At 29.6% G+C, this 72,089-nt stretch overlaps 5 protein-coding genes and 2 long non-coding RNA genes across 20 annotated transcripts; 3 read left to right on the forward strand and 4 right to left on the reverse strand.

Annotated features, from left to right (window-relative positions):
- Positions 1-12,038: 12,038 nt before the first annotated feature.
- Positions 12,039-15,340, reverse strand: LOC130962419 (uncharacterized). The gene is made up of 4 exons (XM_057888639.1): positions 14,808-15,340; positions 14,626-14,723; positions 14,134-14,526; positions 12,039-12,136 (listed from the first exon to the last, which is right to left on the reverse strand). Exons 1-4 carry the CDS (start codon positions 15,338-15,340, stop codon positions 12,039-12,041), a joined length of 1,122 nt encoding a protein of 373 aa, XP_057744622.1.
- Positions 15,341-16,681: 1,341 nt separating this feature from the next.
- On the reverse strand, positions 16,682-18,614 carry LOC130962421 (uncharacterized). Its single transcript, XM_057888640.1, has 2 exons — positions 18,074-18,614; positions 16,682-17,985 (listed from the first exon to the last, which is right to left on the reverse strand). The coding sequence occupies exons 1-2, from the start codon at positions 18,612-18,614 to the stop codon at positions 16,682-16,684; spliced, it is 1,845 nt and encodes a 614-aa protein (XP_057744623.1).
- Positions 18,615-18,961: 347 nt separating this feature from the next.
- LOC130960392 (uncharacterized) lies at positions 18,962-21,352 on the reverse strand. The gene is made up of 4 exons (XR_009079086.1): positions 21,186-21,352; positions 21,040-21,094; positions 20,823-20,951; positions 18,962-19,350 (listed from the first exon to the last, which is right to left on the reverse strand). It is a non-coding gene; the product is annotated as an uncharacterized LOC130960392 (long non-coding RNA).
- Positions 21,353-25,211: 3,859 nt separating this feature from the next.
- Positions 25,212-29,878, forward strand: LOC130960539 (uncharacterized). 6 transcript variants are annotated; one of them, XR_009079153.1, is made up of 9 exons: positions 25,212-25,459; positions 26,037-26,063; positions 26,182-26,314; positions 26,876-26,983; positions 27,647-27,727; positions 27,885-27,982; positions 28,115-28,245; positions 28,776-28,963; positions 29,360-29,876. It is a non-coding gene; the product is annotated as an uncharacterized LOC130960539 (long non-coding RNA). The 6 variants fall into 6 exon arrangements; XR_009079152.1 differs by lacking the exon at positions 26,037-26,063 and adding an exon at positions 26,713-26,736; XR_009079151.1 differs by lacking the exon at positions 26,037-26,063 and having other exon boundaries at positions 26,713-26,983; positions 27,926-27,982; positions 29,360-29,878.
- A 6,294-nt stretch (positions 29,879-36,172) lies between these two features.
- On the forward strand, positions 36,173-41,955 carry LOC130961271 (jasmonoyl--L-amino acid synthetase JAR6-like). Its single transcript, XM_057887041.1, has 6 exons — positions 36,173-36,331; positions 37,774-38,092; positions 38,332-38,433; positions 38,711-39,166; positions 39,741-40,081; positions 41,319-41,955. The coding sequence occupies exons 2-6, from the start codon at positions 37,800-37,802 to the stop codon at positions 41,861-41,863; spliced, it is 1,737 nt and encodes a 578-aa protein (XP_057743024.1). The 5' UTR covers positions 36,173-36,331; positions 37,774-37,799; the 3' UTR covers positions 41,864-41,955.
- A 3,828-nt stretch (positions 41,956-45,783) lies between these two features.
- LOC130962422 (pentatricopeptide repeat-containing protein At2g33760-like) lies at positions 45,784-55,562 on the forward strand. The gene is made up of 3 exons (XM_057888641.1): positions 45,784-46,116; positions 54,698-55,075; positions 55,323-55,562. The coding sequence occupies exons 1-3, from the start codon at positions 45,784-45,786 to the stop codon at positions 55,560-55,562; spliced, it is 951 nt and encodes a 316-aa protein (XP_057744624.1).
- Positions 54,364-60,635, reverse strand: LOC130961459 (putative pentatricopeptide repeat-containing protein At5g37570). Of its 9 annotated transcripts, XR_009079557.1 has the most exons (8): positions 60,344-60,442; positions 60,137-60,196; positions 59,266-59,367; positions 56,899-58,705; positions 56,394-56,496; positions 55,857-56,071; positions 55,543-55,605; positions 54,368-55,438 (listed from the first exon to the last, which is right to left on the reverse strand). XR_009079557.1 is itself a non-coding variant. In XM_057887363.1 (3 exons), the coding sequence occupies exons 1-3, from the start codon at positions 60,626-60,628 to the stop codon at positions 57,012-57,014; spliced, it is 1,893 nt and encodes a 630-aa protein (XP_057743346.1). In that variant the 5' UTR covers positions 60,629-60,635; the 3' UTR covers positions 56,589-57,011. The 9 variants fall into 9 exon arrangements, 2 of the variants coding, with proteins under 2 accessions (XP_057743346.1, XP_057743345.1); XR_009079554.1 differs by lacking the exons at positions 59,266-59,367; positions 60,137-60,196 and having other exon boundaries at positions 54,364-55,438; positions 56,899-57,066; positions 57,175-58,705; positions 60,344-60,635; XR_009079553.1 differs by lacking the exons at positions 59,266-59,367; positions 60,137-60,196 and having other exon boundaries at positions 54,364-55,438; positions 56,899-57,066; positions 57,163-58,705; positions 60,344-60,635.
- Positions 60,636-72,089: the final 11,454 nt, after the last annotated feature.

Here is a 72,089-nt window from a genome sequence, read left to right on the forward strand (position 1 = left end):
TTAAAATAATTAGTTTATGCTTTAATATCACTAAAATATTAATATTAGTGCATTTTATATAAAAAAAATATTTTATATTTTATATATATATTCATGCATATCACTAAATTTAAAAAAAATGAAATTAATATGTCAATATATACCCTATCGTGTTTTACCATGTGTTCATGCTTCACATGTATAAATTACAGGATTAATTGTTACCATAGTATGATAGACATATTTCATTTCAAAATACAAAATATATTTATACTCCTTGGTTTGCTTGTCTTCAAGGAGTTAATTAGCAAGTATATGCCATATTTTCTATCTAATTCTTATTTTGAGGTATATTTTTGTCACCATTGGTAAATTTTTATTCATTTGATTAACATTATATATGGATATTATAAAATCTGATATTTATTACTATAATTCTTATCACTACAAAAATATTGACATATCGTGTAAAAATTTTGCGACAGTTAATTAAAACCATTGCGAAAAGAAATCAAATGGCAAAAAAATGTCGGTGCTGCTACACTGTTAAAATTTAGCAGTGATTTGACCTGAATTGCTGCAAAAAGCGACATTTTACGGCGGGTAATGCGACAAAAATAGGATGTGCTACTAAATCTGTTGCGTTTAGTAATGATTTTTTTTAACCGCCTCGAAATTACGTAACCCTTATACATAATTTGTATGTTGTTTCTTTTTAAAAAATCAATAGAATATAATCAAAATAAGTTCATACACAAATTAATTAATATTGTGCTAATTCAATGCTGCCTTTGATAAAATAAGAAGTTTTGTTTAGTATTATTTAAATTGAGTTTTTTTGTATTTAATTTTTGTTATATATATAAAATAAATTTTTTTTTTCAAAACCTATTTGAATCACTGTTACTTAAACCGTGACATTAATTTTGTATTTGTTTTAGGATAGAAAAAAAATTAGAATATTAAAAGCAATATATTTTTAACTTTTTATCAATTATTTAAATTAAAAAAGTCAACCAAAAAAACATTTTTGAATTTTTAGTGTAATTTCACAAAATAAAAATTGTTGTCAATAAATATTTAAAAAAACTAAAATAAAATCATCAAAAATAAATTTTAAGTAAAATGCTTTGTCAAAAATTTTTTTATCCCTGTTGGTATATTGTGGCGATTTCAAACTGTCATAAAAAGAATTCACAACGAAATTTTAATCTGTAGCCGTTATTTCAGCCGTTTACAAAAACTGTCGCTAATGATTTAGTCGCGCCCAATATTAGAACGGTTATGTAACTGCCGCTATCTATTTTGTGACGGTTAAAAATTGCCACGATGTAGTTCTAAAACCACCATTATCTACTTGAACTAGTGCAGTTTACCGCTAATTCCAAGTTATTAGTAAAGTGGTAAAAAAGTTTATCATTTGTTTAGCAATTTTTTAGTTTGAATTGGGAAAAAGAAATAAAAGAAATTATATTGGTGAAAAGGGAATGTAGAACCAATATATATGTATGAAATTATTTTAAGATACTCTTATTTTCCCTCCTTTAATCCTTATATATGGAATCATAATCTTATGTTGGGTCACCTGTTTATATACTTTTTATTTGTATATAAGGATCTTAGAATCTTACTAGTTATTTAAATATTGCTTTTGGAAGCAAAAGTCAATTTTATTTGGTTCTTAGTGAAGTAAAGGTAGACAGATTTGAGATCAAGATTTCCACACTTTTGGAAATGAAGACCCTTTTAATTTAACCATTCTTTTAAATTTACATGAAAAAGTTTAACTTGACAGCTAATGATCTTCAATTATTTACTTTTATCTGTCTTCCAGAAATGCTGCTGATGGAGCTAATAATCAACTATTATATTAAAGTTTATATATGAAATTAATTAGATGGAGCTTACTCATTTTCAAACATTAATTTAAGAAGTGAAATTTATTTGACACTTATAAAAATTATTAAACTTTTAATTTTAGATAATGCAAGACTTTTTTAATTTAAAATGCATATAATTGAAATCTTATTGTTATTCAATTTATAAAAAAATTTGAAACATATGATTAATCTTTATGAGTGAGAAAAAAAGATAGAATATAATTTATTTATTTATTTATTTAGAGTAAAGTATTATTTTTGTCCTAACGTTTGGGGTAAGTCCTATTTGTATTTCTAATGTTTAAATTATCTTATTTGTATCCCTAACGTTTATAAAAGTGATTCAATATTATTTTACCGTCAATTATACTAACAAATCAGATTGTATTTTTTAATTTTCTCAGTTGGATGTCAATTAAATCTCACTTGAATATGTTCGATTTTAATATTGTACAAACTATTTGTGTTCAGATTCAATTATGTCCCTAAAAAAAGTGAATTTTATGAATATTGTAGGAATTAGTTTTAATTTTTGATGAGGTATTATTCGGGAATTTGGATCCTCTAAGTTTTGAATTTTACTTTAGAGAGTAAAGTGTGATCTCTCACCATTTATTTCTTAGGTGGGACCAAGAATAAATATGACAGAGAAACTATTTAAGAATAGAAGATCACACTTTACCTTCTAAAGTACAAATTCAAAATTTAGAGGATCCAAATCTATTATTCAGAGTAGATTATTGGTCTGTCCCACACATTTATATTTCTAATTTCAAGAAAAAATTTTCAAAACTCTAACTAAAGCTTATAATGTGTAATTGACAACAGGATAATATTAAATCACTTTTACAAACGCTAAAAATAGAAATAGACCAATTTAAACATTAAGAATACAAATAATTTATCCCAAACATTAAGGATAAAATCATAAAAATCATACTTTACTCTATTTATTTATTTTATAATAGCTTAACTTTTACCTGAAATTCAAGCAATTAAAGTTAGATTTGAATCAATGAGAGCATGAAAAAGGAAACAAGTTTATCTGCTACCACTACAACAATATAGATTATTTTTGAGGGTTATAATGTGCAAAAGAAAATTAAAATTTGTCAAAAAAACAAAATTTGACACTATTTTAACTATGAAAATATGTTAATAAAAGTTTTGTCAAAAATAATATTTTTAACATATAAGTGATTGTGAAAAAAATTTAAATCTTATTTTAATAAATATTGGCTGTCAAAAATAATTTGTTAAAAAATTTTGAGAACATATTTTCTGTGATACTTATTAATTGTCAAAAATACTATTTATTTTTCTCAACAAAAAATTTTAACTAAGAATGAGATGAGATCTTGAAATTAAAGAATAAATTGAGATTTTGAAAATAAAGAATGAGTAGTATAATCCTAAACTGAGAGCAGTGTGATGTCAAAATTAACAGAACTCAAAAAAGAAGAAAAATAGTGGAGTAAATTGAAAACAAATGAGTGTCAAAATTAAGGAGTAATTTTCTACGGTCAAATTATTCATTAAGAAAATATAGAAAATTTGACATTTATGATATTTGTCAAAAATATATATTAGTTTTGACATTTAATTATGATGTTAAAAAATAAAATGTTAAAATAACTCTATTTTCTTGTAGTGATACATCTAGATAAACATACTAACACAGAGTCCGTAAAATAGAATTATTGAATAAATATTCAACATATACAAAAAAAAAAAAAAAACAAACAAAACCGCTAAAAGATGTCTAATTAAAAAACAATTAATTAATGATTTGGATTCACAGAAAAATAATTGTATAAAAAAATCCATCTTGTTTGTATTCAGAAAACTCTTTCCTAGTAATTAGATTCATCTTGTTTTTATTGATTAATTTTTTTTTAAATCAATTAGATTCTCAAACAACCAAACTACTTAGACAGCAACAAACTCCAACTACATATTGTATTCAATAATAAACTGAGTACAACCACAATTAAGTATTTGAAGATTTTGATTTCGAACTAATTAATTTTTTTAAAAAATATTAATTTAATTTTTTACGATAAAAAAATAGTAGATATATTATATATTTTATTAATTTATTATGTAAAATTTAATAATGGTATATTTATCTATATTGTTAATTAGTATAACATGTATAAAAGATTGTCATATAGATAATAATTTTTGAAATAAAATTTTTTCTGTTTTAATGAGATTCGTGATAAATAAAAAACAGTTGGTAAATATTATATGAAAATTCAAAAGATAATAAATGTTTTATTGTTTAAAATTATATCGTTTCCATAATTATTTAGCAACAACAAAATGTGCACTACTGTAAATATTAAAATATATGAACAATTTTATTTTATTTTATACTATTTATTAGCAAAAAAATATACATGTATACCGTTTATTATTATAAAAGATTTAATTATTATTTTTTTCGATAATTAATTAATCCAAAATTAAAATTCTCGAAGATCTAATGAGACTTTACTCTAGTAATTTTCTTGGAAGAAAAGAAAAATGGTATTGTGCATTGTTCAAACCAAAACCATGAGCTGATGAACTATATATTATTGCTGTAGCAATTTTGTTCTTTACCTTATTAGGTATATATATTAATTATTAAATTAAATTAAATTACCTCTGTTTTAGCACAAAGTGACATTTGATTAGACACGCCACAAAAAAATTAATGACCTCGGACACTTTAATAATTACTTTAGAAAACTTGAATAAGACATGATTTGGCTTTGGAACAGAATAAGTTACCGCTTACATACATTTACTAGGACCACAGAATTTAAATAATTAATTCCTTAATCTTAGTAACAATTGTCAAGCACTCATTGATCTTGCCTTTTTTTTTATTTTTTTTCCTAATTCCAATGAAAAAGAAAAGTATGTTGAACGCCATATCATTTAAAAAATAATTTCATATCTATGTTGTGTAGTGTTGGATACAACTTTCTTCATCAAAGTACCAAAGACCATTATTTTATAATTTGCACTGCTTAATGATTATGATTAAATTATATTATTCCTCCCAATTTTTTCTGCATTAAGAATGACACATTACTGTGTATTCCTAAGTTTCACAATCAACACAATGAATTGATATGTTTCCTTATTATATCACTAACAATGCTTTCAAAAATTCGAAAATCTTTTAAGTTTATATATACTTATTACTTTGGAAGTATACTATATGAATATATATTTTTCTTTTCTTTATTTTGAATATATTTCCTTTTTTCAAAAAAAAAATTCAAGCAACAAAATTGCTTTCAAAAAAGATTTGTCATTTTTTTTTGAAAGCATATTTTATCATTTTTATATTTTGGATATATTTTTGTCAACGGTTAAATATTTTTTAAGAATATTTTTAGTAATTTATTTTGATCTTCACAAATATATTAGTGAAAATTTTGATAATGTTATGAGCATATGTATGTATATAATTTTTTAAAAATTACATTAATCATTCAAATTTTATCTTAGTTAGTCCTATAAGCTTATCCAATTTAGGAAGATTAAACAATAAAGATATGTGTATAAAAATAATAATATAATAAAACTGAAATATATTACTTTGATATTTTCTGTTATAACATAAATGGCATGCATATTAAGAATTTTAAATGAGTAAAGAGAAATTAATTTCACTGACGAGTTATAACTCAAATGGCATAATTTTTTTTTATTTTTATCTAAAAGTCTTAGATTCGAGTCTCACTTCTAATTTTTAAAAAAAAAGTTAATTTGATAATTCATAGTAATTATATTACTTAAAACCTTTCCCTTTTAGTAGTATGCCTATGAATGTGTCTTGACTCTTGATGTTGATGAAGCTTGAAAATAGAAAGTGTATGATAGTTGTTTGATTTTGAAACCCATCACGGGAATGTGTCTAACCAATTGAAGAAGAAGCCAAAAAAGATACCCTTGTTATTCTCATCATCTATCTCATTGGCTAAATAAACAACTAAATTAATAAGAATTTAATTTTAAAGTAAATGACAAATAGATTTTTAATTTTTTATTTTGAAGATAAATAAATCATCGACTAATTAAAAATATAAAAATATTTTTTATTTTCTAAAATACAATACATTTAAGTTTTTTTGAGATTGATTTATCTTTATATATTTTGGATGAAAAAATTAAACTTAAATATCTCATATTTTAAAAGGTCAGAGACATTTTTTTGTATTTTCAATTAGTTAAAAATTAACGTGTTTTTGAATTAAAAAATTAGAAATTTATTTGTCTTTTTTTCTTCATTTTACTATCATTGTAAATAGTGCTTTATGTGTATCTAATTAGTAATTATTATATAATATTGCATCAATAAAAAAATATTTTTTATATTTACTGTATAAATATTTATTCAAAAAATAGATATAATTAAACGATTGTATAAAATATTTTATATTATCGATGCATTAAAATTATATTCAAATAAAAATTATAGAAAATTAAAGGTTGTATTGTTAGTGTATTTTAAAAGTACAATTAAGAATATAAAGGTAAAATATTTTTCTTTTTCTTTTAAATTTTCTATGTGCAATGAATAAAAAGTTGATGAGTTTGGAAAACTCTAAATTAATATTTGTGATGACTAAACATTATTAATATGATTAATTGCAAAATTAATTTTGGATTTAATATTGATTAAATTAATTTTGTAATGCAGGTTTTTTATTTGGGCCGAAAATTAAATAATATGATACAAGCCCATTGGAATACAGCCTTGATTGAATATTTCCCACACTATGAGGCTGAATTATTTGTTGAGTTTATGTGGGCCAGCTTTACTCATTATTGATATAAGCTCAAAGTTGTTTCCATGCATGATCCGAATCCAATATTCATCAGGAAAGCAAATGTTATTATTTGGGCCAAGAATAATCCTTATTGCAACCAAGCCCAAAATTATTGAATGCTTCCATGCATTACCCGAATCCATGAAGCTTCCAACGGATTCCAACTCACTTTTTGAAGGACTTGAAATTTAATTAAACCAGCATGGGGAACATGAGAGAGAAGGTGTGATTGACATGATGGTGATCATAATGATACATGCCACTCTAAGCTAGGGAAGTTGGACTTTAATTTCATTTTGTTATTACCCATTAGTTTGAGTTCAAACTTCTCTCTCCTCTCTCTTACCTTTGCTTCTTCTCTTCGGTTATTACACAGGAAGCCATGGAAGCTACTTGGAGCTACCAAAAGGAAAGAAAAGCAAGGCTAAAGACCATCGAGTTGATGGCACGAAAAAGAAAAAGAAAAGTATGCTGTGGCTGAGATTATCACCTAATCTGGTAAAATTTGGTGAGGTAATCTCGGATCCTTCATACACAAAAAAAGAAGGAAGAAGATTCGGCCAGTAGGGAAGATCCTTGGAGGCATGGCTTGTCTTTGATTCTGCTCAACTACCACAGGGAGTAGCTAGAGTGGCGAAGTGATGGTTGAAGGCAGAGATTGAAGCAGATGAAGTCATCGTCATCATGAGGCATCAAGGGCCAGAAATCCATCTTGGAGAGGAAGCCAAGGATGGAGCGCTCGGATTGATGAAGAGTGATGAACAAGGAAGGCCTAGAGGTATTTGCATGTTGGTTTCTGCATGAGTTACATTTTTCTCTCTGGGTGGCCGAACCGGTTTTTGTTGAAGGAAAAGAAGCTGAGCTCGGGTTTGTGATTCAACTGTGAAGGCTTCACTTCTCTATAAAAGAGGTGAACAGTCATGGTTTGATTTAAGGAGTAAGATTTGAGAGTGCAAGGCACAGAGTTCTCAGAGCTACCTAAGCTAGCAGTTCTTCTTCTCCTTCAATGTTTTCTGTTTAGTATTTTTCTGTTTAATTTTGTCATGTCTTGAGTCTCATGGAAAAAAGGCAAACAGTGAGGTTTGTATGAAAAAGTCATAGAGCGGAAAAAGGCAGAGAGTGCAAAATTAAAAGAAAAAGCCATAGATGTCTTAGAGTTCCTTTGTACATCTGTGTTGTGTTTCATGATTCTGTGGGAATCCCCTTGTAAGTTGGGTTAGCACTTTACAAGTTGTAATCTGTATGATTATAGTGAAATTCCATCATTGTTGTGATGGAGACTGGATGTAGGCTGCACTGCACTTAGCAGCTGAACCAGGATATATCTGGGTGTTATCTTCTCTCTCTTCCTACTTCAATTCTGTTTTTACTATTCAAGATGAAAAATCAAAAATGTCTCGTGTCAAATGACGAGACAAAATGAAAATGTCTCGTGCCTAGGGACGAGCTAAAAACAGAAAAGCCTTCTCTAAGTCCAGCAAGTATCAGCAAGCAAAAAGGGGCTAAGATTCAACCCCCTTCTCTTAGCCACTGAAACCATCAAAAGTATCTCACTTTTGCATCTTTAATCAATATCTTTTAACAAATAAAGGAAAATTGTAAAGACTAGGATATGAATTGTTTGTATGTGTGATAAAAAGGATAAATAAGAAAACTTAAATCGTGGAACATTTGAAGTGATGAATATTAAGGTTATTCTTTAAGAGCATGTTGAGCTACTAATTTTTAGCTACGGCTCTCTTTAATTATCTTGATAAAACTACCAATAATATTAAAGTTTTATTTGACTAATTTAGTTTTATTTGTCCAAAATTTTAATATCATAAAATTATTTATACCAAAAATTTATAAGGTTTATGTACAAATTCATAAATAGTTATATTTCAAAACTTTTTTCTTTTTGAAATGTCAAACGTGACTTTATATATATATATATATATATATATATTGTTTTTACTTTAACTTTAATTAAAATTTTATCTTGAGTAAATGTGCTCTCCGATCTCTAATCATTTGCTCAATAGACCTCGCACCCCTTAATAAATATAAAAATCCAAATCGATCTTTATCTACTTTAATATATGTACGTTTCAGTTCATGCAACCGGTTTTGAATAGGTCACTTACTGATGTGTCAGTAACTTGTCCCTATAATAATGAAGAAGATGGCCAAGTAAGTAACTGACACGTCAGCAAGTGACTTGCTTGGAACTGGTTGTAGAGACTGAAACGTACATATATCAAAGTAGATAGGGACCGATTTTGGTTTTTATATTTGTTAGGAGGTGCGAAGTTCATCGACCAAATGGTTAGAGATCGAAAAGAGCATTTACTCTTTTATCTTTTATAAATAATAAGGATCGAATTCTAAATCTATTAATTATAAAATATTTTATATAATGTTTAAAATGATCATCATAAAAATTTAATCTTATAAAAAATATATATACTAAAATATATATCTGTAACACTTTTTTTTTCAAAAAAAAACTTTTTGTGAACTAAAAGATTTTTTTTTTCAAAATCCAAATTTAAAACATATAATTAACAAATTAAAGTATAGTACTATTTATCAATTTAATTAATAACTCATAGTTGAAATATGTGCAAGAGATCTTGTAATTGATTAACAATTAACTAACATATGGGTGTTCACATGGCACACACCATGAATCATGGGCAATCACCAATTCTAAAATTCAATACCCTAATTTATTAAATCCACATCACATATTTATTCTCTTTTTATTACATATAGTCTCACAAACCGACAAGAATATCTTTCTTACCTAAAAATTAAACAAAAAATATTTTGTGTGTCTGGTTAATTAATTATATGGTCCACCTTTATTTCATTTTTACAATATCTCTTAATTCAGCAACAAATAATTAATTCACTAAAGATTTATATTTTATTATTAACTAATAACTTGCTATATATAAATATCAAACAAAATTTAAATTTTTGACACTTATTTAATTGATCTACTACCTTTATCTCTTACACCTTAATTATTAAAAGTACATCTTTAATCACATAATAATTCAAGCTGTGCAAATTAATTAAAATGTAGGATATAAAGAAAATTTCAAAGTCTACTTAATTGTTGGCTTAATTTTATCCTACTTGGTTTATAAGAATTGCTAATAATTAGTGTACATGATCTAACAATTAATTAGTGTGCTAAGTAATGTTTATACTCATAATAATACACACATACATAACCAAAACATACAGCTTATATTTGTTGTTGCTATATTATTTTTTAATCAAATATTTATCTTGTATAACCATTGACTAAGGAACAGAAGAAACTCAATAAAGTGACCCAACACCATTCCCAAGGACCAACGTTGGATAAAAATATTAGTTTCTGTTAAGTGTGAATCATGAAATTGAAAATGAAAATAAAAATAAAATACAGTTTGGCATTTATGTCATATAATTTTAGTTTTTTATTTTATTTTCCTCCTTTGGGGGCTTGGGAATGGGAGGATGCATGTTCATCTGTAAGTATTATATGAAAAAAATTTAGAAATCTTAACTCTTAAAATACATCATTTATTGAGTTATAATTAAATTAATCTCTGAAAGTCGTTTTTTAAATTTATTTTTGAAAAATTTATTAATTAAATTAATTTTTTTAAAATTATAAATTAATTATTTTTTATTACTCTATTAACAATTTTTATTAATGAATAACGATATGAAACATTAACTAATAACATATATGATACTTAGTATGTTCAATTGAATGTTGAATAAATATATTTATGAAAATCTATCGATTTAATAGCTAGGTTATATTAGATTTATATAATTAAAAAATTAGACTAAACTGATAAAATTTCATAAATATTACTGGTCAGCGTTAAATTAAATATACTAAAAATTATGTATATTGTCAATTAACATTTTATATTATTAATTTTATGATAAAAATTTTTAATAAAATAATAAAAGAATAAATATGATTAATTTATAATTTTAAAAAATTAATTTAATTAATAAAATTTTTTACAAATTAATCTAAAAAATAATTTAATTAATTTTCATAAATAAATTTGACTATTAACCTATTTTTTTATTATTATAAACAGTACTAAATTGATGAAGAAGTTATAAGTATAATTATATTCTACTAGATATATCATCCAACGAACATTACCAACTACCACACATATACTGCAATTTAATTTATGAGTGTTTGTCTAAATAAGCTACTAATTAACAAAGTGAATTAAATTTAAGACTCAAAATAATATTTCCTAGAAAATGAAAAGCCAAAGCATTTTGATTAAGACATTTTAAAAAGAAACGTTTTAGAATATGATTCACGGATAGTCATACACTAATATAGATATTTTAGTTTTAAATACAGCAGCGATTTGCAGAAACTACTGCTAATGATTTAACAGCGTCCAATATTAAAATAGTTGGCCAATTGTCACTATTTTTTACAGACGATTAAAAATTACCGCCATCGGACTATAAAACCGTCGCTATTTACCGGAGTTTGTTGACATAGTTTTGGACACACTTTAATGATATCCTGCCAACACTCAAACTTACTCAATCTTTTGAGTTACGACCAAATCAGCATAACCCTCAATATTTAGCATGTAACACCCTACCACATTAAGCTTTACGCTTAAGTCATAAAACAGAGGTGGTGTGGTATTACGACCTCTAAAATAAAATGAGTACACATAATAGCAGAAGAATTATAATATGCTAGGAGCCTTGAAGAATAGAGGAAATAAAAATCGCGAATATAAAAGCGCAACGCTCAAGAAATGAGTTAACTTGCGTGCAAAGAAAGCTACAGCTATCAAGTGTCAAGTAACCCAAAACAGGAATAGAGAGTCAAAGATACAAAATTACGAGCTCCTGACTCAGCCTGTTAAGTCAAGACTGGCCGGAGAATATACACACATATATACATATATATACATATCCAAAACCCAAATGTACATAAACAAAATCCTGCCTCTCCATACACCTCTAGGAGGATCAAAAAGAATAAGTTATGTGGAGAGAAAGCTAAGTACATATATATACATCATAGGATAACAAAATAACCCAGTAACCACTCCGCTTCAAGAGTCCAGACGCCTAACGAGATGCCTCTCGACCTGCATCTGAAAATCAACAACATAGTATGGAATGAGAACCGGAGGTTCTCAGTATGGTAAAGGTGCCACACACATAATATATAAGGTCCTGGGAATGCCAGAGGCAATCCTAGAACGCCGACACTCAGATTATAGAGCTTAAAGTATTAAATAGAAGCCATAAAAGGTGGTTTACTAAGGATATTTAAACATAACTTAACTTAACCTTAAATCTAAATCTCATTCTGCCATTCCTCCTTACCTCCAACTCTATCATGCATTTTCACAGACAAGTAAACAAACAAAGGCAAGCACAAGAAGGTTACAAGTACTGCAGATAACAAATATACATTTAACATGACAAGTACATTTAGGCACACCCAGTTAATACACAAGCAAGTAATTCAAGTAATATGCATATGATGCATGCCTGTCCTATGGCTGATGAGGCTCATCTGTCGGTTATCCAGCCAACCCGACAAGTCTGAATTGTACTTAGACTGTCCCCCGACGTGCATCCCCAAGAGTCTATGCATAGTTTTTCTCAAATAATCAATAATACTCAATGGGGGTAACATTCCCGGGAATTTATATAGTGCCCGGTCACACACTTAGGTCGTAGGGTCAACAGAGTATCGAGTTTTCAACCTGGTACACGTGGTGGCAAGCCACGGCACTTAATCCATGGAATCTCGTATCTCAGATTATTCAAATTCATAAGCCATATAAATAATTCAATTATAATTCATCAACTTCAACATCATTCTCAATCGCCTTTCATTCATCATCATACATCAATCATATTCAATCCTTATCCTTCATTATCACACCTCCCATTCCGTCCATCAATAGTTCCAATTCAAAACATAACTCATTCTTTTCTAAATGAATCAAACTTAAAACATACTCATTTTCTTAATAACTCTAAATCAAACCATATAACCTTTGAATCTAAATCTTTTTAAATAATCATATAAACAAAATCTCTAATTTTTTATAAAATTTCGGCAGCATCTCCTCTAAAACTCGGACTTTGCCACCCTTTTCGGGTCCAAACCTGCTTTCTTTTCAATTCAACATACTCTTCCTCATTATCATAACAATCTCCACAAAAAATCTACCTCAGATCAACAATTAAACTCATACAATATTCAAATCCAACAACCAAAATTCAACTAAGAGTCATAGTTCACAAATCCTAGGCTTTTAACACAAAATACCTCAAATCAATAATTCACCGAATCATTAATTAATCAACAAGCACCAAACCAACCATGTTCATCAACAATAACATTCAACTATAATTCTCTCCAAATTAACATAACAACATTCACCATCCAAAATTAATAACTAATTATCCAATAAACTTCAACCAATTATATTCATCGACAAATTACTAAATATTAAACATACACCTGCATTCCAACTTATCCTATGGTCATCTAGCTTAAGTTTTCACAGAACATTATATATTAAATGCAAGAAACCTAAACCATACCTTAGCCGATTCCCAAGTGTTATTCCAAGAAAATTTTCCTAAAAGAACACAGCCCTCAAAACCCCAACTAATCCGCTTCCTCCAAGTTCCAATATTCACAATTTCAAGCTCCAATTATTTATTCACAACCTAATACACATTCATAACACATATATATCCAATTTAATACTCAAAGCTCAAATTCAAAGAAAATAAAATAGAATTATCGTATCCTCACCTTACCCAAGCTTCACATAAGCAAGAGTGAACGTTTCTCTCAAGCTAATTGGATCCTAAAACATCAGAAATCAAAGAAATTCAACCTTCCCATTAAAAATTCGAAAATTGGGGGAAAAGATGGCTGGAAGTGATTAAACAAGTTACCAGTGAAATTGTTCTGATAGAAACGTAGAGCTCGACGCGGTGAACGCGTGGCCGCAAACGGTGCGGCGATTGGAGCTCGAACGGAGAAGTTACGGGATTTTGAAAAGTGGCGTAAGGGTTAGTGAATGTTTTCTCCTCCCTGGAATGCTTCCACGCTGATTGCTGGTGAAGTGAGGAAGAAAGGGCTTTTGGCTCATTTAAAAGGGCTGGTCCGGTTGGGCCCACGGCCCGATTTGGGCCTGGTTCAACCGGTTCGGCCCGTTCGGTCCAATCTTGGACCGATTTCTTCGAAATTGGTGTCAAAATTCTCGTTTCGATGAGCTCTATCCTAATTTAATATAATATTCACATTTCTAATCTTCCTTATTAAAAATTAATTTATTGACTAATTATCTACTAATTTAACCGGGGTTTACATCCTACCCACCTAATAAAGAATTTTGCCCTCAAAATTCAAATCTAGTTACCTGAAAAGAGATATGGATAGTCTTTTCGCATATTTGATTCGAGCTCCCAGGTATGTTCCTCAATACCAGCTCGACTCCAAGCTACTTTTACCAATGATACTTCCCTTTCTCGTAATTGTTTAACCCTGGTGTCATCAATTCTTACCGGAGCTACTGGAAGTGTTAGATCTTCTCTCACTTGGATTGGTTCCGGTTCTAGAATATGACTTGCGTCAGGAGTGTACTTCCTAAGCTGAGACACATGAAACACGTCGTGCAAATTCGAAAGATATGGCGGTAAGGCAATTCTATAAGCCACTGGCCCAATCCTCTTCAGAATCTCAAAGGGTCCAATATAACGGGGATTCGGTTTCTTAGTCTTAATAGCTCTTCCCACTCCAGTAGTTGGTGTAACTTTCAAAAAGACATGTTCTCATTCTTCGAATTCCAAAGGCTTTCGCCTCTGATCAGCATAGCTCTTCTGGCGGCTTTGGGCTATAAGCATTCGACTACGAATTTTCTTTATCTGTTCAGTAGTTTCAGCTATCATCTCAGGCCCTAACAAACTTCTTTCTCTAGTTTCATACCAACACAGTGGAGACTGGCATTTTCTGCCATACAGAGCCTCATATGGAGCCATTCCGATGCTCGCATGATAGCTATTATTATAAGCAAATTCAATTAATGGCATATACCGATCCCAGCTCGCAGGCTGGTCCAAAACACAAGCCCTTAGCATATCCTCCAAGGTCTGAATAGTTCTTTCTGACTGACCATCTGTCTGAGGGTGATACGCAGTACTCATGCTTAACTGAGTTCCAAATGCACGCTGAAAAGCTCCCCAGAACCTTGATGTAAAGCGAGGATCCCTGTCAGATATAATGGTAGAAGGCACGCCATGCAACCTGACAATCTCTTTAATATACATTCGAGCTAATTCTTCCATTGAACAACTTATTCGGATAGGAAGAAAGTGAGCTGATTTTGTCAGTCGATCCACAACCACCCAAATAGCGTCATAACCAGATCGGGTTCTAGGCAAACCTATCACAAAATCCATTGCGATACTCTCCCATTTCCATTGTGGAATCTCCAAAGGCTGAAGGGTCCCTGATGGTCTCTGATGCTCAATCTTAACCTTCTGACACATTAAACATTTAGATATATGTAATGCCACATCATTCTTCATCCCTGGCCACCAGAACATCGCTTTCAGATCCTGATACATTTTAGTACTCCCTGGATGAATTGAGAACCCACTCTTATGAGCTTCCTTCAAGATACTTTGTCGCAGGTCTCCAACATTAGGCACAATAATCCGGTTCTTGAACCTCCATAAACCATCCTGACCTTCTGACACTCTCTACTGTTTTCCCTGTTCAACTGCTGGTAATACCTTACGTAACGCTTCACTATCTCGATGAGCCTTCAGAAGTTCTAATTTAAAATCACTTGAAATCTGCAACTGACTCAAACACAGGATTCCATATTCTTCTCTAATTCCCAAATTCAAACCTTGAAATGCCCTTAGTAATTCTTCCTCCCGTAGCATCATCCAAGCTGCATATAAAGACTTCCGACTCAAAGCGTCCGCCACAACGTTCGCTTTTCCTGGATGATAATTCAATTCAAAATCATAATCTTTTAGAAGCTCCATCCATCTCCTCTGACGCATATTCAACTCTTTCTGCTCAAAAAGATACTTCAAACTCTTATGGTCTGAGAAAACATGAAACTTAACACCATAGAGATAATGCCTCCAAATCTTTAAAGCAAACACAACAGCAGCAAGTTCCAAATCGTGTGTCGGATAGTTCATTTCATGCGGCCTTAACTGCCGTGAGGCGTATGCCACAACATTCTGGTGCTGCATCAGAATGCACCCTAAACCTTTCAGAGATGCATCACAATACACTTCAAACGGTTCACTTGGTTCAGGTAATACCAATACAGGTGCAGTAGTCAACCTGTGCTTCAATTCTTGAAAACTCTCCTCACACTCTGGAGTCCAGATAAAAGGCGTATCTTTCCTAGTCAATTCAGTTAAAGGTAAGGCGAGATGTGAAAATCCCTTAATGAATATGCGATAATACCCCGCCAAACCTAAGAAACTCCTGATCTCTGTCACTGAAGTTGGTCGCTCCCAATTCATCACTGCTTCAACCTTAGCAGGATCCACAGCTATTCCCTGCTTACTCACCACGTGGCCGAGAAACTTCACTTCACTCTTCCAGAACTCACATTTAGATAACTTAGCGTACAACTTCCTGTCTCTCAGAATTTGCAGCACAGTTCGCAAGTGATCAGTATGTTCCTCTTCAGTCTTAGAATAAACAAGAATGTCATCAATGAAGACAATAACAAACTTGTCCAGATACGGTCGGAAAATCCTGTTCATATAATCCATAAATACTACCGGGGCATTAGTTAACCCAAAAGACATTACTGTATATTCATAATGACCATAACGCGTCCTGAAAGCAGTCTTCGGAATATCCTCATCTCTAACCCTTATCTGATGATATCCGGATCGCAGATCAATCTTAGAAAACACACCGGCTCCCTGTAACTAATTCATTAGATCATCGATTCTAGGCAACGGATATTTGTTCTTCACAGTGATCTTATTCAACTGCCGATAGTCGACACACAAACGCATACTCCCATCCTTCTTCTTTACTAGTAACACTGGTGCTCCCCACGGAGAAACACTTGGTCGGATGAAATGCTTACCCAACAAATCTTCCAGCTGAGCTTTCAATTCAGCCTTTTCTAAAGGTGACATCCTATAAGGAGTAATCGAAATTGGACCGGATCCAGGTACCAACTCGATTGCAAATTCAACCTCTCGGTTAGGTGAAAATTCATTAATATCATCCGGAAACACATCTGGAAATTCACATACAACCGGAATCTGCTCTAAACTCTGATCATCACCTGATACTCCCGCAGTTAATAACATAATACCCTGACATTCAGTTCCAGAACAGGTTACTATCATAGAATTCAAATAGTAACTATTCACCACAACCGGTGCTTCTGACCCTTCCGGCATAAACTGTACTGACTTCTTAGAACAATCAAGCAAAACATGATTCTTGGATAACCAATCCAATCCCAAAATGAGATCAAGACCAGTCATAGGCAAACAAATCAAATCATGCACAAATTCACGCTGTTGTACTCGAAAGGGAACTTGTGGACATCCTATCCTAGTCACCATAGCTTCATGAGTAGCATTATATATTTTCAAATCATTACCTAAAACCACCATTCTCAATCCTAACTCATGGGCCTTTCCAAATGCAATAAATGAATGACTTGCTCCTGAATCAAATAAAGCATTTAAGATTTTACCAGCCATTTCACAATTACCTCTAATCAGTATCTCAGATCCCTCAGCACCTATGGTAGAAGTGGTGTATACTCTCCCTGGCTGCTGCACCCTACCAGTCTCATACTTCTTCTTCTCCGGGCAATTGGTGGCCATATGCCCGGGCTGTCCACAAGAATAGCATACTCCAAGTCTGAATCTGCACGGAACTCCAGGGTGATACCTTCCGTACTTCTGACAGTTCAGATCTTGCTGTGGCTGCTTCCCAAACCTTTTTCCTTGACTAGCATTGGTATTCGGCCTTCTGTAATTACCTTGATCCTGAGTCTGCTGCGGAACAAAACCTCTACGCTTGAAATTTCTACCTCTCGGAGCAAAGTTCCTCCCAGAAGGCCTCTGAAAAGGCACCCTCAAACTTTCTTTCTCTGCTGCCGCCTTCCTCACACAATCCTCAGCCACCCTACTCTTATTCACCAATTCAGAAAACACCATGATCTCCATTGGGGCAACGAAGCTCAGAATATCACTCCGAAGACCTCCTTCATATTTAATACACTTCCATTCAGCAAAATCTTCAGGCGCACCTTGACAGATACGAAGAAAAGCGACACAACTCCTCAAACTTACTAGTATACTCAGCAACAGTCATTTGTCCCTGCTTTAACTGCATTAATTCAAGTTCCTTGGCATTTCTGGCTGAATTAGGAAAATATTTCTTATAGAACTCTGTCCGGAAAACCTCCCAAGAAATCGCAGCACCATCAGGCTGCAGGATATGTCGTGTTCCCTGCCACCAATACTGAGCTTCACCTTGCAACTGATAAGTTCCAAATTCAACCCATTGCTCTTCAGGAACCTGTTGTGCCTGTAACGCCCTTTCCATAGCCTGAATCCAATTATCTGCGTTAGTGGGATTTGAAGTTTCCCTAAAAGTCGGAGGGTGAACTTTCAGAAATGTAGCAAGTGTCATTGGACCGCCCTCATCATTATTGTTCCCATGATTTCCCTGATTTATCTGATTACCCAGTGCCTCGGCTGTCGCCTGCATAGCTGCAGCCATATTTCCCAGGGCAGCCATAAAGTCTACTGGATCAGTCCCTATGGGGGCAGGAGTAACGGTGCCTGTCCTACCTCTACCTCGCCCGCGACCGCGTCCGCGAGTTGACATCTGGTCCCTGTATACACTAAACAAGTGATATTAAGTTGATCAGTCTCAATATCGCAAGTCTAAAGCTTTAAGTTCCAAATGCATGCTCACAAACGTTTATGCCATATATATTAGTCAGATATCCTAATAGCACATAAACACATATACAGAGAATGCACAGAAGTACAATCAGTCCGTCTTTCAGGCTCTATAGGAACGAACTGCTCTGATACCATAATGTAACACCCTACCACATTAAGCTTTACGCTTAAGTCGTAAAACAGAGGTGGTGTGGTATTACGACCTCTAAAATAAAATGAGTACACATAATAGCAGAAGAATTATAATATGCTAGGAGCCTTGAAGAATAGAGGAAATAAAATCGCGAATATAAAAGCGCAACGCTCGAGAAATGAGTTAACTTGCGTGCAAAGAAAGCTACAGCTATCAAGTGTCAAGTAACCCAAAACAGGAACAGAGAGTCAAAGATACAAAATAACGAGCTCCTGACTCAGCCTGCGAAGTCAAGACTGGCCGGAGAATATACACACATATATACATATATATACATATCTAAAACCCAAATGTACATAAACAAAATCCTACCTCTCCATACACCTCTAGGAGGATCAAAAAGAATAAGTTATGTGGAGAGAAAGCTAAGTACATATATATACATCATAGGATAACAAAATAACCCAGTAACCACTCCGCTTCAAGAGTCCAGACGCCTAATGAGATGCCTCTCGACCTGCATCTGAAAATCAACAACATAGTATGGAATGAGAACCGGAGGTTCTCAGTATGGTAAAGGTGCCACACACATAATATATAAGGTCCTGGGAATGCCAGAGGCAATCCTAGAACGCCGACACTCAGATTATAGAGCTTAAAGTATTAAATAGAAGCCATAAAAGGTGGTTTACTAAGGATATTTAAACCTAACTTAACTTAACCTTAAATCTAAATCCCATTCTGCCATTCCTCCTTACCTCCAACTCTATCATGCATTTTCACAGACAAGTAAACAAACAAAGGCAAGCACAAGAAGGTTACAAGTACTGCAGATAACAAATATACATTTAACATGGCAAGTACATTTAGGCACACCCAGTTAATACACAAGCAAGTAATTCAAGTAATATGCATATGATGCATGCCTGTCCTATGGCTGATGAGGCTCATCTGTCGGTTATCCAGCCAACCCGACAAGTCTGAATTGTACTTAGACTGTCTCCCGACGTGCATCCCCAAGAGTCTATGCATAGTTTTTCTCAAATAATCAATAATACTCAATGGGGGTAACATTCCCGGGAATTTATATAGTGCCCGGTCACACACTTACATCGTAGGGTCAACAGAGTATCGAGTTTTCAACCTGGTACACGTGGTGGCAAGCCACGGCACTTAATCCAGGGAATCTCGTATCTCAGATTATTCAAATTCATAAGCCATATAAATAATTCAATTATAATTCATCAACTTCAACATCATTCTCAATCGCATTTCATTCATCATCATACATCAATCATATTCAATCCTTATCCTTCATTATCACACTTCCCATTCCGTCCATCAATAGTTCCAATTCAAAACATAACTCATTCTTTTCTAAATGAATCAAACTTAAAACATACTCATTTTCTTAATAACTCTAAATCAAACCATATAACCTTTGAATCTAAATCTTTTTAAATAATCATATAAACAAAATCTCTAATTTTTTTATAAAATTTCGGCAGCATCTCCTCTAAAACTCGGACTTTGCCACCCTTTTCGGGTCCAAACCTGCTTTCTTTTCAATTCAACATACCCTTCCTCATTATCATAACAATCTCCACAAAAAATCTACCTCAGATCAACAATTAAACTCATACAATATTCAAACCCAACAACCAAAATTCAACTAGGAGTCATAGTTCACAAATCCTAGGCTTTTAACACAAAATACCTCAAATCAATAATTCACCGAATCATTAATTAATCAACAAGCACCAAACCAACCATGTTCATCAACAATAACATTCAACTATAATTTTCTCCAAATTAACATAACAACATTCACCATCCAAAATTAATAACTAATTATCCAATAAACTTCAACCAATTATATTCATCGACAAATTACTAAATATTAAACATACACCTGCATTCCAACTTATCCTATGGTCATCTAGCCTAAGTTTTCACAGAACATTATATATTAAATGCAAGAAACCTAAACCATACCTTAGCCGATTCCCAAGTGTTATTCCAAGAAAATTTTCCTAAAAGAACACAGCCCTCAAAACCCCAACTAATCCGCTTCCTCCAAATTCCAATATTCACAATTTCAAGCTCCAATTATTTATTCACAACCTAATACACATTCATAACACATATATATCCAATTTAATACTCAAAGCTCAAATTCAAAGAAAATAAAATAGAATTATCGTATCCTCACCTTACCCAAGCTTCACATAAGCAAGAGTGAACGTTTCTCTCAAGCTAATTGGATCCTAAAACATCAGAAATCAAAGAAATTCAACCTTCCCATTAAAAATTCGAAAATTGGGGGAAAAGATGGCTGGAAGTGATTAAACAAGTTACCAGTGAAATTGTTCCGATAGAAACGTAGAGCTCGACGTGATGAACGCGTTGCCGCAAACGGTGCGGCGATTGGAGCTCGAACGAAGAAGTTACGGGATTTTGAAAAGTGGCGTAAGGGTTAGTGAATGTTTTCTCCTCCCTGGAATGCTTCCACGCTGATTGCTGGTGAAGTGAGGAAGAAAGGGCTTTTGGCTCATTTAAAAGGGCTGGTCCGGTTGGGCCCACGGCCCGATTTGGGCCTGGTTCAACCGGTTCAGCTCGTTCGGTCCAATCTTAGACCGATTTCTTTGAAATTGGTGTCAAAATTCTCGTTTCGATGAGCTCTATCATAATTTAATATAATATTCACATTTCTAATCTTCCTTATTAAAAATTAATTTATTGACTAATTATCTACTAATTTAACCGGGGTTTACATAGCACGAAAACTAAGAACACCAGAGAACACAAGAGAAATGAAGTTTTGGTGGAAGAACACTTTATTGCTCAAGTTACAAATGATTCACGCACTACTCACACTAACTCCCATCTCTTATTTATAGCCATCTACCTCCTTAATGGATGGTTAGGATTAAATCTAATCAACGATCCAAATTAATTATCTAAAACTTTTATTACAAATATCTATCCTACTACAACTTTTTTAAATACTTCTAGATTCTTCCATAACACTCTTCATACTCCTATATACATCCACACTCTTCTAAAATACTCTATGACTTTTCAGAGTCTTCTAAAATCTTCTAGAGTATTTTGAGACCTTCTAGAACATTCTAAAATATTCCAAAACCATCTAAAATAATCTCAAATAATCCAAAAAATTATACAAACACTGTTAAATCTAACCTTCTAAAATTTACCGTGATATTGTGTAGTAATATATATGACATGATATAATAATAATATATAATATAAAGATACAATACTTTCAAATTTTTATTAAACATAGAGATAAGTCATATATATATAACATATAAATAATTTATATTCATATCTTAATATTTATTAATATTAAAATATCAATTAATAACATTTGATAATATTTTTTATTTATATAAAATATTTTAGACAAATTTTTATACTAATAATGTATATATATACTATTTTTAATTTTATTTAAAAATATAAATAACAAATAAAATTAGACACGCAGATACTACTCATATCTGAATATATCTAACCTATTCCAAGAATAAAATATTTTTTATAGTTTTAATGTGTCAAATACGTGTGGGATATATATGCGAGGTATAAACACGAAAACTCAACGTTGTGTTTGAGGTGCCAATGAGTAATAGCTTAAATGGCATAGTCTTCTTATACTCAATTAAGAGGTTGCGAGTTCGAGTCTCCTATCTTTGATAAAAAAAAATGTTGTATTTAAGGTTTTAGAAGTTGGGTACAATTTTGATGATGCCAATGATGAGCAAGACGAGAAAAAAATGGACGGAAAATAAATGATTACTATATTTGTCTATTTTATCTATATTCTTATTTATATGCATAGTCTTATATATATTCTTTGAAAAAAATATGAAAAGTCAATGAATTTAGTGTATAATGTATATTATAGAGATAAAATTAAAATTAACTTTAAATAATAATTAAATTAATTAATTTTTAATTTAAAATTTAAAATAAATAAAGATTTGTAATAGTTATGTACACTACAAAACGATTTCTCTCTCCTTCATGTGATATGATGTGACTTCTTTTTCGTCCAGTCTCCTCCTGTCTTACTGGTGCTGCACTACCACCGACAGTAACTACCGTCGACCATAGCTCCAGCTGACGTCGCCATGCGCACCGCGAATGCCGAACAGTACCGTTGCGCAGTTTGGGTCATTCGCGCAGTCCCACAACACGCCAGTCATGCAATCTCTCCCCCGCAGCCGGTCCGACACCGCCCAGCCGATGTCGATAATAAATGGTGCGGAGAATAAAGAACTTTTTTTCAAAGTAGCAGGACACAAACTCACGATGGTTGAGACTGATGCCACATACATAAAATCATTCAACACAAACACCATTGTCATAGCATCCGGTCAGACCACAAATGTTCTTCTATAAGTCAACCTCAAGATTGGCAAATTCTTACTTACAGTCTCTCCTTTTATGGACGCCTTCATCCTCGGTTGACAACAGAACCGACATTACCACGTTACATTACTAAGGTATTTTAGTTTTTTATTTTGATTAATACTTCAGAGTAAATTCACAACCTCGCCTAGCCAAAGTTGTCGTTGCTTGGCTGCTCCGTCGCTGGATCTTTTCTCCTATCTCCATGCGTCATCGTTGACTCACTCCACCCCACAAATGTATTGGATGTTCAATTCACTAGGTATGTAGATGGTTATTTGTTCGATTCAGTTTAAGTATATACAATTAACAAATACTAGATGGTCATTTCATTAGGTAGCTGGATGGTTATTTTAATAACTATGTGGATGGTTGTTTGACGACGATAACGGTGATGAAAGTGGGGGCTACATGGGTGGATACTGATGGCTGATGAAGAAGCTTCTAACACCGGAGAGGTGGGATGATTGATGAGGGTGGGGGTGGCAGACGGTTTGGGCGAAAGAGGGTGTTTGGGTTAATTCTTTTGGTAAATTAGGATTGGGATGGATAATTTTTTGAAATAACTGTTTGGGTTTTTTTCTTTATATTAGGCCAAATTCAAAACTCATTGTACACATTATCAAGATTCCTCGTTATTTCCCTAGCGGAGTTCTTTTTTTGGTTCTTACATTATTTTTTAGTCTAACAAATAAAAAATTATTTGATTCACCACGAATTAGAGAATTAGAGTTTTAAGTTAATATTCAATTTCACTCTAAAAATTTAAAGTCGAATTCAATTTGAACTTAAATTTTTAATAGACTTAAATTAGACCCCAAAATTTACGATCGTAACTCACATTAATCTTTGAACTAGTCTTCGTTAATAACATGTTGATTTGATACATTAACCTGTTGCGATTTAGATTCCTTAACTAACTTCCGTGTGATCAAGATTGATCAGAACTTCAAAAACTTAATTGTGCTCCCAAAGTCGTAAAATTTTCAAACTGAACTTGTTATTGTCATCTTTGTGAGGATGTTGGGGAGTCAATCAAGTTTTTAGGAGGTTTAGTAAGTCTTAGTCATATGAAATCTAAACGAGAAATCCAAAACTTAATAAGTTAACGTGTAAAATCAACACACCATTTGCGAAAATCAGTTTAGGGACTAACATGAGTTATTATTATAAATTTTGGGAGCTGAATTGAGTCAATTATAATTTTAGAGATCAATCTGAGTTCGACTTTAAATTTCAGGGATTAAATTGAATATTAACTCTAGAGTTTCATTTAAGAGTTTGTCATTGACAAATAAATTATTACATGCACACTATAAAACTCTAATCCCAATACTTATTTAGACAAACTAGAGAACTAATCAATATACTTTTAACCCAACTTGATTATAGTACATAAATATACCCATAAATAAAAACCAAGACTTAATTGTAATTAATATATGTTGCTGTAGTACTATAGTCAAATTAATTCCTTTAACCCTTTGATATCTTTTTTCTATTTCTTTCAAACTTAAATTCAAAATTTTTGTCTGGTAAACAGTTCTTTTTAAATTGACCTAACCAAATTATTGATTGCAACCAACTATATATTAATTAACATTCACAAGCAACTATAGGAATTTATTCCACTTGATTCACTACTAGAAAACTAGTTATTACAGATGGATATTTTCGACGGATTTTATCCCACGGAAATACAGACAGAATTTTAGAGGGATTTTTTGTTGAAAAACAAAATCCGTCGATAATTCCGTCAAAAAAATTATTTTTTTTTGGTGAAAAATAGTTACAGACAGAAAATCCGTCTGTAATTAAATAGATAAAATGCTGCATTTTATTAAATTATTACAGACGAATTTTCGTCTGTAATTTAAAATTTTCCGTCAGTAATTTTGAGTTAAACTTAACTCTCCCTCTAATTTTGAGTTAAACCTAACGATCCACACTCCAAACGAAAGCTTCACAGTCATCTTCCTCTAGTCATCTTCCTCTCCATTCACACTCCAAACCTTTCTCCTCAGCGCCTTCATCCACCGCATTCTTCCATCATCAACACCTTTAGGACTTCCATCACTCTCGTCGTCGTCAATCATCGCTGTTCCTGTCCTGTCCCTTCTCTTCCCTTCTTTTACGAGGATAAACCCTAATCCTCCTTCAACGCCTTTTTCTTCTCTTCAAACCTAACACCGATGGTGAGTATTTGAATTTTCTACTATATTTTCTTCCAATTTTTGATATAATAAAATTTCATTATCACAATATAATTTTCATGTCGTATTAGTTTAATTGCTGCTTAATTTTATTTTTGATTTGGAATTAAGCTAGCGTTTGCCTTTGATTTTGTGATTTATTTGGTTGCTATGATGAATTTTTTATTTAATCAAAGTATTTGGAATGATGCACGTAAGATGTTTGATGAAAAGTCTCAGAAACGGGATACTGATTTGGAATGACACATTTGGCAATGGTTGGTATATGAGTGTAAGAAAAGTGTGTGGGAAAAAAGTGGAAAAGAGGAAGAGGAATATGCCCCACTACTGATCAAGTTTACATTGAAGAAAATAATGAGCAATAGATTAGTATATTATTAGAATTTAGGCTATTTATGTTTACGACTTCATGCCTTTAGATTATATTCTCTTCTTGTGAATTTATGCTTGCTTAGTGTTTATTACTTATGCATAACTGTTGGACTATATATGAGCATGTACACCTTTCTTTATTTATTTAGTTTTAATGTGGTGCACCTTTCTTTGTTTTTGTCAACAGGGATGTGCTCTTTTATTTTTCATTCTTGTATTCCTCCGGTCCACATCTTTTGTTCTTTTTCTTCTTGTTCCTTTTCTTATTATAATCAATCTTTTTAATGGTGGAACTCTGAATTTCAACTATTCACTAATTCATATACTCGCAGCAAGGTAAACGATGTTAAGAAGAGCAACTGGAGTATACGTGTTTATGATGCTAGTATGGTCAAATTGAAGCCAGTAAATGGGTGTCAATGAGTGGTCAAATTGTTGATGCTAGCATGGTCAAATTGAAGCAAGGTAAACGATGTTAAGAAGAGCAACTTAGTTACAAGAGTTTATTAGTAGTGGGTGTTAGCTGTTAGTACTGATGCTTTTCTATAAATATATATAGTGCTAGCCCCCTGTTTCAATTGCATTCTTCTTTTCATTCTTATTAGATCACAATGTTTGCATCGATCATTTAAAATAAGCGTGGTAGTCTCAAAAATATATTTATTCATGTTGGAATTATCTCCCTGCTATTTATGTGCATGTAATACAAAATAAGATGATAAAGACATTAACTGTAGAGATTGAGTGTGGGTAAGTAATTCCATGCATGTTGATAGGATTGGCTACATGAGAATGTCGAAACTAGTTCCTTAAAATATATTATTTACTTGATGTCGCTTCTTTGTGTTGGTGGCTTGGTGCAGGTATGAATGCCGGCTCTCAGAACTGTATGCTCAAATCCAGGATCATATATTCTTTTGATATTAAACTCTTATTGGGAGAGTAATTTTTTTCATTTGTTACCTATCCAATCATATATGCGCTAGTTCTAATTGTTCTTGATTGTATGGTATTTGCAATGTACAGGGAAAACATCGACAAACCCGTAAATACTATGCTACCTACAATGCTCTTTTGGAAATTAAAGAATTGATACTAAAGGAAACATCCTTATTGAATTCAATCATTTCACAGGTACTTGTTGGAGAATTTAGAGCATGGCGTACATTTCTTTTTCTTAATATTTGCTTTGGTGAATCTTGTGTGATTTTCTCTCTTAAACAAGTTAAATTCACAAATTTTGTACCTTGTCTACTATTTTTCTGCATGTATATATGCTCTGCTGTAACATGTTATGGCCTTGTTTTTTATTTTTGTTGTTCTTCGTGTTTTACTCTTATTGATATTTCATTTCGTCTTGTTAGAACTTTTGCATTTTGTCTTATTGCACTATCCTTAGTGTTTCTTTTAGCTCAAATATCATCTATGGTAAAACTAGAACTTAAGCTGCATTAATAATTGTAGTAATTTGATATGAAGAATAAGTGATCTGCATCTTTTCTTCTGTTTTGTACTATGACCATTGGATTCTTTATGCAACTGTATGAAATCAACAATAACAACAATATAACTAACCTTGTCCCATTAATTAGGGTTAGTTACATGGGTCAAGCAATACCATAGTGTTCTATCACAAAAATTATAGTTATTCTCTATTTGACTCTATTCTGGGTTATTAGAACAATAATTAGTATTAAAATCTCATTATTTTAGATGTATATGAATAGTGAGCACTTGCTACCATTTAGCTATCTAATTGTGCAACGTGCGTTATAAATTTTTTTGAATTAACTGCAGTTTCAAGAGGCCTTCAGTAGTATGGATGGTCGTGCAAAACTTGTTCATTCCATGGAAGGAATTCTCAAGGGCAGTCAACAGGTAATACTATTTTCTGTCATGCATAAATGATAAATTTTAAATGGTTAACTGCAGCATGAGATCTTTATTGCATGATGTGTCCTTGTATCACTATCATATTGTTGTTCTTGCTGTGAGATTCACTTATTATTCTCTCCATTCTTGTTCTTGCTGTGAGATTCACTAATTAACAAACAAAAATGGGTGCCAATGCCAAAGGTGGAGTTGCATGCTCATCTCAATGGATTCATTCACTAATTAACAAACAAGAACATGGTAACATTTTTAATTTAATCACACTTTTTTTAATTTATTTTAATCATTTAATTTAATCATTTTTAATCATTTTTAATTTAATTTAATTTCAGTAGTAGGTTAGTTAATTGATGAATTGATATTGAATTTCAGAGAAGAGTTTGAGACAGGGGAGTGTGAAACAAGGGATTCATGTAGTGATACCTTGAGCGATGATAGATTGGTGATGGCGTGGGTGTAAAGTCTTTAAGCAAAGCACGGGACTTGGAATGATTGCTGGCCAGGTAGTTTCTGCTTTTAATTATGAGTGTTTCTTAATCTAGTGTTAAGTTCTAAGCATTTTTAGGGGCTAATAGTTTCTTCTATTTATGTCCATATAGAACAATTCAATGTATCAAATCTCCAAAGTCAATGACTCATTTATAATTGAATTTGGTATAATAAAGCTGATTCACTTCTTCTAACATTATATGATGTCTTAATTTTTTGATAATTTTTTACCTCTCCTCTGGCTAATGCTTATCTTGTTTCTCTATTGAAAATTAAGTATAAAATGCATGGCTGAGTCATTCTGTGTACTTGAAAAGGGCTATCATTCTGTGTACTTAGCCAATGTATTTAGATTGTATTATTGCATGGAAATAATTGCTTCTTATTATAAAGAAAGTGCTTTGTACTCACTGGCGTGTTTTTCTATTTATACCATCAATAAAAATTTGTATTTATTAAATGTGTGTCTTTGTGTGAGCGCATATACATGCAATCTTGAACTTATTTATGAGGTATTGATTCATTTGCCCCTTCTTTCTACTAGGTTACTAGGTTAAGACAAGATAATCATCACTTGTTTTGCCCTAGATATTTTGCATATTCTTTGTTTCTGGCAAAAGCTTTATCAGAAAGAGGGGAAGCGAAGGTGGGCGCACCTTGCGAGCACAGAAGAATGTCATGAAATGCCCTTCATGTTCAATTGACATAGCTGAATTTCTTCAGAACCCAGAGGTAGTACATCATGTCCCTTTCTAATTGTCTGAGCATATTGTTGGTAATGGTATTTGGAAAAGCTTGAATTTGGTTTTACTCCCAAACTATTTTAATTAGGAAGGTGGATGTTATTGCCATTGACTATCTGTTTTTGCTGCTTGTTTTATATTTGACACCAAATGTGGATAACTTCAAATCCAACCCTTAATTTGTTCTATTTTCTGTTAACCCAAAGTCACTGAAAAATCTTAGGCCTTCTTTGAAATGAGATTCAATGGAGAGTTGGCAAGTTTAATTAGGTGGTGTTCACATTTAGAAATAAATCTTCTAAAGAGGAGCATTCATAAATATGCAATTTACAGTTTGTATGTGATCTTGCGATCGTGTTTATGCTGTTTCTGGCCTTTGCAATAGGTTAACAGACACATGATGAGCGCGATAGAAACCCTCCTCCGCGAGGCTGGGATAGAATAGACTTCTGAAGTGTCTAATGACAAAAATGATGAAAATATAGAGACTGTGAATGATGATGATGGGACAGAAGTTTCAAAGCATTGTGATTCATGTGAGAATGTCCTAGAGGAGATCAAGGACAATGATTTGAATCAGCCACACAAGCGTAGAAAGGGTGCTGGTAATTCAGCTATTGTGAACAGTGAGGAGCAAATCGATGTGGCAATAGATTAGATTGGAGTCTACCATGGAGTGAAGAATCATGTAACTCAGATTAGATTGGAGAGTTTAAACTTTAAAGAGAGCATGAGGAAATAGTTTTAAAATTTAGGCTGAAAGTCCTGTCCTTCTCTGTTGTAGTTTAAAAGAAATTTTGGGGTATCTTTTTATTGAGACAGTGAGATATTGGATAATGGTGTTGAAAAATAACATCCAATTTTATAGGTATCATATAATGAATATTATGTTTATCTATGTGATTTTTGGCTTTTTTTTCAATTTACAGTGTTTGATGAAGTAAATTTAGAAAACAAATCTAAAGTATTTATTTTGCAATAGAAAAATTTTAAAAAAATTCTATTTTACCTTACAGATGGATTTACAGACGGATTTTCTGTCTGTATTCAGAGTGCGAGATGATTTTCCAAAGTTCAGATTACAGACGGAAAATCTGTCGGAAAATCTGTCTGTAATTACAGACAGAAAATCTGTCGGAAAATTCGTATGTAATTACAGACAGAAAATCCGTCGGAAAATTCGTCTGTAATTACAGACGGAAAATCCGCCGGAAAATCCGTCTGTAATTACAGACGAAAAATCCGTCGGTAACTGGTCAAAATCCGTCGGTAGTTTTCCGACGGAAAAAAATCCGTCGGTAAATAATTTCCGACGAGGCTTTTACAGAGGGACAAAATCCGTCGGTAATTTCGTCGGTAACCAAAAATCCGTCTGTAATAAAGACTAAATCTGTCTGTATTAATCCATTTTCTAGTTGTGATTATTTCTTAAGATATATATATATATATATATATATATATATATATATATATATATATATATATATATATATATATATATATATATATATATATGAATATAATTAATTAATTAAACATATACAACTAAGTTGATCCTATATATATATATATGAATATAATTAATTAATTAAACATATACAACTAAGTTGATCCTTCACCAAATGTGCTTATGTTTGTTGGTGCATTAATTATTAATATAATGTATAAGATTATTAATGTATTAATGTAGGGATAGGATTAGACAAACCTCTCAACAAAGGTTTGTAGGCATGTGTGCAACTGTAACTGCAATTTTGTTATTCCTTCTTTATATAACGTTATTTAATTCTTCTAAATAATTTATAACGAACAAAACTTGACATGATTAATGCAATAATAATTGTTTTAGAAGAAAAATACTCTTTATATATTAAAATTCAGTCACAAAATTAGTTAATATATTTGTATAAATTTATAAATATTAAATTATATATTTTTAAATTAAATAATAAATTATTAGAATAATTAAATTTATAATTGAAAAATAAGCAAATTATTTAAAAAAGTATAACAATTTTTTTTATGAAATATTAAATATATACGTATTTGTGTACATTTATAAATTAGTCAAATTTTGATAATAAAAGTTGTAATTTCATGAAGAAAAAGCCTCACATAAAATTGATTCTCAATTGAAAAACAATACTACTATTAAATATTTGACTAATTTGATCAAAATCGAATAAAATTTTTTAATTGAATATAACTTTTTGTTAGTAATTCTTTTCTATTAATTTACAAAAAGTTTAAACTTGAGCTTCTAATATTTAGATATATAACGATAACTCTTCTAATCAGTTTCAATTTTTTAGACAAATAGTTTCAAAAGATAATATCGTTGTTATAAAAAAATTTAAAATTTGATTTTCAATATTTAAAAAAAAAATTAATATACACAAAGATATTTCAAGTTTTAAAAAGACACTTATGAAGTTAAATTCTTTAAATAAGTAACGCTAATTAAAAAAATAAAAATATTATTCATATACTAAATTAACTACTAATATATTTATATATAAATAAATATATAATTTAATTTATTTTAAATATATTTATATTTTAATATTTATTTTATATTAATAATTAATTTTAATAATTAATTTTAATATACACATAACATATTCGTTAAAAGAATTATAATCTATCTAGACTCTTGTAGGTCACACAAACTTGATTCTTGTTATATAATAATTAATAAACTTAGTCATTGTTATTTTATTCTTCAACTTGTCTATTATTATATATGTATCGTAATGTTCAAAAAGGGTCGCCATTCTAGGCACCTGCTTCCCTGTTTATCATCCTATACTAAACCTAGCTACACCCTTCAAACTATGAACCATGGATTTAATTGCATTTTTCAATATTTATTTATTTATTTATTGTGAAGTTCTTAGCAAGTTGTGCTTAAATTTAATTGTGAAAGCTAAGCATGCCACCCCCTTCCTTTAGTTTATACTTTATCCACATAAAGTAATATAACACGTCACTTTCATGAGATGGAAAAAATTATTAGTTTAGTATAAATAGAAAACTACTATATATTGTGTGTATATATATAATATTAGAATAATATTTTAAAAAATAAAAAAAAATCAGTTTAAATAGTTTAAAGTTAATATTTATTATTAATTATTATTAAAATAATTATTTAATTTTAAATATAACAAATATATAACTATAAATGTTATATACATAAATTTATAAATATTATATCAAATAAAATCATTTTAGATATTATCTTTCTAGTAGTACTGTATAATTATCAATGGAAATTATATTATACTTATACATATTTAAATTTTCATAAACTCGTTGATGTGGTCCAGTAGTGACAACGTTTGTTTCTTTTTCTTATATACTTGAAATCCGGTTTCCTATTAAAATATATATATATATATGTTATTCTATCATGATCATCATATAATGAAGATAAGAGAATTAAATAATTAAATGCAGTTGGGAATAATTATCTAAACAGAACAAAAAGTGAGTTTATAATTCTTATTTTATCTTGTGGTCTAATATCTTGACATGAACAGTGATTTTTCTTATTATTTTTTAATAGATGATACATTAATTGATTTATTTAATAAGTCTTATTCCTCTTTGTTTTTTCTTTTTCTTTTTTTTTTCCGATAATCTTATTTAATTTGTGCATAAACTATTGTTCTCTCTCTCTCTCTCTCCTTCCTTTTTTCTTAGCTTGTTTGTATTGCAAAAATGTAAATATGATTATTAATTATTCATACACACACCATTTTTAGCTAAACACAATTATCTTCATCTTGTTTAAACGTCAATTAATATTGCATAGAACAAAAATGTCCATTTGATATTGCTTAGTGGAAAAATGTGCATTTATTTTGTACGCACTATTTTTCCTTAAACACATTCAAGGTTTCATATATGTGTGTCTAAATTCTAATGATATCTTTTAATATCGCTCTAAATGTAAAGATATAACTATTTATATCTATCTATTTATTTATCAATTTAATTTTTTTAAGACAATTAATATCATAATATAATATCATAATTTTAATAACTAAAAAAAATTTATAATCCCAAAAAGAAAATTTCTAACATATAAGACATAACTTTTTTATATGTAACTTTTTTTTTAATCAATTTAACCTTTTGTAATAAATAGTATCATTAATTCATTATATGAATCATCAAGTTGACAAGAGTTTTAAGAAATACGATTAAAAATTTAGATGGAGATAATAATTTAAATATTCAAGGATTTAGATATTAGCTAGAAAAAAAAAGATAAAATAAATAAGTCCTTGACCGAGTTAAAATAAGTTGCAAAACATAATATTCTCAAAAGTTAAAGGGGTTAATTTTAAAATTTCAAAAATTAAAATCATACTTTACTAGTCCAACTTTTCTCCACCTCTTAAGAACACATTCACAATTCATGTATGTGTCTAACCGTCCTAAATGACGCCTTTAATTAATAACCATATTTCAATATTAAAAATATAATTATTTATATATTTTTATTTATTATTTTAAATTTGTAGAGTAAATAATTTTATAATAATATTAAAATTTTGATAACCAGAAGATTTAAAATTGATCTTTATTAATCCAAAAATAAAATAAAAGCCTGCAAAATTTACGTAAATGCAAAGATAAACAAAACAAATAACCAATTGGGGGAGTATAAATTAAATAGGTGAAGTGATTAAGAAGTTTAGCCATGTTAAATTTCTCAATCCCAAATGAAAATCTAAATCCTTGACAAAATGTTTAATTGGAAATTATATATGAATTATTTTTTGCTATGTTATTATATGACCATGTTTTTTATATGAGGATATTGGTTATCTTTATTTTAAAATTTTAATTAAGACAGTGATATTGATATCTTTGAATACCTTTAAATATTTAGTGGCTATTTAATTTTTGCCACACATAATGATCCGATCATATTTTTTGGAAAGATATATTTTTAGTTTCATTAGATAACATATATATTGGACACAGAGGCATCTAGAAATTAGTGGCATCAAAAAATAAAATGAAATTGGTATTATTGATAATTTAGAAAATATATATAATAATTTTTTTGGTCATTAAACATTTCGATACACTATTTTTTGGTTGCTTACGGTATTTCTCAGTCTGACAGGCCAAAAATTAATCCGTCACAAATCGGAGCTCTATTTCAGGATCTGCCGCTAGCCAATGGGTTGCTGCATGTATAAGGCGAGATTCAAACCTCCTGACACTTGCTTAAGCGGACGAGTGAGCTGTCCACTCAACCAACCCAAGTTGGTTATATTTAGATACACTATATTGGCCATTTGAACATCTTCAAGTTGTGATTTGGGCCAAAAAAGAAAATCAATAAATTTGTATTAAATCAAAGTTTAGGATTTTTAATTAAATATTTAACTAATATTAATACCTTTATTTTGTTTTTTGGGTAAAGCCATACGTATTTTTTACTAGAAATAATCTTATTTGAGAAATTATAATTACACATAGGAATTAACGTCTTTTGGAAACTATATCCGCCCAAAATATCCTTTTCCAAAAAGAGTGACATTGATTAGGAAAAAGAAAATATTTACACTGATTTGGATTTTTTAGCGAAAATTCTCCAATTATGATGACTTACTTGGTACAAAAAACAAAAGAAGAAAGAAATTATTTCTTATAACTTTTTTTTTGTTAAATATCTTATTTTAAGATTTTCTTTCTAAAAATTAAAAAACATACTATTAAATCTTATTAAGTTTTTAAATTATTTATTTTATATTTATTAAAAGAAAAAATATTAATTTAATCTTCTACAATAATAAATGGTGGACACTACTTATGTCATTATATCAATTTATCACGTAAAACTTAACTATGGTACGGTGTTGATATGTATCGTTAACTACTGTGACATGTCTATTTATAAAAGATTGTTATGTAGATAATAACTTTTGAAATGAAAACTTCACATGTTTTAATAGAATTCATGATAAATAGAAAATAATTGATAAATATTATATGAAAATTCAAAAAATAATAAATATTTTATTGTCCAAAATTATATCGTTTTCATACTTATTTGACAGCAATGAGACAAACCATTGTATATAATCAAATATATGGACAATTCTATTTCGTTTTGTACTATTCATTTACTATCGTAGAGGACTTAATTGATATTTTTTCTTCTTCACGAACTAATTAATTTTAGGTAGGGGTGGCAATGGATAGGAAACCCTAACCTTACTCGCTCTTAATCCGTAGGTACCCGACTCTACTTGCGGGTTACAAAAAAGATGCAACATTATTATATAACTTGATGATAATTTAAAATAGAACTTACTTTTATGTTAAAAAAAGATATTAATTATCAATTAATAATCTTCTTTTAATGACTAAAGATCTTTTGTATTTATTGAGAGGTATTTGGTTCAATATCCACTTGAAACATATTTTTATATAAGTATATAACATATACATATATAGGGTGCGGGTTAGTCGGGTAGGGTTGAGATTCAACCCGCACCCTACTCGATCCGCATGAGAACCCTACCCGTACCGTAACCTATCCACTGCGAATCGGGTTGGCAACCCTACCCGACCGGATGGAGTCGGATTGGATACCTGTAGGTAGGGTACATGTTACCACCCCTAATTTTAGGTCAAAATTTTCGAAGATCTAGTTGTCACTTTACTCAACTCTTTATTATACTATTTTTAAAAATTATTAATCAAAATATATAAAATAAGAAAAATTAATATAAATTTAATTTTTTTTATTCTAATCAAATTAAATAATTAATATAACTAATTAGTTATAATTAATTTGGTCAAATAAAATATTAACTGATTTGATCTTTATCTTAATTAGATTAAATAAATAATTAATTAATATATATAAATAAAATAAATAAATAAATTAACAAATACTTTCAAAAATATACCAACTCAACTATGCTTGAAAAAAAATTGGATTTTAATAATTAATTAATAATATATATAGAAATAGATAATAGATGTATTTTTTATTTTATATTAAAAATATTATTTATATAATAAAATTAATTATTAAAATTAATTATTAATATATTTATGTATAAATATATATTTGGTTTAATTTATTTTTAATATATATCTATATTCTAATTTCAATATATGTTTTATATTGGTGGTTAATTTTAGTATACTCGCAATATAGTATATTATATATTATATATATATAGGCATACCCAGTATGAGAATCTTGAGCTAATCACACACTATAACTGCCTCTCTGCCAAGTAACAGAATACACCATTTCTATCTTCAGATTCACTTTCCCTCTCTCTCCTTCTTCAGATCCATCCTTCACTCTCTTTAGGTATGTTAACTAACTTTGTGTGTTTCATCATCTTCTTCTCTCTCATAAACTTTCTGACACAAAAACACACACTTACCACACTCCCTCAATTTGAGGAAGATTATCTCATCACATATTCATTCTATGTATATATGTTCTGTTTTTTCACAAAAAAGCATAAAAAAAAAACAATTTTTTCATCTGGGTTTTGCTCATGGAGTCATGGGTATTCATTAGATGAAATTCTAGTATTAGTAGTAGTACCACTTCATAAGTTTTTTTTCTTCCCCTAATTTTTTCACTCTTTAGTACTATTATTTATGGCTACTTTTCCAGAACCAAACAAGACATGCTTTCGTTGACTTTTTGTTGTTTTAATCTTTTTCATTAAAATCTTTGAAAAAAAAATAAAAATTTTGTTTAAAATTTATTGTAATTTTTCTTGTTTCTGAAACAAGTAAACAACCCTTTGAGTTTAAGACACTGAAACAGAGTTCTGAATTTTCCAGCTGTCTATGATTCTCTCTCTCTCTCTTCTCACTAAAGTCTAAATCAGTTTCTGTTAGTTTTCAAATATCTTATCTTTATGGATTATGGAACACTACTTTTTAGTCTTTTCCTTTCTACCTTGGATTTTCCTTTGACTTTATCTTGTTACAGTTTATCTGTCACTCAAAATTACAGTTCTAATAATTAATATTTTATTTAAATAAATACTCTTACGATGACATCTTCTTATACGAAAATGACATTATAAATTATTAAATAATATGATATATTTGACTAAATTATTTAACGGTTCCGTCATCATGACGGTATTTCTTTTTATTTGTTGGTATTCATATAATGAATTTTCTTTTCTCAATACCTGAAATGATGAACTTGATTTGATCTTTGAAAGAATTTTAAGTGTTAGTGCTTGACAGAACTTTTTATTTATTTATTCATTTATTTTTTTGTTGTGTGACTTCATCACTAGACAACTTGGTTGTTTCCTTTCATTTTCTTATATTCATTTTCTACTATTATTCCAAATTTCTCAATCTATTTTTGTTCTTTCCTAAATGGTTCAAATTACCACAGTGTTCATTTTGTCATGATTATGAAAAAAAGAAAAAGAGAATATGCAACATTAAATAACGACCATAAAATTTTAAAGAATTAAAAAAAAAATCTAATTAAGAAAAAAGCTATAATATGAAATTGGTGCAATTTGGCCCTATCTAAATGTTTTTCCCATAATAACATATATTCACAAAATGTATGTTTTTTTTGTTTTTTTGGTTTTGTTGTCTATTCACAAAATGTATGACTCATAATTTGGCTTTTTCTATGTTATCTATTTGCCCACTTCTCTTTAAATATTTATAACTAAATAATTTAAAAAGTTAATAAAATTTTATATATTATTTGTCTTTTTCACACAATTGAGTGCTCCTCTCTCTTTCTCTCTCTTTATTCAGGGACTATACAATACTAATAGTAGAAAATGTTAGAGAAAGTTGAAGGTTTCAACATGGAGAAAGTAATAGAGGAATTTGAGGAAGTTACTAAGGATGCTGGTAGAGTTCAAATTGAAACTCTTAGGAAGATTCTTGAAGATAATTCAGAAGCTGAATACCTTCAGAATTTAGGACTTAATGGAAGAACTGATCCTCAGAGTTTCAAGAACTGTGTCCCACTTGTTACTCATAAAGAGCTTGAGCCTTACATCAATAGAATGATTGATGGTGATCTTTCTTCAATCCTCACTTCAAAACCAATCACAACTATGTCTCTAAGGTATATATCTTGATTCTTGATTCATTCATTCATTCTCCCTCTATCTTTTAGTTTTCTTTTGTTATTTGTGTTCCAGAAATATTTACAATCGCCCGATTTAGGCTTTAGAAGCGGTTGTAGATATTTCTGGAGCACGAATACGACTCGTACTAGTATTTAATTTATTCTTGAAAAGGCTGAATTTTTTGGTGTTAAATTCTGAGTTTTTGAAAGGGGTTATTATGATGATGATCTTGCAGCTCTGGAACTACTCAGGGGAAGCCAAAGTTTGTGCCATGGAATGATGAGCTTTTTGAGACCACAGTTCAGATATATAAAACCTCTTTTGCCTTTAGAAACAAGTAATCAATACTTTCATTCCTCTTTAATTTAAATCCCTAAACTCAATGAAATATTAAATGTCACGTGCATACAAAAAATCAGCTACTAAATCAGCTAGGCATGTATATACATGTCATTTTTCACACATTTTCATTATATATTTTTATTCCAACCTATATTTTATACAGACATAGCAAAAAAAAAAAGCCTTTTAGTTGATAAAATTTATTATGATCATATTATTAATTATTGTCTCTATTTGGTATTGGAATATGGAAATGACTATGATTTATGAAGAGAATTTCCAATCACAAGTGGAAAGGCCTTAAGCTTCATATACAGCAGCAAGCAATTCAAGACCAAAGGAGGGTTAGCAGCAGGAACAGCAACAACAAATGTTTTCAGAAATTCAAGATACACTGTTGCAATGCAAGCACTAAAATCACAATGTTGCAGCCCTGAAGAAGTGATATTTGGGCCTGATTTTCACCAATCACTCTATTGCCACCTACTTTGTGGCCTAATCTTCTGTGATGAGGTTCAATTTGTGTCCTCAACTTTTGCACACAGCATTGTCCATTCTTTTAGGACATTTGAGCAAGTTTGGGAGGATCTTGTTGCTGATATAAGGGATGGTGTCCTTTCTGAAAGGGTCACTGTCCCTTCCTTGAGGAATGCTATGTCCAAAATTCTCAAGCCTGATCCCAATTTGGCTAACATCATCCAAACAAAAATCATGGGGTTAAGCAATTGGTAAGAATTTTATTCGCAAAATTTTTTTCGTAAGATTTAGGTTTAATTATTCTATCGATCTTTATAGTTTGACTGAATTTTCAATTAAGTCCTTGTATTTTTTTTTTTTTCCAGTTAGTTCCCTATACCATATCAAATTTTGTAATTAAGTCCATGTAATGACAAAAATATAAAAATTAACGGAATATTCTGTTTAAACAAAATGAATATGTCTAACACTTGACGGAATATTCTATATAATTTAACCGAATATTATATTAATTTCAATATTTTTGTCATAGTAGGGACTTAATTACAAAATTTAATATAGTATAAGGACCTAATTAAAAATATGATAAAACTATAGAGATCCACAGAGTAATTAAACATAAAATTTATGTATTTGATATAAAACTTACATTACTATTTTTTTTGTGATTTTTAACTTATTTAAAAAAAATCTCATATTTAATATTTTTAGTGATATTTGTGCAACATAGTTGACTAAATTTTTTTTAATAAATTTATGTATTTGTGTATATTTATACAGTATTATACCGTATTAAAGAGGCGTATTGGTATTTGTGCAACACAGGTATGGATTAATTCAAGAGCTATTTCCAAATGCAAAGTATGTGTATGGAATAATGACAGGGTCAATGGAGCCATATTTGAAGAAGTTAAGGCACTATGCTGGTGACCTACCACTGTTGACTTCTGATTATGGATCTTCAGAAGGTTGGATTGCTACAAATGTGAATCCAACATTGCCTCCTGAGTCTGCCTTGTACACTGTTCTTCCTCAAATTGGATACTTTGAATTTATACCTCAAAATAAGGGAGACTCTGATTTCATTGATGTGGAACCTGAGCCTGTTGGACTCACTCAAGTTAAGGTTGGTCAAGAATATGAAATTGTTATCACCACTCCAGCAGGTACTTAATTAATTCTTCTCTACCTTACATTTATTATTATTATTATTATTATTATTATTATTATTATTGTGCTTAATTTTAATTTATTATTTAACATTTAAAACGTCTTATTTTTATCCTAAATATTTTATTTTGTGATATTTTTGTCTGTTGACAAAAATTAAAACATTTTTTTTAAATATTCTTTTTTTTTCTATTATTTTTTTTCTTTTTTTTTCAATTTTCTTTTTAAATCACTACAACTGCTATTATAACTATTATAATTATAATTGTTATAGTTATGTAAAAGACAAAGAAAAGAAACACTTTTGGGAGGAAAAAAAAGATTTTGACAAAAAAAAAATTTAAATAAGACATATGAGATAAACATATAATGCTTTTAAACAACATCTTATCCTAAATAATAATAATAATAATAATAATAATAATAATAATAATAATTATTGAATTTTGGGTTTGCAAGTTCTAATTATTAAGATTTGACTTTCTGACAATGCTTTTATCTAAGATGCTTTGGTGGTTTTTGTTTTTTAACTTTTCTTGTGATTTGCTTTAATACTTGATTCTAATTTCTAAATATGGATGTGACCAAAAGAATATGAAATCATGTCCTTCTGATATAGTAAGAAACAATCAACATAAGAGTACATACCTAAAACCTAATCACATTAATGTAACCTAGGTAGCATAGCTTTTAGCTTTGGTTGTTGGCAACTAACTAATTTTGAATTTTATTGTCCTTTGTTTTTCATAAATCATGCGTACTAATTTCTCCAATTTTTTTAGCATTATCTTGGATTTAAAGCAATAAATTGTTTTGCCATTTTAAGTAAATTTATAAATCAATATACTTAAATAAAAATTAAATTCGGATAATTTACCAATCAGAGTCAAAACAACAATAGTTATTGTGAACCAAACAAAAATTAACTAATTAATCTAAAAAAAAAAACTTTTCACATAACATTCATATGGCAAATATATGCCTAATAATGTTTATTACTAATGTTTATTTATGTCACATATTCTCCTGCTAGGAAAAAATTTTGAAAAATTTTACCTTAATCTAATATCTTAACCTAGAATTATGCATGATTTTAAATGAATACACAAAATTTGTGCAAATTAACATAAAATAAATTAGTCCTTAGTCTGTCGACTTAGAAAATGCTGTAGAAAAATAAAGATTACCATTATAACAAGTCGTTAATCTTAAAATCTTTGCTCGATTTTTCAGGCCTGTACAGGTATCGACTCGGCGATGTTGTCAAGGTTATGGGATTCTACAACTCGTCGCCGCAACTGAAATTTGTCCGGCGGAGCAGCCTTCTACTTACAATCAACATTGACAAGAACACAGAGAAGGATCTTCAATTAGCTGTGGAAGAAGCATCAAAGTTTCTAGCTGAAGAAAAATTAGAAGTTGTTGATTACACAAGTTATGTTGATGTGTCCAAAGATCCAGGGCACTATGTTATAGTGTGGGAAATTAGTGGTGAAGCAAGTGAAGAAGTTCTTAGTGAATGTTGCAATTGCTTGGACAAATCCTTTGTTGATGCAGGGTATACTAGCTCTAGGAAGGTCAATTGCATCGGCGCCCTCGAACTCCGCGTCGTCCGGCACGGAACATTCCAGAAGATTCTAGAACATTATATAGGGTTAGGATCTGCTGTTAGTCAGTTCAAGACACCAAGGTGTGTAGGGTCTAACAATGCCAAAGTGTTGCAAATATTGAATGAGAATGTTGTGAACAAGTACATTAGTTCTGCTTTCAATAATTGAAATCAATGAATGAAATATATTTGGGAAAATATCAATAGCAATAGCAATCAAAATTATGAAATAATAATAATATTGAAAACATATTATTCTTATAGTTTTCTTAATTGTTTATAGTTTTCTTATATTATTTTTGTCATGTTTTTAATTTTTAAAAAATTTATTTGTCGTTCGTATCTTTCAAAAGTTGTTTTTCTTAGTTTACTATGATGTATGGACACTGACACAGATACGGATATGACACGATATACGGGACACGTTGACATGCGAATTTTAAAATCTTTTAAGGCACGGGACACACATACATATAAAATATAAAGTATTTTTTAGATAAATCGTAATGATATTTTGATATTTTATTGATATTAAAATATAAATTAATTTTTTTAATTATTTTTAATATCTTACTTTAATTATATCAAGTATTTAAAATATTTTTTATTTTAATAAATAATAATATATACTATATCTAAATTTATTTCAAGAATATATGTTAAGAATAAGACTGAACACGCTGATACGTGATGGTATTTAGGTGTGTCTAAGTGTGTTGGGAGAAAAATTTTTTACTTTTTATTAAAATACAGTTGAACACAGCAGACACGCATGTCAGATGAATATCCATAAGTGCCGTGTCCAAAATGTGTCTGACACACGGACACATCAACTCAATGGAGTGTCTGTACTTCTTAAAATGTTTAAATACTATTTTAGTAATTTATTTTTTTATTACTTTTTAAACTTTGCTCCAATTAACAAACCAAACAATTTACAATAACTTATAGAATATTTTCTGCCACATTAATTTATCAACTTTGTTATGGTCTCTATAATACAAGCAATGGTTGACAATTTGACATAATGGATAGAAATACACATGTAAGGTTGGCATGATTAAATCCGAAATTCTTAATAATATTAGACCAAAGTCATATTATTGGGAACAAGGGTGAATGATCATATGAATATGGACCCTATATGCTAGCTAGACTTCCAAACCAACCAAAAAAATAAAATAAAAATAGCAATAGAAATTATTTAACAAGATTAACCAAAAAAAAAAGAAATTATTTAACAAGATCAATATGATAATAGATAAAAGATAACATATATTTTTTATCTTTAAAATTTGTTAAAAATTTTAAAAACATTTTTAAGTTTTATTTTGTTTTAATTTTGTCTCATAAATTTTTTATTTACATCAAATATATTTTCGATGGTTAATTTTTCAAAAATTTTAGATTAATCCAACAATAATCTCACAAAAACAACTTTCAATACAAGTAAATCAAATATAGTTATACATTATTATTGGATTAGTCCTAAATTTTTTAAAAAAATTAGTTATCAAAAATATATTTAATACAAATAAAAAATTTTAAAGACAAAATAAAATTTAAAAATATTTTTAATAAACTTCAAGAACAAAAAATATACCTACTTTACTTATACATAAACTTTGATCATATGAGACACCAAAAAACCTTGATAATGTGAGCTAAATGATCTGTTTTCTCTCCTTAGATTAGGCTATTAACATTCAGATCTTATTATTAAGATTTTGAAGAATATAATTGGCTTAATTGAAGTCTCATAAAAAAAATAAAAATTCTCTTCATAATATATTTTTTTATTTTCAATTATCTATGTTTTATTTTTTATTTTTTTATCAATCTCATATTGGTTCATTTGAACTATATGAGTCTAGGACAATATATTTTATCATCACCGACCGATTTAGAAATAAATAAATAAATAAATAAAGGTACTACATACTAGAATCTTCATATTCATTACATAGGATGACTTTTTTTTTTTTTTTCAAAATGAATACTCTTTTTTGCACTATAATTAGTAGTGGTCTTTCCAAGTAACATCTGATTTTGATGTGTGGATATGTCACTCTCCACTAAAGAATAATGCATTTGGTATTTGCCCTCAAAAATTGGGTAAGTCCAAAAGAAAATTGGATAAATTAAGGAAGATATTTTTTTTTAAAAATGTCCAAATGCTTCATTGTTCACTTGTCCCTCTCATCAACCAAAGCAAATATTGGAGGATGAAAAAGTGGAAAGAGGAGACAAACAAGCATATTTTATAATATTAATTAAAAGAATTTTCAAATTTGTTTCTCCTTTAATTATTGTGGATTAAACACTTGAACTAGACTTGTGAATTGTGATTAATTAACCAATAAGGTCCACCCCACAATTACACGTGTCACCTGATCCCAACAAAGTACAAATAAATTTTGTATTATATTATTATTATATTCTCAATGTACCTTTCATTGATTGAGACATTTTTACTTTGATTAGAAGGTGGAAAGTGTTGAGAACCTTAGTGATGAAAATAAAGCATTCAAGTGGATCTTATAACAAAGAAGATAAAATGGTGGAACTGTGAAGTAGGCAACAATAGTGGCGCTTATTATTTTTTCTATATTGTAGGGGTGTGTGTGTCACAAAATTATGTGAGGAGAGATGTGATTTATACTGTTGTGGATGTAATAAATCGGTACCTCTGGTTTTTTTTTATATTGTTTAACTTTTTTAACAAATGATTATAAATTAAATCGTCTAATTTGTATTTTTAAACATTTTTAATATTAAAATCGAATAGTCCGATTTGTAATTTTTGAAAATAAAAAAATTTATATTAAAATTGAATTTTGTTTTCAAAAATTAAAAAAAATTAAAAATATAAATCGAACCTTTCAACATGTAATTTGTTTTTCCTTTTCAAACAAATCGGACCGTCCAATTAAACTAAAATTAATTTAAAAAATGTCATATAAAAAAAACCAAAATTTTAATAATATCGTATTATATACATATTTAATCAATATAAAAAAAATTAGCCACAATAGTATTGTTTTAAAGTGTATTGTATGTTGTCCTTATCATAAGGATATTTATTTATTTTTTCTAAAAAGGAAAAATGTTTGGGATATTGGCCAAGGCAAAAAGTTTGTTGCAATAACCTTTGAAATTAGCTTTTTAGTCATGTAAAAGATTATTTGGATGATGAACAATTTAGGGTTCTCTAGATATATATCATGTAGTTTCTAGCAATTTTAGAATTCCTCCTCCTTGTTTCCTAAGAGATAGGATTGTATGTGCTGCTACATGATTTTGTTGGAAATAAAGCAACTTTTTGAGGATATTCTTTCCAATCACATTTTATATGACTACCAATATTAATGTGACATCAGGTGGAAATTAAAAAGAAAAAAGATAAAGATAAAAATTCTATGAATATGAAAAAGAAAGATATATTTTATACATGGAATATTTTCCATTATGAAAATGATAATTAGGGATTGTGATTATGAATAATCATACTTCACTACATTATTTTGGTTGATGTGATTAGTGTAAATAGGAGTCTTTATATATTTGATAAAAACATATATATATATATATATATATATATATATATATATATATATATATATATATATATATAGCCATTTAATATTTAATTTTTACTTAATTTTTGTATATCCCAATATTCAAATAAGTGGATTTGTCATTTTTTGGGACAAACTTGAGGCAATTATTTGCATTTGTATAGTATATATATATAATACTAGACCCCCTTTTAGATGTAGATGATACCTCTATGATTATGATCCTAATAATAATAATAATAATAATAATAATAATAATAATAATAATAATAATAATAATAATAATAAATGTAGATAAATGATGCCTCTATGATTATGATCTTAATCATGCACATGCTATAAGAATCTAAAAGTGGTTATATATATAAATTAAAAATTTTCCCAAACTAAACCATATGGTATGATGTATTTTACTATTTTATTTTGTTTGTCCCGTGACACCCATTATATATATAAAACAAAAGTGTTAGACTTTAGTGTTGATTGGAGGAATCAATCTCCAATTATTAAGATGAGCAAAGCATTGAAGAATTCTGAAGAAGAAGAAGAAGTTGTTATTGGAGGAGTAGTAGCTTCTCCATTATGGGATTGTGGAAGCCCTTTATATGATTCATTTGAATTGGCAACACTTTCTCATATTATTGATAGGCATACGGTTGTTTTGCCACATCTTAGTGGATCAAAGAAGGCAATTAGCCACGGTTTTGATGAAAGTCATCATCATCATCATCACCATCACCATGATGAAGTGAAGAAGATTTCAATTGAAGATTCCAAAGGTTCTTCTTCTCTCAAGTCAACAAGCTTTAGTGAAATTTTGGACAAGATCATGGGGAAGAGAAAAGTGATTAGAGGAGGGAAGAAGAAGGGAAATAATAATAATAATTATAATAATAATAGTAAGCACAAGAAAACCAAAAATGGGTTTTTTGGCTTATACAATAGATTTATTTCTAAGTAGAATAAATAATATGAGAATATTTGTTGTTAATCTTCATTCTTAATGTACTTTTTCTTTGAAAATTGTACTATATAAATCATATAAATAATAGATATAATAGGGTTTCTTTTAAGTCTAATTTTGTTCTTAGAGGCCTTTGTATGATGATATATTCACCATTCTTATTATTATTAAGATGATTATTCAAGTATATGTGTCATTTTTTGCAATCAAACATTATTATTATTATTATTATTATCATTATTATTATTATTACCATTCTTATTATTATTAAGATGATTATTCAAGTATATGTGTCATTTTTTGCAATCAAACATTATTATTATTATTATTATTATTATTATTATTATTATTATTATCATCAAAATTCTACTAGTAAATTTAGATACTACCAAAATAACTAATAAAGAAAAAGAAAAAAAGAAAATGCATTCTCCCTTATCTTCTTCCTCTTCTTTTATCTAGAGCTATCCAATGGGTATGAGCATGCTTATTCTATCAATATATACATGATGATGATGAGTGTCTCTTTCACACAACATTGTGGGATGCACATTTTGTTCATCACCTTGGTTATATCTATCATCCTTGGCCGGTATATATGTATATAGAATAATTCAGATTTCAGGGTGTATTGAAAAGTCAAATCAAATTAAAAAGTAGTAGTAGTATTGTTATTTTGTGATACCCATCTATTTGGATATACATGTGAGAAATTTGGTCACCAAAAAAATGTGAGAAATTTAGACACTTTATTAGTACAATAGTTAGAATTTTGAGTTAACTTATAAAACCTTTTATATTATGATGATTTTAAATAATTTAACAATTTCAAATTTTTTTTATTAAAATAGATAATTTTATGATTTAAATCTTATTACGATTTTATGTTATGTATTTAATCAATTTAATTTTTTTTATTTTACGTAATATCTCAATTTTCACTACTATTATTAAAAAAAATGTTGTAGGCAGGTGGAAAATAATAATTTAGGATAATTAATTCAAAAATTTCTCATTTATTTATTTAAAATAATGTATTTAAGAGAAAAATGAGTGTCTAAGAAACATTTTTCAGAATTAATTAGAAAAATATTTCAATAATTATTGAACCAAGTTGTTTTTATTTGTTTCATGCTTAATTTGTGTTTTTTGCAATATGGAAAAAGTGATCACTATTTAGGAGCAGTGGGTGGAAGTCACTATTTAAATGGTGGGCGACAATGGACTCATCATCATATGTCCCATAATTATAATGCCAGAAGCAGAAAAAAACATACCCAAATTACATTTATATTCCTGTCACATTCCTAGTACATGTTTTCATTTTCAGTTGTAGATATTTTTAGAAAATGTATTAAAGAATTAATTTTTATATTAGCTAATAATATTAGTTAATTTTTTTAATTTAAATGATTTTTAAATTTTTTTTAAATAAAAAGCTCAACACAGTAAGGTAGAGTATTTAAAAAGTTCAGAGTTACAATATAAACACTAAACAAAAAATTGTAGTTATCTCCGGCATTGCCATCAACAATTAAACGGAACAAAGCCAACCTATTCTTTGTAGCTCCTAATCGACTTTTAAGTTTTAACCTCTCAGTTTTTGGAGGGTTAAGATTTAAGATATGGTTGATACCGAAAAAATGAAGTTGTGATAATGGTATTTAAAGTGATGTTAAAAGGAAGGAAAAAAATATAAGAATAGATATTGTAATTTAAAGATATTTAAAAAAAACTTGGTTAAGGCTGATTTTCAATAATTATTTTCTAATTGAACTCTAAACAATTCAATGTTTTTAATCAAAGAAAGAAAAAATTAATATCATTTTCCAAAATTTAAAAATCTCTTTTTTCTCAATAAATTATTATTTTTATTATTATTTTTTCCAATTTCATCCATTTTAACACAAAGGTGATAGAAAGTTTTTTTTCTTTTTTTATTTAGAAACTTTTTATAAATCATCATCACTCTAATTAATTTACAATCAATCCTCTTCCCATAAAACTAGACAACCTTAATTTAAGAACAAAAGAAGGAAAAAGAAAGCATTGGGGTTGCATGCTTTGTTTTTTCCACCCTCAAAGACAGTAAAAAAATTATTAAATAAAGGGACTATATAAAACACTGAAAATAAAACAGCATAGAAATACATACACCTTTGGCATGAAAGTTGAAACCTATGGCTAACAAACAAAACATGGAACATGATGAAGCCTAACTCATAACCTATCATGTGTATCTTCTATTATTGGACCACACAACACGATTTTTTACCCCAACCTTCATACTTAGATTTTAATGCTCACTCACCACAACTTATGTTTTGGCATATATGGAAATTACAATTCTTCTTTAAACACTCCTTATAAGTATGAAATGTTTTAAAGTCTTTACTTTTTTAATTAAATAAATTTTAATTTTTTATTTATTATATTTTTATATCAATAATTTAGATTGAAAATTTATAATTTAAAATTTGAGATATTTTATTTTCAATTTTTTTTTTACTTTTAATAACAATTGCAAGTTAATTTAAAAAAGCATTGTATCTGTTACTTTTTTCCAAATTACATTAATATTCGCTGAAATTGTATTATATTTAATTTTTTTGAGTAAAGTGACAACTTAATCTTTGAGTAATTTCATGTTAGATAAATTTGTTTTTGAATAATAAAAAAAGAATACTAAATAGATTCTTGATATTTGTTTCCGTTAGACACGTCAAGTAACTACTCTTTTATCAAAAAACACTTGACATTGTTAGTGAACATAGATTAATTTGTCTAAGTTCAATTATTTGAAAGACTAATATGTCTAATTTTAAAATTTAAAAGAATTAACATAGACATTAATCAAATTGCCTGACATTTAAAACTACAAAATAATAATTCAGCTACTAATTTCAATGTATTCGACGATAGTCCTTGAGCTACACATAAGGAAGATGGATTTGGATCTAGAGTTGATAACTTGATATTGTGAATTCCACTCAATGTATCCGATAACGGCATCAAATATTTTTTAACAAAAGAATTTAACGTGTCTAACAGAAATAAATATTAAGAATTTATTTTTAAAAGACGGATTTATCTGATATAAAATTTTTCAGGAGCTAAATTATCACTTTATTTTTTTTAATTTAACCTCTATATTTGAAGAATTTTTATAATAAAATCCTTTAAGTAACTTGATGTAACAAAACTCTTTTATATATACTTTAATAAATTTAGATCCTCTAAAATAAAAAAATTGGTAAAATAATAATATAAAAGATTAATTATTATTGATTTTGTAATTTTCATAAAATATATATCTCACTATCTTAATTTAGTTTAGATAGGTCCATAAATAATTTTTTTTAACGTTTAACTTATAAAAAATTATAGCATTAATGTTGGTATAATTTTCAAAATCAAATGGTAACTTTTTAAAAAATTATCTAAGTGTTTATGAAAAATTAAAAATAAAAAATTTCACATTTTTTTTAAATAAGTATTTTTAGGACTAAAAAATCAAATATAAAATAACTTATTTATAAACTAATTTTAATATAAATATTTATTTTTTATACTTTTTTTTCAAAAAAAAACTTAAATCAAAATAAATAATTTTTCACTTTATCAATTTACCAACTTTACCATTTTAGAGAATCTATCTTAATCCTATTTTAATAGATCCTCACTTAATTTAATTATATGTAAGTTCAAGGTAAAGCACTATTCAATAATCTAATAATAAAAACAACTCATCAAATACTTGATCATCACAACCTATTATTTAACACGTATATAAGGCGACAATAATAGAGATTTAATTTTTTAAAAAAATCAGATTATTAGGAAAACCTATAATAAATTAATTTAACCACAGATAAATAATAAAAAACAAGTTAAAGATCAAGTCCTTAGTCCACATGCAATGTTTGATTATTTCTAGTTTATAATTATTTAATTTCTGTATGTATAGCATCCTAAGAACTTAAGTTACAAATATAGAGAACAGCATGCTGCATGCATATATGGATTGACACACATGAAACTCATTTACTTACCCTACTTGTAGTTGTATCATGTCACCTTTTCTTCTAAAACTTTTTGTATCTCACTTTTTAATTTACTATAATGATAAATAGTTTTTGAACATTTTCCTCAACAAACTTAAGAGTTATGATCAGCCATTTATTGCATTATTTTATTTTAGAAAAAAACTAAAATTTTGAGTTAACCATGTCACAGTTAAATATTTTTTAACTCTAATTTACTTAAACCTACTTAAAATTCATTCTAATTTTAACATCGAACACTTTGGACGACTTTACCTCATTAAAAATACGTCAAAATTCTTATTAAAAAGAGTTTGAACCTCACGTTTAGACTCGAATCATATTAATCTTCGATAATCCTCGAAACACATTTTAATTAAGATTTTCGGTTCAAATTTTAGAATTAACAAATAAAAAATATATATCTTGTTTTTATAATTATATATAATAAAATATATTTTAGAAAAAAAATTAAAGTTATGCATAATCATCAGTATTCCCATTATATATTGCTATTGTATAGATATACTATATGATGATTATGGATGGCTATAACTTGATGAGTGATAAATTAACAAAATGCATAGAATTTTTTGGCTTTTATAGGAATCTCGACCAAGAAGAAATTAAAATCAAAGGATTTAGAAGAAGGAGAGATAAGAGCATCTTCAATGGGGAGCCCCGTTGTTATGTAGTCAGAGAAAAAGAGGAATTGGAGCATTGGAGTGAAGAGAGAGTGAGTTCCCTCACTGTTTTCAAGGAAAGGGAGTCCCTCTGAATGGGGACTCCCATTGCTCAATCAATACTTGCCAAATGGCAAGTTAGGTAAAAAAATAAATAGTTATATAAAATATTAATTAATTAAATAGTTATATTAATTAATTAATAATAATTAATTCAATAATAATTATAATAATTAATTAAATTAAGTAATTATAATTTTATTTAATTAATAATTTATATTAATTATTTAAATAATAATTAATTAAGTAATTAAATTATAATTAATTTATTAATAATTATAATAATTTATTAGATTAAATAATTATTTATTTATTTAATTAATAATTTATATTAATTATTTATATAATAATCAATATTAAATATTATTAATATTTATATTAATTATTAATAATTTATATTAATTATTTAATATTAATATCTTTAATAGTGAATCATTTTTAAATTTAAATATTTAAATTACATTATTAACAAAAATTAATTATATTAATTACAAGTATTTTAATTAATTAATTAAGTGGGACTACAACAGGGACTAAAGTTAGTTCCTCCTAATGGAGAAGAGAGAGATGCTTTGAGTTCCTATTTACTGTTTATGACGCAAAAACTGATGTGGAGTTACTTTTTATGACGAGTGGGCCATAAACAGGAATTGGGATGAGTTCCCTACTGGAGATGGTCTAAGAGAGAAGATGAACACATCAAATATGATGATGAGAAAAGAAAATGAGAAAGAAAAAAAACAAGAAGAGGCATTGAAGAAAAATGAAGAAAAAGCATTCGAAATAAAATGATCACAAAGAAGAAATTTTGTCTACTACTATGTGGGATTGTGGAAGCCCATTATATGATTCATATGAATTGGAATCATTGATAGGAACCTTATGAAATTCTCATCATCATCATCGATCATGATGGATCATCAAACTCCAATATCAAAATATTCACCAACATGTGGTCTATGATGTTGAACATGATGTTAATATTGTGTCCCAAGAGAATTATTCCAAAGGATCTTTCAATGTCACAAGATTGGGAAAATTCTTTATGATGATGAAGAAGAAAAATAACAAGAACAACAAAAAAATTAAGAGGGCTAGTTGAAATTGTGGCAAATTTTCTTTGTGGAGGAAAAAGAAGACATGCATGCTTATTTAAATTTAAAATTTTTTTTGTGACATTTAAATTTTAATTTGATTGTTTCAAGGTGTGATTAACACTTGAAATTAATGAATTGAATTAGCAATAATGCAATATTTTTTAAGCTATAGTAATATTTTATTAGATTTTGCATACACTATTTATATAAAAAATAAGAAATAAGATATTTAAATCTTATGAATTAAATTTTAACTGTAATATTGCATTCTGAAAATATATCAAATTTTAACCAACAAATAATCAAATATGACTTTTAGCATGCAAATAAGTGAATATACGAATTTTAAAGGATATTTAATAATTCTAGAATTGAATAATTAACTTTTAAGATATGTCTACAAATTAAGAAAAAATCATCTTAACTTTAATAGAAAAAAAATCTGAAATTTATTTATAAAACCATAAAATTCTAGTTCTAGAAATCTAGTAAGGTTTTGGGTACATAAAATTTGGGAATCTCTTTGCCAAAACATATATGAAACACTCATACAGCTCATTTTAGTTGTCACTTATAATGAAAAATGCATCTGAGGAATATATTAGAATTCAATCTGAACCTTGACTTAAAGAAAAAAATAAAATAAAAATTATATGAGGTAGGTGTGATAACTGATAAATAACCTTTGAAAAGTGATAGTTGGGCTAGATTAGCATATATTTTATGAGTTTAATTTTTATGCACGGATAGTGCAATAGATTTTATACAGTCGTGCAATCACAACCATTTTTTTGGATGATCATTCACGCAATCAATGTAAAAGATAATTATTTTTGTTAATGTAATTTTATGTGATTAAATACACGTGTAAAACGGGTTTAACAATGCATCAAAATTAATTCATATTTTATAAGATGAGCATTATTTAATTTCTTCAATGAAGGGGATTTAGATAACATACACAGAAATAAACAGCATTTATTATTTTTATAAATCTTCCATAGAAAAATTAAGAAGGAAAAAAAAAAGAAAGATGTCATAAAACAAGACTAATATAATTGGAAGAATTTTAAGTGTATCAGGTAGACAAGTATACCGATATTTTAATAATTTTAATTATTAATTTTAATTATAAAAAATATATATAATATAATTAATAAAATTAACAATTAAAATTACTAAAATATCAGTGTTTTGGATACATTTAAAGAAAAAATTTTATACCCCACAAAAGTAAGAATTTTTTTTCTTTCAAATGAATTAGATAATACTTAATTTTAAATATTATATCACAATCTCACACACTCACCTCTTCACACATACACACACAATTATAGAATTTTTATAGAAAAACAATCATTTGTACTTATGAACTTTATAAATATTAACAAAAGTACCCATCAAATAAAGAACTAACAGTATCCATATGAATTATGAAAGATGAATTTGGTATAACAAAAATATGGCTTCATCCGGATCCCAAGAGAGAAAAACTTCCTGGCTCATTCAGTCGCAAAGCTTAAAGCAGAGGAGTCTATTCCAGTTAATTGGTGCTTAAGACCAAGTAAACAGCTTATTGCCATTATCAATGTAGAAAGCACCGGGATTGGAGGTCTCAACAAATTTCCTCCTTCTTTTTTGCACCAAAGAAATAATAGAGATACATAGGTGAATTTTGCACCAAATCAACCCACTAAGAATGCAATTGGATTTGTTTACTGTATAAATATTTGTCATTATAAACTAATTTGCTTCCTAAAAGTATCACATAGGTTCGAATCTCTCTCGATGAAAAAGAGAATATCTAATGGATGTGTGAGTAAAGTGGGTGTGTGTAGTTGGGCAAAAAAAAAATTTACTTTTATTTTTTAATGGACATAAACAACAACCAAATACATTATGGAAGAGTAACTGCAAGGTGTCTACCAAACTAATTCTCATAAGAAAAATTCACACCTTGTAATTTAGAAGTCAAGAGAACTAGATAAGTTTATTGTTTCTAATTTATATTAGCATAACACTGGATTAGCTAATTGCTTTTTCAAGTGATGATATTGCTTATACAACAATTTTTAATCAAAGGGTATCAACAAGTGATTTTATTCTCTAGTGGCGAAGGAGAGTGCGAGAAAAAAGAGTGAAAAATGATCCAAACTCTCTTAGCTTAAAAGTTTCATGTTAATAATAAGAAAATGACGAAGAAAATTAAGAACAATGCATAATCCTTTCTTTCCCTTCAAAACTAAGCTAAGACTATAAGTAGCATATACATTGGATAGTTCATGATCATGTCAAAAAATCATGGAATCAAAACCATCATATTCAAGTAAAATAAATTTAAGAAGCTTCAACAACATATTTTCCATCCAAAAAAAACTATCGTATTTTTATATATATATCTATTCCATTCGTGACTAGATACATAAAAAATGACAGTTATTTTTGGACGAAATTAACTGTGTCTATGTTATTATTAAACCATGATATGGTAATATCTTGTTCTCTAGGTTTTTGTGTAAAACCAATAAGAACTTAATTTGTTACAATCCAATCACAATGAGTTAAACATCTTCACCAGTTTTTGTTGTCATTGGCGAAGTCTTCAAACCCCACAACGCTCGCAGAGTGCAAACAAATTCATGCAAAGCTTTTAGTCACCCAATGCATCTCGCAGACGCATTTGGCAAATAACCTTTTGAGCCTTTATTCCAAATGTGGCCAATTCAGCTATACCCACCACCTGTTCGACCAAATGCCCCACAAGAACGTTATCACTTGGACAACCTTAATTTCTGCAAATCTTAGAAATGGGTATCTCCCAAAAGCCTTTGACATGTTCAATCACATGCGTGAGGTTGGTGAGAGTCCCAATGAGTACACGTTATCTGCACTGCTCCGTGCTTGTGCTGATCCTGGTTTGAGGGATGTTGGTTTGCAGCTTCATGGTGTTGGTTCGGTGTGGCCTTGAGAGGGACAAGTTTGCTGGGAGCTCTCTTAATATGTATATGTGTTGCTTGTTGTGTCTTTCATGAATTGTTGGAGAGGGACCTTGTTGCTTGGAATGTAATGGTTTCTGGATTTGCTCAAGTTGGTAAATTTGGTGTGGTGAAGAGGTTGTTTAGTGAAATGAGGAGGTTCATTTCTTAAGACCTGATCACAGTACTTTTATTGGCTTGTTCAAGTGTTATTCGTTGTTGGACTAGGTTAGGGAAGTTCATGGGCTGGTGTTTAAGTTTGGTGCCGACGTTGATATGGTGGTTGGCAGAACTCTGGTTGACTTGTATGCTGAATTTAGGGACATAGATTCTTGCAGGAAAATCTTTGACCACATGGAGGAAAAGGATAGTTTATTAGTGAAAACATACCTAATATACAACACATTTAAGATTCGTAATATGAAATCAAAGTTTCAAATTGTTGCACCTCTTGAAGCTCCCTTTTAACATTCTCCAGACCTCCAATATCATCATAGGAAACATTTGGAACCTCCATCATGGTTCATGTAAACAATTGCCACATTAAAGGTCAACATAATAATAACAGAACATTTTCATTCAATTTTGTAACTGAAATAATAACAGAACTTAATAAATACAAGGAAATACAAAGGATAAGACATTAATATGCATTGTATATATTTGCAAGAGTAGTGTCTTTCTTTTCCAAAGTTTATGCAATAAAAAAAGATTAATCATGCTTAGAATCATTCAGGTTGAGAATTCAGCAAGGGAACTCACTTTTGCACACAACACAGATGGGTTTGAAGAAGTCAAAGCAGTTTGGAAGTGCTCATTGGTGACAACCATAGAATTCAAAATCTCAATATCACTCAATTCATCCTCCAAGTCAATCACATCCATCTTCTCTCTTATACACTGCAGAATAAAATCTCTTATTCAAGGTCTGCTCCTATATAACCATGAGTGTCCCTTACAACTCTTTCAAGATCCACCTGAAAAAACACAGAAAAACAATCTTTCTTTTCACTTTTCTTGAACCAATCAACTACATATCAAAACAATAGATTACAAGTTCAAGTTCCTCACTTCAAATCACAACTGTAACATATATTATGCATGTCAATTCTCCTCTTTATTATCTTGATTTCTAGATACCTATTATAAACACAACATTTCACAGCTAGATCAAAGAATTATTGCTATCAGAAGTCCATTTCCTATTTTATGAATAAAGCTAGCACTAGAAACACATAACTAGACTTTCTTATCACATTGAATTAATAATAACAGTAGTATTGAGAGAGATAAACTCACTGATCAGAAGATGAGGATTGACCCTTTTGAGGAGCAGGTGAGGTTGGATCAGCCATGACCTTTATCAGAACTTATTCTTGGTCTACGATGTTTAGCAGCTTAGCTATATATGCAAAAGTTTGTGCTTTGTGTTAATTCATAATACACATTAACTATCACACGAAAGTGTGTGTGAAAAAATAGTAAAAACTAATTAAATAAATTAATATATTTGACTAAATTATTTAAAGTAATACATGTTGAGATCTTGATTATCATTTTACATGAATAATCATCTCTTTTTATTAAATATTTTAATAAATAATTATTCATGTAAATCAATCCTGTCAATGCTATTTCAATTTAACAACAATGGAGCAACCACTAAGCTCCCATATCAACTGCAAAAAATTGCACCACCTCTTATGCAACAAAAATTTTCTCATTGACAGCCTCATACATGCAATTTTGGAAGCTTAAAAGGCCAAAGAGCCCAAGTCTGGATTAAATGACTGCAACCAGGTACCTTCCGCACAGAATTTTCAAATTTACAGCTTCATATATGCAATTTTGGAAGCTTAAAAGGCCAAAGAGCCCAAGTCTGGATTAAACTGACTGCAACCAGGTACCTTTCGCACCCTACTGTTCCTCATCTTCGTTCTTACAAGGGAAACATCTATCCATCGATCCGCTGCTGCATAGATGTTAGACAACAGCACATAGTTAGCAGCATTTTGAGGTTCAATCTCAAAAAGTTGATTAGCAGCAATCTCTCCTAACTCTGAATCACCGTATGCTTTACATGCCCCAAGAAGTGCACCCCAGGCAGCAGCATGAGATTCCACCGGCATTACTTTTATAAGCTCATAGGCATCCCGTAAATGCCCTGATCGACTTAGAAGGTCAACCATACATGCATAGTGATCAGGTGAAGGACTAACACAGTACTTTTCCTTCATAGAGCGAAAGTAGTTCCAGCCCTCATCAACAAGTCCCGCATGACTACAAGCTGTTAGAATGATTTTGAAGGCCACCTCATCCGGAGTTAGCCCATCCGTCACCATCCTGTTAAAGAACTTCAGTGCATCTTCCTCGAATCCATGAATTGACAACCCTTGTATCATCGAACAATATGAGACTAGATCACGGTTAGGCATTTCTTCAAATAATTTTAATGCCCTTTCCATGTTTCCACATTTAGCATTCATATCCAGAAGCGCTGCAATCACGTGGTCCTGTTTCATATCAATAGAGCTCTTGTTTACATAAGAATCAACCCATCGAGCCAGTTCTAAATTACCCAACTGAGAAGAAGCCGACATCAAGCTAACCAATATGAATTCATCAGGTTTCACGTTCATTGACTCCATCTCAAGAAATACTCTCAAGGCCCTGTTAGGTTGACCATTCTGTACATACCCTGATATCAAAGTAGACCATGCAACAATATCCTTTTCCGGAGCTTGGTCGAACAAGAACCTTGAGGTAGCCATGTCACCAGCCTTTGCATAGCCATCAATCATGATCGTGAAAGAAACAACACTCTTTTTTGGCATAGCATCAAACACTACCCTAGCATTGCCCAAATCCCCCACCTTCACAAAACCCCATATCATCACATTCCATGATGTCACATTCCTCTGAGGCATTTCATCAAACAGCCTCTTTGCCTCCACCATATCCCCATCCTTCACATAGCCAACCACTATAGCCGTCCATGAAACTACATTCTTCTCACACATTCCATCAAACACCTTGCGAGCGTCACCAATCTTTCCACATTTCCCATACATATCGACCAAACAGGTTCCAACAAACATATTACCTTCAACCCCACACCTCAATGCCGAGCCATGGAGCAATTTTCCTTCCCAGGACCTAGACATGCTTGAACAGGCCTTAATCACAGAAGAGTAAGTGTACCTATCGGGAAGAGACCCATGTGCTTTCATGCGAATAAAAGTAGAGAGGGTGTCAAAAAAATAACTTCCTTTGGTGTGGGCTCCGATGAGGGAGTTCCATAGGAAAGGAGAAGGGCTAAGGACGCAGTCAAAGACGGCGGTGTAATATGAAGCAGTGGCGGCAAAGGAGGCGGAAATGGAAATGAAGCGGGAGATGATAAGGTGATCTTGCTCTAGGCCTCGTTGGATGATGGAGGCGTGGACTTGGTAGAGGTGATGAATGGTCTTGCAGGCCTTGAGAAGGGTGGTAATGGTGGCAGTTGAACGTGGCGGAGAAGAGTGTTGAAATATTGAATTCATTGGAAAGAGCTGCTTTTTGCTCTCCGTGGTTTCTCTGCTTAAGTCATTCACTTTGATACATTCTTGATAAATCTACACTCCAAAAAAGATTGAAATGACGATAAGAAAGTGGCAATATGGTGCTTCAATACATAGTTATCAAAACCGGATCGGTAATTGACTCAGTCGTACGATTGGATTACCGGTCAACCGATGGGTCACTGATTCACCCAGTCATAATTAAATAAAATATAAAATTATAAAAATAAAATTAACATCAAAAGGTTCTAAAAGTCGGACCAGTCATCAAACCGTTTTGGTCACTAATTTACTGGTTCATTAGTCTAACCGATTCAACTGTGGTCTAACCGAAAAAATTATTTTATAATAAAATAATAAATAAATTATGAATAAATACTCTGAAACATAATTATAATCTAATATAAATTTTAAAATGTCTTCCAAATATAAAGTAATACATCAACCAAAATCTAATATAACTTTTGATTTCATAATTATTAATAATTTATCATTTATTAGTCATTACATCACTATTGAACTCATTAAGATAGTAAAAAAAAAAAATCATTGAATTAACTAAACTAATAACAAATATTCAATTATCTAGAACTTTTTGAATCAAACTCTTTGACCTTGATGTATTTTCAGAAGGTGGATCAACAGTTGACTGTCTCGCTTGATAAAAAATATCATCCACATTGGTACCTTTGGTAGGATCTTGGACAAGCATGCTACTATAAACATGAAAACAATATGTCACTCACTTTCAGCTCCACATACACGATTGTTTTTAAAATTCTTTTAGTAATACGGGTGCCAAAAACAACAATCTCCTCTTAAATAATACCAAATACAATTAGCTGTGCATGCAATTGGTCAAGGCCAAAACGAATTGGTAATAAGTAATATCAAAGAAAGTTCACAGAATGAAAGCAAAGGAGATAATCATGCAACCAGAAAAGAGGCATTCAACATCATATTAAACACAACGAAATTAGAAGACAAGCAAAAAGAACTAAGTCGAAAAAGAGAAGCCAAAACAGCAAAAGTAGTTCAAACTCTGTCAAATATATGTCGAATTGATCAAATAATAATAAACACATACAATACAATTAATATTTTGAGAAAACCAGCATTTTTGCTACCCAAAGTTTTGGTTTCCAACAAAATTGTCCCCCAAAAGAAAAAAATAACATCATGCCCCCCAAAGAATAGCACTCTCCAACAAAATGCACGGACAGTTGCTAATCTTTGACTGTGCCCCAAAGGCAAAATGGTGCATCAATGGAGGTTGCAAATTTCAGCGACATATGCACAATGACAGAGAACCCGACTAATACAACAGCATATCGTAACTCAAGTTGCACAAAGTAACCAAAGGTGCTTGAACTCGGATATACGCAGCAAAATTCTTGGCAGAGTGTGCTAACTAACTAAGCCAACTATAGCAGATGCAAACAAAGCCAATTCTTAATAAAAAATAATATGGCGGATTCCCAATACTTGGCACCGTTTCTGGAGGTAATCTAACTGCCATGGTGTTTAATCACATCAGTAAAGAACCTGAGCTAATCACAAAACATTCATTAATCAATAAAATCGCAACAACAAAATCAGAGCTAATCACAAAAACAGAGCATTAAAAAATAAGAAAAAAAAATGAAGAACAACTGAACAACTGAAGAACAAGCGAGCAAGACATTCACTGACCTTCGAAGACGGCGCCGACAGACCTTGATTGATGGACGACGCCGACCAGACGACGGCAAGAAGATGAAGCCGATGGCGAGAAGATGCAAAGAGTAGGGGATGGGGCGAGCTCGCGGAAGAAGAGAGCAGGGGGGTTGGAGATTTGGGGGCAGTGGCTACACGGACGGACAGCGGCCCAGCTCGACGGACGGACGCGGCAGTGGCCCAACGGAAAGGCGGCAGTGGGTCGAAAAGAGTAGCTAGGGTTGGATAAGGGAGAGTGAATGGTTCGGGCAAGCAGAACATAGGCTGAGAGGAGGGAGAAGTGAAGTGGTTCAGTTCAGCAATCAGTAGGCCAAAGTTGCAAACGACGCCATTTCCTTCGAACCGGCCAGTTCCCGGTCCGATCCAACCAGCTGGTTCTCGACCGGTTCAGCAATTTTTACCGATTTTGGTTTAAGCAGTTTTTCATACCTGACCAGACCATCAATACCTCCAGTTCGTGGTTTGACTGGTTCGACCGGTCGGTCCGGTCTGATTTTCAGACATTGATCAAAAGTTAAAACTTAAAATGATATCTTCACAAAGATATTAATAACAATCACATAGTTAATGATGCAAAAAAAATAATAAACTAATTACTAATACAAAATATTTTTTAAATTTAAATCAACAAGAGAAGGCAAAAGACAACACAATCAGTCAATCAAATTCAAAAAATAATCTGAAAATTGACATCTATATCTTTCTAGGACAAATTTAAAACTTGACCGACATTTTCTTTATTTTAATTTGCATCTATATTTATATTTGTGTATTTTTCACAAATCAATACCAAAAATAATTTATAATAATACAAAAAGAAAGCATGGAAACAACAATTTAATTGAATAATTTTATTCTGAGTTGCAAAGAACATGAACCCTATTTTCAATGACACATTCAACTACAATAATTATTATCAGTAACAAAAAATTTAACTCAAAAAATAATTTACAGACATCAACATAAAATTTAGCTAAGTGATTATTTCACCAAGACAACAATAACTTCAGTCGTGATAATAAATTGAAACAAATTTAAGTGAGTGATTATTACTGCAACAAACTTAACGTTCAATCGAAAACAAATTCATTTAGCAATAAATAAATTGAAGTCAAGTGATTATTTCAATAAGACAACAAATTATTCAATAATAATTAAAAACAAATTGTAACAACACATTCAACTTTCAGTAACAAAATCAATCAGGGATGAATTACAGCAACAAATATAATTTACATTATGTGCTTTGGCTGCCTTTGAATAAATATATAGGTCCCCAATCATAAGGCAATGAATGTTATTAGACGCCTTATATAGTTTTCGTTCTATGATTGCAATAGAATTCTTCATGTGATTTATTTGAGTCAAACTCTCAGGTGAAGAATTTGATGGGGAAGCTTAAGGAGAGCACGAATATAATTATAGGTGAGGCTCCATTGATCAAATTGGAAGAATTAGATAATATGCAATCCTAAATATTACATCACAAACTCACACACTCACCTTCCCACACATACAATTATATGAAGGCGAATTTTTCGGTATAGACAGAGGATAAATCTACACATATAGATTTGTGCTGTTTGAATTATAGAGTGACAAGTGTCTATTGAATGGATAAAGTAAATAGGACAAATTCTGTGGCTGCTTCAGTTGCAGGAGCACTTACACCAGTGATTATCAGAAAAAAGGGGGTTTTACTTTTTGAGATTAATAGAAAAGTTATTAGACTAATTAGAAGTACTGCAATTAGAAAGCAATTGGACCTATTCACTTTATATTGTGCTGGGTATTTTATTAGGCCTATAAAAAGAAGAATAATTTAAAACAACTTGAACAATATCTCTTAGGCCTTTTATAAGATAAAAATCAAAACACATATATAATGACTAATCATATCAAATAAAAAAACTAAACAAAAATAAATTAATATAAAATAATTAATTATCCTGATAGATTATAATTCGCTCGCAACTTCACTCATAACGTGAAAGAATAATAAGGTATATTATTAATATTTATTTGAAAAAAATCGAAAATGATATGCTACAATGAAAATAAAAATTTATAAAAATTTACTTATATCCCTAATTAAGAAAAGACGTTAACAATATAAGTATTTATGAGTAATTATTTCCTGCCCTGACTAATTCTTATGCAATGTTTTTTACATATTCTCTCATTTATATATATATTATCAGAAATTTCAAATACATACTATAACAAATTATTATTAATATATTCAGCTAAGATATGCAATTTGTTAAAATTAATCATTATAACATATTATTTTTGATATTTTTTAAATAAATATATAATAATATAATCTTATTATTCTTTCATGTTGTGAAAAATTATAATCTATTAGGATAATTAATTATTCTATATTAATTTATTTTTATTTAATTTTTTTATTTGATATGATTAATCATTATATATATGTTTTGATTTTTATCCAAAAGGTCTAAGAAATATTGTTCAAACTGTTTTAAATTATTCTTCTTTTTATAGGCCAATAAAATACTCAACACAATATAAAGTGAATAGGCCCAATTACTTCCTAATTGTACTATTTCTAATTAGTCTAATAACTTTTTTATTAATCTCAAAAAGTAACACCCCCTTTTTTCTTATAACCACTGGTGCAACTGTACAGTACTCCTGCAACTGAAGCAGCTGCAGAATTTGTCCCATTTACTTTACCCATTCAATAAACACTTATCACTCTAAAATTCAAACAGCACAAATCTACATGTGTAAATTTGTCCCCGTATCTATACTGAAGAATTCGCCATTATATGGATACCTATATTCCACTCCATGAATTAAACCGATATTTCGAACCGGGTGTAACTTGATGGAGGCCAACAAATTTACCATTTGTGTCAAGCCTTAATTGCGAAAAATTCTATAAAAGAGGGGGGGGGGGGGGTCTTTTTTTGTTAAATATTAAAGAAATATAAGTAAATTTTGTACAAAATCAACCCACTAAGAATGCAACTAGGTTTGTTTACTGTATAAATATTTGTCAATATAAACCTATTTTACTTTTATCTCCTAATGGACATGAACAATAACCAAATACAACATTATGGAAGAGCACTTGCAAGGTGTCCATCAAACTAATTCTCATAAGAAAAATTCAAACCTTGTAATTTAGAAGTCAAGAAAACTAGATACGTTTATTATTTTTGAACAACTTTACAAAATATTACTTCTGAGAGTGGATACATGAAAATCACATTATGTGAATATAAATTGACAAGTTTTATTAAATATATTTGACTGAAATATCTAATAATTTTTATATGAAGATGTTATCATTTAAAGTATCTATCACTTCTGATTTATATTAGCATAACACTGGATTAGCTAATTGCTTATTCAAGTGATGATATATTGCTTATACAACAATTTCTAATCAAACTTAATGGTATCAACAAGTGAAAAATATCCAAACTCCCTTAGCTTAAAAGTTTCATGTTAATAATAAGAAAGTGATGAAGATAATTAAGAATAATGCATAACCCTTTATTTTCCTTCAAAACTAAGCTAAAACTATAAGTAGCATAATTACATTGGATAGTTCATGATCATGTCAAAAACCATGCAATCAAAATCATCATATTCAAGTAAAACAAATTTAAGAAGCTTCAACAGCATATTTTTCGTCCGAAAAAAACTATCGTATTTTTAAACCATAAAAAACCGACAGTTATTTTCGGACGAAATTAACTATGTCTATGTTATTATTAAACCATGATATGGTAATATCTTGTTGTCTAGGTTTTTGTGTAAAACCAATAAGAAATTCATTTGTTACAATCCAATCACAATGAGTTGAACATCTTCTATAATCCCTATTGTATCTATAAAGATCATAGACTATTGATCCATTGTTCCATGTTATCCCACAAAAGAACAATGTTGTCCCAAGATAGTTGCTATGGAATTTCCAATGGTATTGGCCATTGCTTTCAACTACATGAACACCAAGATCATCATCTCTTGATTTACAATGAATTGTGAAGCTCAATCCATTTTGCAAAAGATTTGTTACTTCAACGGTTGTTATAGGAATTGGAATTGGAAATTTGAATTTCTCTCCATCATGATCATGATGATGACCCTCTTGAAATGAAAATGCTTCTTCCCTAATTGAAATAAAAAATAATTGTAGCAAAAAGAAAATGTGCTTCATTCCAAGTATCATTTTTTAGGGGAAATGTTGGAATGGATTAGTGAACTTGAAAATGAAAAAGTTTATGTATATGGGTTTATTTATATACATGTATGATTAATTAATAATTAATTAATCCGTTTTGAGGAATGTAAATTTGTCATGAATAATAATAATGTAATATGTAAAGGCTTTGAACCATAAAACGGTTTTAGGGTTTTATGGTGAATAATTAAAAAAAAAAAAACGTTTGTATTCTTGCATAAACGTTTTTGGACGGATTTATTACATTAAACCCTCAATATTTAGTTTATTGAAGCAACAATTTTAAAAATAATATTGATAAGATTTTATTTCCAATTTTGACTTATTATTTAAATAGTGTATACTTTAGTTATTATTATTATTTTTTTTTGTTATCTACAGTATTCTTCAATCTCATAAGTTAAAGATTAATTCGTCGCGGATTTGAGTTCTATCTAAAAGTTTGTCGCTGACCAATAGATTGCTGCATACAGTAGACCATATAAAAGAAAAGTTCTATTGATAATTAAAATAAGGTTTAATTACTTTATTAGTTCTTATAGTTTTACCAAATTTTCAATTAAGTTTTTATATTTTTTTTTTTTTGATTAGGTCTATACACTACTTTTAATTTTGTAATTAAGTCTTTTCTAGTGTAAAAAATATTAGAATTAACTGGATATTTTTTTGCAAATTGAAGATATTCACAATTAAGAATCTAATAACTAGATTTTTAACCCTATATTTTTTGAGAGAAATATTCTGTTAATTTTAACGTTTTTTATATAAAAATGATCTACTTATAAAATTAAAAGCAATATAAAAGACCTAATTAAAAAGAAAAAAAATATAAATATCTAATTAAAAATTAATAAAATTATAGAATAATTAAACTTTAAAATAAGTTAACTAACAAAGATATCCAACTATATATATCCAGAACAATAATATAATATAATACTGTATAAAACTAAATAAATTAATCATGCTTATTAATATCAAATCATTTTAAATAATTGATGGTTCAAACATTATTAGTACAGCTACTGAAATCTTTTAATTAATTGAAGAAGTAACGTATGCAACCTTTTGTTGATACTCCATTGACATATATATATGATAAAGTATTAAAGTAGAAGCAATCTACCAAACTTTAAAACTTCCATTCAAAAATTATTAAATGTAGCCACATTTGATGAGTGTTCATGGTGGAATACATAATTAACGGGTTGATTGTTCTTATCTCTATCTATGCGTTACACTTAAACACTTAGATCGATACATTTAAAATTACTAATTTGTAATAATCACTTATACACGACCTTACGTATGTAGATTAGTGAAAAATTTCTTAAATTTAACTTGGTGAATAGAAAAGTAATCATGTACTAAATGTTAGAATATGGTTAGTTAAAATAGTAAATATATATTTTTAATTTAACGATTTCTGTTAAGAATCATGTTTGTTATAAAGTCTTTAATATAATTTAATAAAATTATCTATCGCTAATAAGATAATATCTTTCATCCTTTTAAAAAAAATATAATCGAATAATAATTATAGGATAAACTTTGATATCATATGTTATAATAAATATAATTAATTAACTCAGCTATGAAAATTAACTTATTACCAACTGAAAAATGTTATGAATTTTTATATAATAAAAAACTAAAAAAAATATATGAATACTTATATCATGTCTCTAACATATTTTCTCATACAATAATTTTTTTTTGGATTCATGAATCTTATTTGTTTTGCTTTATATATATATTGTTTTTCTTTTGTATAATATTAATCTAAATTATTTTTGGATAAAAACCACTCTGATACTATATCTTAAAATTAGGTATAGTAAAAACTTAAATTGATAAAAATTAAATTATAAATAATTATATTTCTAATAAATTCTTCCCTACATAAAGCTCTAATTAATCAAAAAATTTCAAAAACTTTAGATACAAGCTCTAATAAGTTATATCTTGTTCAACATAATATAAGGTCGTTTGCATGATTAGATCTTACATATAATTAGTGGCGGTTTTTTTTAATAAAAACAAAAATAGTAATATATCTTAATCTGTTGATTAAAATTTTAAATCAACTTGCATGAACTAGAATCTTCATGAAACATGGTTAAAGAATTGAAGAAGAAAAGTTTGAGTTGAAAACAATAATCATCTATTTACTGGAAGATGTTGGAAGTTTGAAGATTTTTAAAGAACATTCAAGAGAGTAATACATTTACAACATTTTACAACATTGAAGAAATTCAAAATCAAATTAAATTGAAATTGGAAGTCAAGCAAATTAAAAGATTATGAAAACTACATAAATACAAGTTGAAAGAAGATTCATGAAGCCAACTCATAAAATAGTAATCATTACAAAATTGAGTTGTAATTCATAAATTATTATTTTAGTAAGAAGCATTGCCTATATAAAGGCACATATGCCTTATGTATTGTATGTTCCATGAAATGAAAGAAGATATGATTATGTGAAGTCATTCTTTATTCTATAATTTCATATGAGTGTTAGTGAAGTTAAGAGATGAAAAATATGATAGCGTCATTTATATAAGTGAGTGATCCTAGGGCCAATTTAAGTGTGGGTATTTTACTTACATTTGGTATCAGAGCTAGTTAATCCATCGCCTGGTGTTTGAGAGTTTGTGAGGTGTGAGAGAGTTCTCACATAGTTGTTTATTCATAGAGTCGGTATGGCAAACACTTTCAATATTGTGTGGTCTGGTTCCAAGTTAGATGGGAAACTTGATTATAGTTATTGGGAGACTTTGATATCTACCCATTTGAAGGCCCAGAACCTGTAGAATATCATTGAACCGGATTTGCAAGAAGGAGCAGATGCTGCCCAACAAAGGAGAGATCAATTGGCGCTATCTCAAATTCATCAAGGAGTAGATTATACGGTGTTTGACAAAATAGCAAATGCCAAAAGTACAAAGAAAGCATGGAACACATTGAAGCTGTCATACAAAGGCGTAGATAAAGCTCAGAAAGTAAAGCTACAGTCTTTAAGAAGAGAATATGAAAGGTATGAGATGTCGAGCTCAGAAACTGTTGAGAAATATTTTACTCGTGTTACAGATCTTGTCAATAAGATGAGAGTCTATGGAGAAGATATGCCTAATAGCAAAGTAGTGGAGAAAATTCTTCGCACCATGCCAATGAAGTATGACCATGTGGTGACTATGATACTAGAGTCACACAATATGGATACCATGACGATTGCAGAGTTGCAAGGAACCATGGAAAGCCACCTCAGTAGAATACTAGAGAAATCAGAAAAATCAATCCTGGAATCCCTAAAAAGCCGAGTGAATTTCAACAATGTTGCAGAATCAAGTCGTACACAAGAAAGACAAGGTCGTGGTTTCAATTTTCAAAGTAGAGGCAGAGGAAATTTCAGAGGTAGAGGTTGTGGCAATTACAACCAAGGAAGTTACAACAATTTTACACCACCTAATCAAGGAAGAGGTGGAACGAATTTCAGGCCTGTCAACCGAGGAAGAGGTCGAGGTAATTTTTATCAGGAAAGAACTAATTTCAACTGTTTTCATTGTGAAAAGTATAGACACAAAGCAGCAGATTACAGATTCAAAGTGATGAATAATAATCAAGCACACGTTGCAGAAAATCAGCATCAAAATACTGATGACAATCCGGGTACTCAAACTTTATTTTTTACAAGTAATTCATGTGCTGAAGATGAAAATATATGGTACTTGGATAATGCTTACAGTAATCATATGTTTGGTAGAAAGGAGTTATTTTCTTCATTAGATGATTCAGTTAAACTAATATTGAAGTTTGGTAATAGTACAAAGATCCCTATTGAAGGAAAAGGGCACATACCAATTAGATTGAAAGATGGTTCTCTAAATTATATTTCTGATGTTTTCTATGCTCCTGAACTTGATTACAATTTACTGAGTATGGGGCAATTATCTGAGAAGGGATATAAGATGATAACTTATCGTGGATATTGCACTGTATTTGACAACAATGGAAGGCTCATTGATAAAGCAAAGATGAGTTCAAATAGAATGTTTCCATTAAAAATTCAATATGTTAATCCCTCTTGCATGAGTTCTGTGATACATGATGAAAACTGGTTGTGGCACATGCGGTTTGGTCATTTTTATTTTTCTAGCCTAAACTACCTGTCAAAAAAAGGACTTGTTTCTGGTCTACCACGAATTCATATTCCCAATTGTGTTTGTGAGATTTGTCAACTGGGAAAGAAGCACAGAGATCAATTTCCTACAGGAAAGTCTTGGAGAGCTAGAAGATTACTTGAAATTGTGCATTCAGATCTCTATTCTGTAGAAGTTTCAAGTAATGGTGGTAGCAGGTACTTTATCACTTTTATTGATAATTTTAGTAGATATATATGGGTATATTTTCTGAAGCAAAAATCAGAAGCATGTGATGTCTTTAAGACATTCAAGGCGTTTGTCGAAAAACAAAATGGCTATAAAATCAAAATTCTCAGAACAGACAAAGAAACAGAATACCTTGCGTGTTCAGAATACTTTAAGCAACATGGAATTCAACACCAACTAACAAATAGATACACTCCTCAACAAAATGGAGTTGCTGAAAGAAAGAATAGAACCATCATGGATATGGTCAGATGTATGCTCAAGTTAAAACAAATGCCTAAAGAGTTTTGGGCAGAAGCAGTCGCAACAGCAGTTCATATTTTAAATAGGTGTCCAACAAAGAGTGTTCATGATAAAACTCCAGAGGAAGCTTGGAGTGGAAAGCGGCCTTCCATTCATCATTTCAGAGTCTTTAGGTGTGTCGCTTATGCCCATGTACCAGATCAATTAAGGAAGAAGTTAGATGACAAAGGCGAGAAGTGTATCTTTATTGGCTATAGCACAGACTCAAAAGCATATAAGTTGTACAATCCAGAAACAAAGAAAGTAATCATTAGCAGAGACGTGACGTTTGACGAGAAAGCCATGTGGGATTGGGACACAAAGACATAAAAGCATCCGATTTTAATTTCAAATACATGTGATGATGAAGAAGAATGACAACCGGACGCAACCGAACAACCAGAATCATCTAGAAGACCTCAAAGAGAGCGGAGACTACCTGCTAGATTAGCAGATTATGAAGTTAGCAATGACAACGATCCATCCGATGAAGAAATCATAAATTTTGCTCTATTTTCAGATTGTGAGCCGTTGAACTTTGAAGAAGCCTTTAAAGACAACAATTGGAAGAAAGCAATGGATGAGGAGATTCATACCATTGAGAAGAATGACACATGGGAGCTGACAGATTTACCAGCAGATAAGAAGCTGATTGGAGTAAAGTGGGTTTACAAGACTAAGTACAAACCCAATGGCAAAGTTGATCGTTTCAAAGCAAGATTAGTTGCAAAAGGATACAAACAAAAACCAGTGATCGAGTATTGTCCAACTGAAGAACAAGTTGCTGATATATTTATAAAGTCATTGAAGATCGAGTTATTTTATAAATTGAAGAAGATGCTTAATTCTGCAAGTTTGATTTAAGGGAGGCAATGTTGATTAAAATTTTAAATCAACTTGCATGGACTAGAATCTTCATGAAACATGGTTAAAGAATTGAAGAAGAAAAGTTTGAGTTGAAAACAATAATCATCTATTTACTAGAAGATGTTAGAAGTTTGAAGATTTTTGAAGAACATTCAAGAGAGTAGTACATCTACAACATTCTACAACATTGAAGAAATTCAAAATCAAATTGAATTGTATGTTCCATGAAATGAAAGAAGATATGATTATGTGAAGTCCTTCTTTATTCTATAATTTCATATGAGTGTTGGTGAAGTTGAGACATGAAAAATATGATAGCGTCATTTATATGAGTGAGTGATCCTAGGGCCAATTTAAGTGTGGGTATTTTACTTACATAATATTGTAATTTTTTGTGTTTTTTAAAAATATGAAAGATATATAAATTGGAGAATCCGATTTTTTTATCTCAAATTTTTTAATTTTTTAACAGAAGTCTCTCGATCTGATTTCTGTGTCTCTCACAAATTGGACGATTTGATTTCTGTACCTGTTATAAATCGGAGATCTAATTTCTGTATTTCTTATGAATTGGACAATCTAATTTCTATTTTTTTAATTAAACAGTTCCACATTTAAAAATAACACCATATCAATTCATATTTCAAAAAAATACCATTACTACTCTGATATTAAAAACAAAAAGTGACATTTAGTTTTAAGTTTTACCTCAAAAAGTAGTATAATTAATTAAAAACATTTGCCCAACTAAGCTAGAAATCCCAGCACATGAAATACTCCCAAAAGTCAAAGACAATAAGACATGTCGGTAACACTGTGATATGGAAAACGAAATCTTCATTTGGGTTGGTTTCTCTCCCTCTCCCTCTTATATTTTTGGCCCTTTGGGTGGGTATAAAAAATACGACAAACAAAAATTAAATAACTATACAGGATAGTTGGGACCATGTACAGTATCCAGTATTGTGGGGACCTATATAGGGCCCACCTAATACATATCTATATATAGATACAGATTTATGAATATTATTTATCTTATGAAAAAAAAGAAAAAAGAAAAAAGAAAAAAGAATATAATTGTCTTTCTATTTTATCATCTAAAATATTTTTTAATTACTATTTTTTATCTTAAGTAAATACTTTTATATATCTAACTAAGGATAAAATAAATTAAACTAATTGTTCAAAACTATATCACTTATTAACTATTCATTATATATATATATATATATATATATATATATATATATATATATATATTTCAACTATCCCTTTTTAATAATTTATTATTATTTTTTAAATATTATTATTTTCAATCAAAATAATTTTTCTATTATAAATACTTAAATAGTACATTCTCTCTTTTATGTATTTTTTTAATTATTTTTTAATTAGGGCTGATAATATATATCATACACGTGAATATTCTATCCGGATCAATCCGTTCAGATAGAGTTGTCTACCCGATCCGTTGCGGGTGGAGTAGGATAGGATGCGAGTTTGTCTGTGGGTAGGATAAGGTACGGGTTTAGTGTATATCCTATCCTACCCGCATCTCTAATATATTATATAATATATATGTAAAAAAGTTATGTATGTAGTGAAGAAAATCAACGCTGAACTCACAATCTTTCTCTTATAAAACTTGAAATAACCACTAAGCCATTTAATGATCATATTATTTGTAATTTTATGTTGAATTTCTTTAAAATTTTATTGTTTTTAATTTTAATTTGAACTTAGTTTTTTATTTTCAATTTTATTAATACATATAAAATTTGAAATGGTTGAATTTTATATTAAATTAAAAAAATTTTATTTTTTTGCAAGGTTGGGTAGGATATGGTTTAGAATTATTGGGTGTGTGGGTAATGTTAGGGTTGAGAGATTTTCAACGGACAGATAGCATATGATAGAGTTTTAAGAAAGTTTTCAACCCGCAAATAGGATTAGGGTA

Source organism: Arachis stenosperma, chromosome 2 (genome assembly GCF_014773155.1).
Source record: "Arachis stenosperma cultivar V10309 chromosome 2, arast.V10309.gnm1.PFL2, whole genome shotgun sequence".
Classification (NCBI taxonomy): Eukaryota; Viridiplantae; Streptophyta; class Magnoliopsida; order Fabales; family Fabaceae; genus Arachis; species Arachis stenosperma.

Bases quoted from the DNA above. Each gene is read 5' to 3' on its own strand.
- LOC130962419 (XM_057888639.1), bottom strand. From the start codon at position 15,340: ATGTATCAGGATCTGAAAGCGATGTTCTGGTGGCCAGGGATGAAGAAT. The intron at 14,724-14,807 runs GTATATGCCATT...TCTGTATGGCAG, and splicing joins CAGCCTGCGAGCTGGGATCG to AAAATGCCAGTCTCCACTGT. The intron at 14,527-14,625 runs GTAGTCGAATGC...TCTTTTTGAAAG, and splicing joins TGAACAGATAAAGAAAATTC to TTACACCAACTACTGGAGTG.
- LOC130962421 (XM_057888640.1), bottom strand. From the start codon at position 18,614: ATGTCAACTCGCGGACGCGGTCGCGGGCGAGGTAGAGGTAGGACAGGC. The intron at 17,986-18,073 runs GTAAGTTTGAGG...TTAAATATGAAG, and splicing joins GACTGTTGCTGAGTATACTA to GAGGTCTTCGGAGTGATATT.
- LOC130961271 (XM_057887041.1), top strand. From the start codon at position 37,800: ATGTTAGAGAAAGTTGAAGGTTTCAACATGGAGAAAGTAATAGAGGAA. The intron at 38,093-38,331 runs GTATATATCTTG...ATGATCTTGCAG, and splicing joins ATCACAACTATGTCTCTAAG to CTCTGGAACTACTCAGGGGA. The intron at 40,082-41,318 runs GTACTTAATTAA...TCGATTTTTCAG, and splicing joins TGTTATCACCACTCCAGCAG to GCCTGTACAGGTATCGACTC.
- LOC130962422 (XM_057888641.1), top strand. From the start codon at position 45,784: ATGAGCAAAGCATTGAAGAATTCTGAAGAAGAAGAAGAAGTTGTTATT. The intron at 46,117-54,697 runs GTGATTAGAGGA...CATCTTCACCAG, and splicing joins AGATCATGGGGAAGAGAAAA to TTTTTGTTGTCATTGGCGAA. The intron at 55,076-55,322 runs GTGTGGCCTTGA...TTGTTGGACTAG, and splicing joins AGCTTCATGGTGTTGGTTCG to GTTAGGGAAGTTCATGGGCT.
- LOC130961459 (XM_057887362.1), bottom strand. From the start codon at position 60,628: ATGTTCTGCTTGCCCGAACCATTCACTCTCCCTTATCCAACCCTAGCT. The intron at 58,706-60,343 runs GTCAGTGAATGT...TTTGGAGTGTAG, and splicing joins TGTCGGCGCCGTCTTCGAAG to ATTTATCAAGAATGTATCAA.